This window comes from Cajanus cajan, chromosome 4 (assembly GCF_000230855.2).
Source record: "Cajanus cajan strain Asha chromosome 4, NIPB_CcT2T_4, whole genome shotgun sequence".
NCBI lineage: Eukaryota > Viridiplantae > Streptophyta > Magnoliopsida > Fabales > Fabaceae > Cajanus > Cajanus cajan.
The window spans coordinates 64,076,204-64,148,292 of record NC_138520.1 but is presented as its reverse complement, the minus strand read 5'-3'; the positions used below and the strand labels follow the sequence as shown (position 1 = coordinate 64,148,292).

At 31.6% G+C, this 72,089-nt stretch overlaps 2 protein-coding genes across 3 annotated transcripts; both read left to right on the top strand.

The window, feature by feature from the left end:
• Positions 1–29,004: 29,004 nt before the first annotated feature.
• LOC109788099 (uncharacterized) lies at positions 29,005–33,278 on the top strand. Of its 2 annotated transcripts, XM_020346750.3 has the most exons (3): positions 29,040–29,784; positions 30,196–32,514; positions 32,708–33,278. In XM_020346750.3, exons 1-3 carry the CDS (start codon positions 29,487–29,489, stop codon positions 33,013–33,015), a joined length of 2,925 nt encoding a protein of 974 aa, XP_020202339.1. In that variant the 5' UTR covers positions 29,040–29,486; the 3' UTR covers positions 33,016–33,278. The 2 variants fall into 2 exon arrangements, with proteins under 2 accessions (XP_020202338.1, XP_020202339.1); XM_020346749.3 differs by having other exon boundaries at positions 29,005–32,514.
• Positions 33,279–51,474: 18,196 nt separating this feature from the next.
• On the top strand, positions 51,475–56,915 carry LOC109788090 (uncharacterized). The gene is made up of 2 exons (XM_029269178.2): positions 51,475–55,260; positions 55,446–56,915. Exons 1-2 carry the CDS (start codon positions 52,293–52,295, stop codon positions 55,775–55,777), a joined length of 3,300 nt encoding a protein of 1,099 aa, XP_029125011.1. The 5' UTR covers positions 51,475–52,292; the 3' UTR covers positions 55,778–56,915.
• Positions 56,916–72,089: the final 15,174 nt, after the last annotated feature.

Sequence of the window (72,089 nt, the reverse complement as noted above, 5' to 3'; positions counted from 1 at the left end):
AATGGGTCAAGCCCTATCCCTAGGTACAATTCCCACTAGGTATATGTTCATAACTAGTTTCAAGGATATTTCCCAATACTCAATGAAACCTTAAATCATGCAAAGGGTGATCAAGCCAAAGCAAGCATTAAGCATAGAATCATACACAACAAGGAATGAAACAAAACATATATATATCATTAAACACAAAGGGATTACAATAGAGTTTGTTGGTTACATCAAAACCCCAATACAATGGATAGAACCTCTCAAAACAAAGAGGGGAAAACTAAAATAGAGATGGAAGAGGAAAGGAAGAACCGAAGGAATGATCCACCGTGGGAGGCTTCCGAAGCCTGAGAATCCCTCCTGCAGAGCTCCTGGAGGCGCCCCTGGGCGAATTCCGGAGAAAACCCTCGAAATTTTCCTTTTATGCAGCCCGAGGAGACAGATTAGGGTTATTGCGCCCGGCGCGTTACACTTCGCGCCCGGCGCGGGCTTCCCCTGATGCTCAATGTGCTCGCGGCCTTGAATTGCGCCCGGCGCAATTCTAAATTGCGCCCGGCGCGAGGTTTCCAAAGGCTGAGAGTACTCTATTTTATGCCCGCCCGGCGAGATTAATACGGCGCCTGGCGCGGTTGCCTGCTCTGCTCCTTAATTCTTTTGTTTTCCACTCCTTTAACCCTTTTTTTCCTCAATTCTCTACTTGAATACCTGCATATACAAAAGAAACCAAAATGAGAACAATTATATGCAATGATACAAAGAATGGAAGAATTTGATCATTAAATCTTGTATAAGTCTCATCCAAAAAGAGGTAAAATTGAGACTTAACAACTCCCCCAAACTTAGAACCTTGCTTGTCCTCAAGCAAAAGGTAATTAATCAAGCAGATAACAAGCAATGCATGTGTGTCAAATTCCTTATTCTTGGTTCACTTACAATTTCATTTCACAAGCATGAACCTTAAACGAATTTTCAGCCACAATTATTGCAATGGAACATGACAATGTGCAAACAAAAGTTTCAAAAGAGATCAAAGAACTGAGAAAAGCTAATGACTATCTATGAATGCATCCTCACTAGGAAAGTGTTTCTCTCATATGCACACTAGTGTATAGGGGTGAGTGTTTCTCTCATATCTACTACTCACGCCACAGGATTCAACTTTGCTCTTCGTTTCCAAATGAAACCAATGGTAATACACATGCAGGCACTTATCACAAGGGCTTTATTAGGGCAATTTAAGGTAATTAGGGTCAAGCATAGCGGTTTCATGGTTTTTCAAGGAATAAGGGTGCTATAGCTTAAGAGAATACTTGAAATTTCTTCAACAATTTCTTTCTCCATACCCCAATGTATCATTTTAGCACATGCCCTCAACCAATTCCAGCCATTAGCCTTTATATGATGCATCTGTACACTTTTGCATCTTATTTCAAATATTTTTTTTTTTTTTTTTTTTTTTTTTTTTTTTTTACTGACCACATACTTCTTCTTTCTCAAATTTCTTCATTCTTCAACTCCCCCAAACTTATTTGATGTCATCAATATACTCTCTTAACCAAAACAAGGATTTAAGGTTAATTTTTCAAAGTTGGGATAAGTGGAAGGTTGAGTGTTTAAGCTTAGGAAGATATGGGTCAAAAGAAAAATAAATATGGCTTTTTGGCTTAGATGGTTATCAAAATATAGAAATGCCTTGATCATGTAAATACACTACACTAGCAAACCACCCGGGAAACTCAAGCAAAGTCTATCATGCAACATAAGTGTAGTTTCTCTCATCAGTATTTAGGCTCAGACCTCACTCGGTTGGCATCCACAGATTATCACACTCAGCTCAGTCTATGATCAACATTGAAACCCGTATGCAACTAATCATGAACTAAAGCTCTAATATGACTTGAAAATGTCTAAAGTACACACACCATAAACATTAAGCAAACCTCAATCCAAAATTGATCACATACAAAACAAGTATTCAACAAGATTAAAAACCATGCTCTAGCAGGATATTCAAAAAGATGTACCAACCAGAGTAATCCAAAAACAATTAAAATACTGAAAATAACAACAGAAAAATAAATTGCAAACAGAGGTGAACTAAGGTGAGCTTCATCTATTTCCATCAAATTTGGTCATCTTCCTCAATAAGTGCTCAACCGCATCTGCTTCAGCAGCTCCACTCCCCCACATTTAGAAGCCTGGTCCCCAGGCCAACCAGTATATGCCTGCAAGTCCTAGTAACCAGAAGTTATGAACGAGTATAATCATGAAGAACATGGTGAGCATAGTATACAATGATGACCATACAATTATATCAAAAATGAAGAACAACCTTAGACCAAAATTAACCACAAAGAAACATGCTTGAAAACAGAGAAATATAGGTTTAGGAGAGTGCTCGCGCCGGGCGCAGCACAAACTCGCGCCGGGCGCCATATCAGTAAAAGGCCAACGAGGTTCAAATTCTGATACCGCGCCGGGCGCAACACTAACTCGCGCCGGGCGTGGTACTCTGAAATGGTTACATTTTGCCTAAATTTGCTTTGAAGGGAACCTTGTAACCAACCAGAACCAGAATTACCTCATATCTCACACTCCAAACAAAGTATAACCTATATTTACTCATTTCAAACATGATTCACACACTTAACAAATAACACAAACAATACATAACACAAACAACATATAACACAAAACATATTTACATATAAACAAACAAGTCACAAATAGCTATAAATACTCAATTTGCCATTCTAATCCCCGGCAACGGCGCCAAAAACTTGTTGAGATTTCCGTTGAAGTACTTTTATTTACAATTATAGATTAGGTTACTTCCTTCAACGGACTCAAACACGGCAAGTGTACCGGCCGTACAAGTAGTAAAAATATCGTATCCACAGGGATTAGAAGGTAAACTAAGCATTCATTGGCTACTTGTGACTTGAGAACAATCCCAATAAATATGAATATGAATTTAAGAACAAAACTACTGGAATTGTTAAAACACAAATAAATGAATTAGAAATGAAATGGGGTGAGAAATGGTAAAATGGACACTTGAAGTTGTGGGGGTTTGATTTCACCAAACAAACACTAGTGAATCCTATGTCTCTTGTTACATCCATTGTTCAGTCAACCATAAATTTACTCAGACCTAATTCCTTAGAGAAAGAGCCTAGGTGCAAAATATTGAATATCAATCCCTTGAGTACTCAATACCTCCACCCGCATTACCGGTTAGGATTTTAAGACTACTAATGGGTCAAGCCCTATCCCTAGGTACAATTCCCACTAGGTATATGTTCATAACTAGTTTCAAGGATATTTCCCAATACTCAATGAAACCTTAAATCATGCAAAGGGTGATCAAGCCAAAGCAAGCATTAAGCATAGAATCATACACAACAAGGAATGAAACAAAACATATATATATCATTAAACACAAAGGGATTACAATAGAGTTTGTTGGTTACATCAAAACCCCAATACAATGGATAGAACCTCTCAAAACAAAGAGGGGAAAACTAAAATAGAGATGGAAGAGGAAAGGAAGAACCGAAGGAATGATCCACCGTGGGAGGCTTCCGAAGCCTGAGAATCCCTCCTGCAGAGCTCCTGGAGGCGCCCCTGGGCGAATTCCGGAGAAAACCCTCGAAATTTTCCTTTTATGCAGCCCGAGGAGACAGATTAGGGTTATTGCGCCCGGCGCGTTACACTTCGCGCCCGGCGCGGGCTTCCCCTGATGCTCAATGTGCTCGCGGCCTTGAATTGCGCCCGGCGCAATTCTAAATTGCGCCCGGCGCGAGGTTTCCAAAGGCTGAGAGTACTCTATTTTATGCCCGCCCGGCGAGATTAATACGGCGCCTGGCGCGGTTGCCTGCTCTGCTCCTTAATTCTTTTGTTTTCCACTCCTTTAACCCTTTTTTTCCTCAATTCTCTACTTGAATACCTGCATATACAAAAGAAACCAAAATGAGAACAATTATATGCAATGATACAAAGAATGGAAGAATTTGATCATTAAATCTTGTATAAGTCTCATCCAAAAAGAGGTAAAATTGAGACTTAACAACATACTACATGTAACTCGTCAGTGGAGTTGTAGATGTCTTGCAAGCTCCGAGTTCTAAGCTTCTCAGGTTCATCATCTTCCTCGGAATGCTCATTGGTCCTATCCGAGCTTCTCCCTATTATCTCCGATCTCTCCCTCTCAAAGTTCGAGCTCCCCGAAGTCTCTTTAGAGTTACTCCAGCTCTACTCGCTTTCCTCATCTACCTGGACATCACGGCTTACCAGAATTTTTCCTGTAACAGGGTTGTACAATTTGTAGGCTTTTGCCTTTTCATCATACCCGATCAAGATATACTTCTTGCTCCTATCATCAAGCTTCGTTCTAAGCTGAGCTGGAACATGACCGTAAGCAAGGCTTCCGAAGATCTTGAAGTGATGTATACTCGGTTTTTGTCCACTCCATGCTTCTTGAGGTGTCACATCATCCAATTTTGAATGTGGGCACCTGTTCTGTATATATATAGCACACTGCATTGCCTTTTCCCAAAACTTCTCAGGCATATTCTTCCCTTTAAGCATAGCTCGGACCATATCAAGAATAGTCCGATTCTTTCTTTCAGCTATTCCATTTTGTTGTGGTGAATATGGAGTTGTGAGAAAATGTTTTATACCTTGGTCTTCACAATATTCCATAAACTCTGCCGATGTGAATTCTCCACCTCTGTCCGACCTCAAAGCTTTAATTTGCTTGTTAGTCTCTTTCTCCACCATGACTTTAAACTTTTTAAAAGCTTCAAATGCCTTTGATTTTTCTTGCAAGAAATATACACAGGTCTTTCGAGAGAAATCATCTATGAAAGAGATGAAATATTTCTTACCACTGAAGGATGCAGGAGAGATTGGTCCACACAAGTCAGTGTGTATCAGGCCAAGTTGCTCCTTTACTTTGTACTCGGACGAGGGAAAACTTGTTCTTGTATGCTTTCCGAGTACACATGCTTCACAAAACTTCTTGTCAAACTCAACACCACGTAGTCCGTGCACCAACTCCTTCCTTGATAGCTCGGCCAAACCTCCAAAGTTTAAATGCCCAAAACGAAAATGCCACATCATGGCTTCATCCTTCACGTCCAACTTCAAGCACTTATTTTGAAAGATGTTCAGCTCCAGTTTATACATCCGATTCTTTTTCATCTCCACTCGGGCTATTAAACGATCATGTTTTTCCTTCAAATAAAGCACTCGATCCTTCATCAGAACCGAGTTTCCTTTCTCCATCATCTGCCCCATGCTTAAGATGTTATTCTTAAGCTCGGGAACGTAATAGACATTCCTTATTTCTCCAACTCGTCCATCCTTCTGCATATGCCTGATGGTACCACGCCCTTTTACCACCACCTTGGAATCATCCCCAAATGACACGAATCCAACCTTCACCTTGATGAGTTCGTTGAAGAAACTTTCTTCTCCACACATATGATTGCTCGCTCCAGTGTCCAAATACCAGACCGAGTTGTTTAAGCAACTTGAATCAAGCTCGGATTCTGACTTCTCATATGAACTTGGAAGCTCAACTACTGATCTCTCCACGCAACTCAAGTTTTGCTGAACCTCGGAGGCACAACTCGGACGTAGCTTGGTCTCCGAGCTCTGCATCATCATCAAAATTCCTGCTTCCTCGTCCTCTTCTTCTGTGAGAAGATTCTTCTCTTTCTCTTCACTTCGGCTTTTAGCTCGGCAATACTTTGCTATGTGACCGTTTGCCACAGTTGTAGCAATTTGCTGATCTGCATTCCTTTGCGTAGTGGCCGAGTTTGCCACACTTATAACATTCCACCTCCGACCTTGGCTGACTTCCTTGGCTACGATCACCTCGTCCTTGTCCACCTCCATGATCACCTCGTCCTCTACCTCGTCCATGATCAAAAACTATCTTATCTAAACTTAAACAAATAAAACAGATAAACTAACTCGGATATCTCTAAAATTTAAGATTATCTAACAATCTGTAACGACAACAAAGCAAAAAGCAAGCAAACCAAGCCATAAAAGTGCAGAGTTTTTGAACTTTGGACTAATAAAGTAAAAAGATGCATACCTGATAACGTTCATAATTTCCAGCTTGGATAATATCTTTCAAACCCACATTACAATTCATGCATTTTGAGCAGCGGGCATCTGTCATCTATTTCAGGGCAAGCAAAGCTGAAGTCAGCATATATCTTCACGCAACATAACAGATACTGAGATAATAAAATTGAAGGGAGGGAAATTTACTTACAATTGCTGGGTCTCATCACGCTCCTTGGTTCTTTCCTTAACAACCAAACCCTCTTGAAGACCATAAGAAACTAGGCGTCAACAAGCAGTTTAATCTTTTAGCAAACCAGCTTATAGAAATTGATGACAAAAGTTACCAGTACTCTAAATCATAGTTGCTTTATGGTGTGTCGATGTATTTTATTGTTGTTTCAATAAAAGACAGTGCAAATTGCTTTTCTAAACATCAAACATTATTTTAGAGTACCCTTGAAAAGCATGTGCTACTTTTAGAAGAAAACTCACAAACTTTATAGGATACATTTACAAAACCTATGCCTTTAGTAAGTAGACTCAGTTCCTAAAAAGCAAATCCAAACAACACAAACACTAAAATGACAACTAAAGCTCTTATATGAGTGGTCACAAAGGCTGAATATTCATCTACAATAAATTATATAACATATTGGAAAGTTACTTTAATTGCAATCATCCGTAGCTCACCTTAGTTGTGGTCTATTAGAATTAGTAGTCAATATCTTGGAAAGGCTACCTACAAAGGGGTGACCAAAAATGTTAAGTGAAGTGTTGTAGTATGCAGCTGTCGGGACATCAGCTCTTACCGAATTGAGATTCTCACATCCACTAGAGATAAGACTTAAGTAGTGCTAATAAAATTTGGACAATCCTCACCATACAAGCCAATGTAAGATTAAGTTAGTTGGTTCGCTTACATTTGCACGCTCTAAGCCCATAGGCCAGTCTTAGGTGTGAGGGTGTTGAAAAGTTTCCTTAATTGCAATCACTTCTAGCCTACCTTAATTGTGGCTTACTATAGTTGGTTGCCAATGTCTCCGAGACCACCTATGTAGGAGCTGAGCAAAAAGGCTGAGTGAACCATCATAGTGTGCAGCCGCACAGACATTGACTCTTAGGGGGTTGAGATCATTTCATCACAAGCAGACAACTTAATAGTTCAATTAAACCTTTTGTAAAAGATTAAAGCTTGTAGATATCATACCTTTAACTCATTGGATGTCATATTTAATATTTTTGAAGGTTCCAACTCTCCATTTAATAGATGGCGTGCTAACACTGCATTTTTCTGCAAAGGACAAAAAAAAGAACAATATAGTCAATTCATTATCATTGCAAGAGAGAAACATATACATAGAAGTTGGAAAGCCACTTTAATTGTGGTCATCCCTAACCCACATAAATTGCATCCTTAGAAAGGGCTACCTACAAAACGGATAACCATAAAGGCTAAGCAAAGCGTTATATGAGGTGCGCAACTGCCATTGCAACAACTAGAGATAAGACCTAAGTAGTGTTTATAAAACTTGGACAATACATACTGATTTTGTGGGGTTAAATTAGGTTATAAACCCAAATTCTAATATGGTATCAACCATTGTTTGTCTACCTGCATTGCTAGGCTCCAAACCCATAGCCCTTGGAGTGAAAAGGTGCATTGGAAATTCAGCTTAATTGCAATCATTCTAGCCCGCCTTAATTGTAACCTATCAGAGTTGGTTGTAAATGTCTTGGAAAGGACTACCTATAAAGGGGTTGAACAAAATGGACTAGTGAAGCATAGTAGTGTGCAACCATTGAGACATTGACTTTTATGGAGTTGAGATCCCACATTGACCAGAAATAAGGCCTAAGTAATTCGTATAAGGTTTGGACAATCCTTATAATACAAGTCAATTTTTGTGAAGTTCAATTAGGCCACAAACTCAAATTTCAAAATAATATTAGAGTCTATCTTAAATTAGTTATCATGCTTATATCACTATTACATTGCCACACTTCAAGCCCTTAGCCCCAGGCATTAAAGTGTATGTTGGGAAGTTGCCTTAATTGTGGCAAACCATAACCTGCTTTAATTGCGACCTATTAGAGTTAATTGCTAATGTTTGGGAAATGGCAACCTATTACGAAGGGACTAACCAAGAAGGCTAAGTGAAGTGTTGTAATGTTTGGACAAGAAAATAGTGCTTATAAAGTTTGGACAATCATCACCATACAAATTACTTTAATGGGATTAAGTTATAATCTAAGTCCAAATTCTACAAATACATATTCACATGGATTTCTCAAGCCAAAAATATCTCAAGCATTGGTTGTGGTGATGATAAAAATACGGATAAGTATCGGAATATATAATTATTGTCGTATCTAATTGATTTTTCCTTCTTATTCCAATCATAAGAGGAGAATTGCACATAGATATACAATGTTATATACATATATAAATTACTTGGTGTGTAATAGCATGATCATCCAACCTTCTTTAATATGAATAAAAATATAATACACTTGTTTCAGACTTGTAACCTCTTAATTAGACAATAATTTTAATAGATAATAAGAACAAAGATCAATACAAGTTTAAATTAAGTCCCATCTCATAATTTAGCAACAATATATTGCTTGTTGTTTTCAGTTTTCCAATATTCTCAAAACAAATCGTGTTTGGTTAACATAGATTTAAAATAATTTTTGTCTCAATTTCAAAATATTTTTGCATTCATATCAAAACCAAGTAAAAAGAATTTGTGAATCTACTTCTTAATTTAAAAAAAAGAATACGCTCACTATATTTGATAATGGTCATTCCACCACCACAACTTCTTCAATATAAGTATTGTTGTTTTCACTACCACTACCACTCTAGTTACCAATACCTCCATCATCACCACCACTATAATACAAACACACTTATAAACTAAATTTAAAAAAACTTTTGGTTATATGTTTTCTTGAAACTAAAAATTATAAAAGAAAAAATAACACTAAAACTTGAAAACTAGTTGTAGTTGTTTAAATTTTTTAAGCTTGCAACTAAAAACCACCCATCAAATTGGCCCTCGGTCTTTTTTATGACTCAAATGCAATAGTTAAAAATATCTCAAGCATATTATATATGCAGAAGCCAGCTTCTGACCTGGAGATTAAAAGCTAGTTGCCGCAACTTATGGTTGTACTTCGTAGAATCTAATGAGAGAGCATCATATGAAGCTTTTTCAAGAGCAACTACGGCTGAAACAACATTTGGCCAGATAAAAGACTCGGAACTCTGTAGGGGGAGGGGGGATGAGAGAGACACCAAATTCATATACTCAACAAGGAAAAGGGAATTAGTGAGAACAAAAAGAGAAAATGATTAGTAGCTAATGGCCTAATAAAATAGATTAGCCATACCTTCTGACTCTTGTCTTGACAGTCATTTGTTGATTCTGAACTTCTACTCTTGCTTACACCGTTTTCATCAGAATTATTGACATTTCCTAATCCATTGAGCCTTTTCTTTTCTATCATTAGAATCACACGTGTACTGCATGAGTTGAAGCAATACCTCTCCAACCATTTGTCACGATGGCTATCTTCAGTTAGTGCATTGAATTCTACCAATATGCGACAATACTCTGAGGCATTAGGTACACAACTCACTAATGTTTCAGACTTATAGAATGCAGTCCACTTTCAAGAGTTTCCTCCTCCTCCCTTGAAACATCAAGAAATGAAACACTCTTTCTCCTTAAGCTCTTTCTAACTTTCACTTGGTCCTCATCATCAGTAGGGGCTTCCTCAAGCTCAATGTCAAGTAGTTCACCAACTTTTTTTCTCAGTTTCTTTGGGGCGATAAAACCACTTCCCCGTCACTATCACGTTGCCATTGTTACCCTGCGGAATGCCCTGACAGCAAAACAAAGTCAACAAATCAATTCCCTTTAAAAATGGGCAGAAAACACTTCATAAGATGAATGCAGCCACAAAAGAGTATTTATAGAGGAAAAACAATAATTATATATCATGCTTAGCGTGTCCTCCACAGGCTGAGGCTCTTCTTCCTCCAGAAGCCTCATCCTCTTCCGCGTGCGTTGTGGACGCGGTGCTACTGGTTCGTCTTCATCGTCGCTCGTCGCAACTCAATTGAAACGTGGATTCCCCATTATGATCACTGAAACTCCACAACAAGGAGGTCATATTCATTATTCATGCACACAACGTACTACAGTGGAATGAGTTTATTTAATAAAGTATTTAAAAATTATTAATATTTAGTAGACTAATTGATGGTGTATTTGATCATTAAATCTAAAGGTCTTGAATTTAAATCTTATTTTTGTAAAAATGAAAATTTTTTAATATTATTTTTTATACCTTAAAAATTTAAGGATAAAATTATCTAAAAAAATGTATATACTAAAATAACTCATGTCACTTCTTTTTCCCAACCCAAGGTTAAAATGAGATCATGATTAAGTTTGTATAATTTTAATGCGATTTTACTTTAATTCTTGAGTCGAGGTAAATCATAAAAAAATTTTAACAAATATTGTTTTCCTTTTTCTCATTAGTTAATAAATGTCGATTGATAATATGTTATGCACAGATAATATATGATCGTAAGTCAAAGTTTCAATGTGTTTTTATTTTAATTTTTAAATTGAGTTAAATTAACAAACAAAGTCCTCAAAGTATTATTGTCTTAGCATTACTTTCAAAATGAATGTTGGTTGATAATGTTATTAAATAATGATGTATATCTTAAATTCTAAATAATGTGATGTGTATAGAAATGATAAGTTGTGATTAATGTGTATTGAATTAATAGGTAGTATATGTAACATGTAGTGAAATGATAGGTAACATGTACTAAAACATAATTTCACTTTAGTTCTTGAATTGAGGTAAATTATACAAAAGTTCTAAAAAAATATTGTCATTTTTCTCATTAGTTAATAAGTATCGATTGATAAGGCATTATGCACTAACAAGGTGATCATAATTAGATTTGTCAAACTTTCAACATGTTTTCATTTTAGTCCTTAAATTGAGTTAAAATTATAAATAAAAAAGTCCTCACATATTACTATCTTCACATTAGTTTCAAAATCAATGTTGGTTGATAACGTCATTAAATATTGATGTGTATCTCAAATGCTAAATAATGTGATGTGTATAAAAATAATATGTAGTGGCTAGCATGTGCTAAAACGATAGTTAATATGTAATGTGTTGTGAAATGATAGGTATTATATACTAAAACATAAGTTAGTGTATGTGTTAAAAGTAGTATCTAACATGTAATAAAATGATAAGTATTGTCTAACGTGTGTCGAAAGAATAGATAGTATCTGAAATGTTCTGAAATTCTTGTCAATTAGACCAAGGTAAAAAAATTTATGGACCATAATAATAACAATTTTCATCTTCAAAATCATGTACAACTAACATCAATTTTTTTTTTTCATTCTCTCTCTCTCTTACACATGTACACACCTTATTTTACAATAAGAAAACATGCAAACCCTTCCTTTCCTTTTAGTTTATCAATGTCAATTGATCTCATGAATGTCATCTTCCAATCATGCCCCACCTAAGATTACATTTAGCGATAAGTAAAATATAAAATATTAAAATTTAAAAGAGAAGTGGGAAGCTCAGGACCCAATTGAACTAGCTTGGCATGAACCTATATTAGGGATGACAAATATACTCGTACTCACGGGTAATACCCGAACCCGTCCCGACTTTGACAGAAAATATCCGGTTTGACCGAGTATGGGTACAAGTACGAGTAAAATCCAATATATTAAATCGAGTACGGGTACGGGTATGGGTACGGGTATGTACTTACCCGCCCCGTACCCGTACCCGTACTCGTCCCCGTTCTTATTTTTAATTTAATTTTCACTTTCAATTTAATTGTATTAAAGAGTTTTAATATTTTTTATGTGTGATTAGTTATTATAATATGAGATAGAGAAATAACCTAATTATAATTATAATATAATAAAAAAATAATTTAAAAATATTATTTTTTTTATAAATAAAAAAATAAAAAATTTGACAGGTACGAGTATACCCGATACCCGACGGGGACGGGAGTAGGGATGAAAATCACATACCCGACAGGTACGGGTACAGGGACGAGAATGAGTTTAACTTGCAGGGACAAAAATGGATATCATGAAACCCGTACCCGACCTGCCAAGATGTGGGCTTTATCAAATTGGGATCAAAAGATCTGCATTTAATTTGGGTTTGAAATTTAGAACCGAAGCCTATAATTTATTTACATATTAGATGAGTTTGAGTTAGTTTGGTAAGCCCGACCCATTTAGTATTTATAACTAGTATTTTAATTTGTGTATTGTACAAGATAATTTTTTATTAGCTTGAATATGTTGTTAATCCTATAAAATAGATAAGTTTTAATTTTGGTCTTTGTAGTTTTTTATTTATTCTTTATCCTTCTAAAATTTAGAATTATTAATTCTTTTTAGTCTCTATTATTATGTAATTGTTTTTAACGAGATGTTTGTTTATTAAAAAATTAAGTGACTATCTCAAGTATTAAAAAAATAATTAATAATATTATATTAGTGTATAACATATTAATAAAAAAACATTAATGAATGACACTTCTAAACAAAATTTGTAAGCTCATATAATAAATATTATTTATATATCTTAAAATTATAGTTAAAGATAAAAATAGTTATTTTAAATTTTCCAATGATAAATATCAAAGAAAATACTCATTTTATAAAGAGATAAAAATATTATATTAATAGTACAAAAACAATGTGTTACACTTACACACCCCTATTACGCGTGATTGCCGAACAATTAAATTATGGGAGATCAATTAGGACCGTGTGCCTGACTTTACTCATGATATGAACTGGACAATCATGAAAAATTGGATTACATGCATATGGAGTGTCAATTAAACTATTGAAGATCAAAATCATATATCTTCCATGTGAGAAACGGTGGGAGGGTATATCAGTACATGGAAGAGATCAAAATCATATATCTTCAAACGTGAGAACGATGGCTAGGTGCAAATTGTGACGTGTCTAATGTATGTTGGGTACCAGAGGGAAAATAAAAACTGCAACAGCGGAAGCACACACAACAAGAGAAACAAATTAAAGAAACAAACTCAAAAATTAACGTGGTTCGGCACTTCTTGCCTACATCCACAAACAAATTTTTACTAGCAATTTTTACAAGGACAAAATTGCAAAACCTCTCACACAAGTTTTCTGGAAAAACTTGGAAACCTTACACTTGCACACAACTACCCAAGTTCCCAATACACTCAAAGGAACCTATGTTGTTGTGGTGAGTAAACACAAACCCTCACCCTTTATTTATAGTAGTACTCTACCACTACCCTTCTTCAAACTACCCAATGTGGGACTTTGGAAGGTACCCACACACTTTGGCACAACACAAACTACTCAATGTGGGACTTTGGAGGATACCCACACACTTTGGCACAACACAAACTACTCAATGTGGGACTTTGGAGGATACCCACACACTTTGGGCACAACATTCCTCCCTTCATCCAAAGTCTCACATTAATCCATCATCATAACAGGCCACACTTACAGAAGGAGTACTCTTCTTCTTCTCCTTCATACATTTCAAGTCCTCCTTGAATTCTGGACATTTGAATTGAATGTGACCAAACTCTCCACAGTAATGACACTGAATATTACTCATATCTTTCGGCTGGAATCTTCTACCATGTTGATCACCATACTTCTTTCCTCGCTCGCCTTTAGCTAGCAGTATCTGACTGTCTCCAGAGGATTTATCACCACCCATCATTTGTTGATTCTCCTTCAACGCCCTTATCACCTCATCTAGTAGCAATGTACTCTTCCCAGCTAGCAATGATTGCACTAGTGATTTATAAGATTTGGGTAGAGAAGCCAATATCAACAATGCTTGCTCTTCATCTTTGATAGTCTCCCCTGCATTCATCAGTCTAGATACCAGTTCATTAAACTTATTAATGTGATCAAACACATTACCTTCATCTTCCATCTTCAGCGAGTACAGATCCATTTTCATCATCAATCGATTGGTCAACGTCGTCGATGCAAACTTGCCTTCCAACAAATTCCACAACTTCCTTGGAGAGGTTTCTTTCAACACAGTCACTTTGATTTGTGGAGCTAGTGCCAATCGAATTGTGCTCACTGCCTTTTTCTGGATTGTACTCCATTCTGAATCTTTCATCTCACATGGCTTTTCTTCTTCTAAGGCACAATCAAGACCCTGCTGTACTAAATAGTCCTGGATTGTGCATTGCCATAAGGAGAAGTCTATCCTCCCATCAAACAAAGGAACATCTAACTTCATCGTAGTCATAGCACCGTTCTGCTCTGGCCCACGTACTGCTTCTTTTCCTCCCTGGTACTCTGCTTCTCTTCCTCCCTTGAGCAAAACCTCAATTCTTTTTTGATGTGGAAGATCAGACAATGCTGCAACCACAGAGCATACTAAGAATTAAGAATTCCCCAGAGACCTACCATCGAGCCGGTCTCCCAATCAGACCATCAGCTCTGATACCACTGTTGGGTACCAGAGGGAAAATAAAAACTGCAACAGCGGAAGCACACACAACAAGAGAAACAAATTAAAGAAACAAACTCAAAAATTAACGTGGTTCGGCACTTCTTGCCTACATCCACAAACAAATTTTTACTAGCAATTTTTACAAGGACAAAATTGCAAAACCTCTCACACAAGTTTTCTGGAAAAACTTGGAAACCTTACACTTGCACACAACTACCCAAGTTCCCAATACACTCAAAGGAACCTATGTTGTTGTGGTGAGTAAACACAAACCCTCACCCTTTATTTATAGTAGTACTCTACCACTACCCTTCTTCAAACTACCCAATGTGGGACTTTGGAAGGTACCCACACACTTTGGCACAACACAAACTACTCAATGTGGGACTTTGGAGGATACCCACACACTTTGGCACAACACAAACTACTCAATGTGGGACTTTGGAGGATACCCACACACTTTGGGCACAACAATGTACTCATAGAGCACAAGCAAATGACTAGACATTTTACAAAAGGCATCCATTTATGTGAAAAGTAACACATCTGATAGTAACTTTGCGAAAGAGAAGAAAGTTATCCCAAAACATACGATAACAAATTTGTGGACAACATACGTTAACCAGCTTTCAAGAAATTTAGTGATCAAGTGAAATAATTTTGTGCATACACATTAAATATAAGGTGATGACACTGAAAGATCACTCATGTGCGAGTCAACTCAGCCTGTCGTCAGAATATGCTTTAGCAAAATCAGAATAAGAAACTCTTCTGCCCATTTATATAATGCAATGAATATTTCTTAAGCTAGCTACTATAATATTAGTGAGGTTAACTTATACCTGTATAAATATCTAATAAATATATTTTATGAGGTATGCTGAACACTTCTGCAATATTTATGTAAGTTTACAGTATACAACAGGAACATTTTAGAATTAAACTGAAACTGCAGAATTGGCAAGAAAAAAATTTAGAATCCAGAATAGAAAGAGGGAGAAGAGGGACAAGAGAGAGCAAAGAGAGTTTTGATAGTCAGAAATTAAAAATCTAAAAAAAATATTTTGAGTAATCAATTTTAGAATATGCTAAAATCGTTACTCTTTTGAAGAGCTTTAATTTCAAAATTATTAAAAATAATATTAAAAAAGACATAAAAATTTGGAATTATGTGAGACTTCTTCCTTTTAATGCCTATTATTCAATAATCCCTCACATATTACAATAGGTAGGGAAAACATTTTGAAGAAGAGACATAGAAAATCTAGGTTCATTAATAGGATGTAATGCATCAAATTAATCTGATGTAACAAACTATTGAACCAAACCTTAGACTGATAAAACATAACACATAATGTATAGCAAGCAATTGAACCCTAAATATTTGACATGTGTTAGAGGTTAACCAATCACAATACACTCCCACAATTCTTGCTATTATCGCTATGTTACGCTTTTAGGCCATGCGTCCGCTTGATATTCATGAATGTTCTAGAGATTTCGCTAGAATCTCATACAAGCGATCATACTTGACATTCATATAGGTAATTTCTTCAAATGTATGTTGCAACTGCAATTCCCACACCATCTATAAGGGATATGAAATTCATTAAAAATTTTGTTTTTTTTAAGCTTTCTCATATTCATATAAAACTTAATTATAAAACTTATCCTCTCAAATAATGTAGTATCCAGCACCTTCACACGTCATTATAGAGGGATCAAAATTGATTTATGATCAATTTTAGTGCTAGTAGAACTAACAAATAACTTGTTTTTTTTTCCATTGAACCTTCTTCATGGGATTTCTAATCACAAAGGTTAATTGGGTTACCATCATTGTTTGTTTACAAGTGGCTTAAGTCCCATTCTTCCCGACGTTTCTAGGATCATTTTCCTTCCTAGGGGTTTAGTTAGGGGATCTGCCAAATTTCCTTTTGACTTCATATAATCGATGGAAATTGTTCCATCCTTTAGTAGCTATTTTACCATATTATATCTCAGTTGTATATGTCTATTTTTTCCATTATAAGATTTATTCTTAGCTATAACTATTGTTTATTGGTTGTCACAATGTATTGACATTGATAGAATTTATTTTATTCCTAAAGGAATGTTTGCTAAGATGTTTCTCAACCACTCAGCCTTAGTATCAGTTATCTCTAGAGCTATAAACTCTAACTCCATAATATATTTAACAATAATAGATTGCCTGATTGATCTCCATGCAATTGCACCACTACCAAGCATAAACACATAGCCATTAGTGGATTTTGTCTCATCTGAATCCGAGATCCAATTAGCATCACTTTACCCTTCTAGTAAACAAGAAATCCACTATACTGAATACCATAATTTATGGTACCTCTCAAGTATCTCATAAGTCTTGCAAGTGCTTCCCAATGATCCTGATTAGGACTATAGGTATATCTACTCAATTTACCTATTGCATAAGCAATATCAGGTCTAGAGAAATTCATAAAATGTAGTAGATTCCCAATTATTTAGGCATACTGAGATGGAGCAATAGGGCCTCCTCTATTTTTCTTTAATTGAGAGTTAGCATCATAAGGGGTACTCATTGACTTAGAGTCGTAATAATTAAACTTCTTGAACAGTTTCTCAACATAGTGTTCTTTGGATAGTAATATACTATGTCCCTTCCTTATGATTTTAACTCCTAGGATTACCCTTGCTGCTCCCATGTCTTTCATATGAAAATTAGATGCCAAAAATGATTTAGTTTTTAAAACTATATCAATGCATGTACCAAAAATTAACATGTCATCCACATATAAACATATTATGAAACAATCACCATTCATAGAATTTGTGTACACACATTTATCAGCATCACTATATTTAAAACCATCACTTAGCAAAACATCATTAAATTTTCATGCCATTGTTTCAATGCTTGTTTTAGACCATAAAGAGATTTGAGAAGTTTGCACACTTTGTTTTAATCACTAGGAACCACACAACCTTCGGGTTGGTACATATACATCTCTTTCTCTAGGTAACCATTAAAAATAACATTTTTCACATCCATTTGGTGAATTACTAACTTATAGATAGTCGCTAAGGCTATCAAAATATGGATAGATGAAATCCTAACAACTAGAGCAAAAGTGTCAAAGTAATCTATGTTCAATTTTTGATTAAACCCTTTAGCCACCAATCTAGCTTTATATTTTTCTATAGATCCATTAGGGTTATACTTTTTCTTAAAGATCCACATACACCCAATAGGTTTTGCTACTTTAGGTAAATCCACTAATGTCCAAGTATTTTTTATTTTTAATAGAGTCAATTTCAATCTTAATGGCATGTTCCCAAAGATCTACATATGAAGAACTAATAGCCTCAAGATAACTCAAAGGATCACCATTAACAAGGTAAGTATAAAAATCATCTCTAAAAGATTTTTCTTTCCTTTGTCTCTTACTCCTTCTAATACATTCACACATCTCTTCACTACATGTTTCACTAGGTTGTTCAGAACTATTATCAAGATCTTCTCTAGTATTAATACTGGTTCTATCTTTTAAAGAAAATATGCCCTCAAAGAATTCAACATTCTTAATTTCGAAGATAGTATTGCACTCGATAATACTACTTTTGAGGACAAAAAATCTATAGGCAACACTATGTTCTACATAACCAATAAACATGCAATCAAAAGTCTTAAGTCCTATTTTTCTTTTCTTAGAATCAGGTAACAACACTTTGGCTAAGTAGCCCCACACTCTCAAGTACTTCAAATTTGGAAGATATCCTTCCCACAACTCATAAGGTGCCTTACTAGTTTTCTTCTGTGGGATTCTAATATGTAAGAAACAAGCAGTTAATATAGTTTCTCCCCAAAGATTATTAGGTGCAGAAGAACTACTAAGTAAACCATTCATCTTTTCCTTAAAACTTCTATATTTTCTTTCAGTAATTCCATTAGACTCTAGTGAATAAGGTGGAGTTACTTCAATAATACCTTCTTTTCGCAAAAATCATTAAAAAAATTGTACTCACATCCCCTATTTGATTTTATCCTTTTAATTTTTCTATTAAGTTGATTTTCTACTTTGGCTTTATAAGATAAAAACATATTAAAAGCTTCATCTTTATGTTTAAGAAGAAAAATTTTAGTACATCTTGAATAATCATCTATAAAGGTTATAAAGTAATTTTTACCACCTCTAGACATAGTTTGTTTTAAGTCAACAAGATCAAAATGAATTAAACCAAACAATTCAAAATCACATTGAACAGGAGGACAAGGTGTCTTAGTTAACTTTGATTCAACACATTTATCACATTTTTAAATATTTTTATCATGAAAATTAATTAAGCCCAAACTTTGCAATTTAATAATATAAGAAGAATTTGTATGTCCTAATCTAGCATGCCACATGTCATACGAATCAATCATATACGTAGAAGAAGTAGATTCATTTATAGTTTCTGAAAGGTTCAATACAAATAGTCCCTGAACACAATATCCTTTTCCCACAAACACATTATTTTTAGTCAACAATTTTGTCAAACTCAAAGGAAACTTTAACCCCAACCTAACTTAATAAACAATGCTACATAAATTAGATTAACTCTAATAGTGGGCACATGCAACACATCACTTAAAGCCAATGTTTTCCCAGATATGAGTTTCAGAAGTACCTTTCCTTTCCCAAGTATTGGAATAGTACTAGAGTCACCAAGGTACACATGTTATTCTCTATTTTCCATAGAAGTGTAGGAGGTAAATGCATTTTTGTTAACACAAATATGTCTGGTGGCTCCATAATCAACTACTCACTTGCTCACATCAGTCACAACATTTACTTGAGAAATGACCGCAACAATAATATCATCTCCCTCAACTAGGTATTGGCCCTAGGCTTAGGAATATTGTCATTTCTCACTTTATATCTGCATTGGTGTGTATGATGTTCTGTCTTTCCACAAACATAACAATTTCCTTTTTTCTTAAAAGAGGGTGTAGATGCAACATTTCGTGGGACATTATTATAAAATTTCTTTTTTCTATTGTGATTAGATTTGTTGGCATACCTTTTCTAAGTTGAATTATCTTCTACCATCACTACTACAAAAAAGATCTCTAACAACATTTAAATAAGGTCTTTAACAACATTTTTATGAGTTGTCAATGTCCGTGCTATTAAAGGAGGTTTACCTTTAACACCACACTAAAAGTGCTATTATAGGACATAAATAGATAATATTTGTAATAAACAAGTGCTATCGTACAACCTTTTAGACAACACTTATTTTACAAAAGTGTTATCATAAGCCCTTTTTAAACAACACTTGTTTTAAATAAATGTTGTCGTAGGATCCATTTAGATAACACTTGTAATAAACAAATATTGTCATAAAATTCCTTGTTGGTCAGAACCCTCCATGATAGCCCTTTTTGAGATGTCAATCTGTTTTTAGGATCAACGACTGATCCCACAAATCAACACAAGACTTTTCAGCATACTTTGTCCTTACTCGCACACTTTTTGGGAAACTTCCCAAAAGGTCACCCATCCTTAAATTACTTCAAATCAAACATGCTTAACTGAAAAGTTATTATGAGAGAAGCTATCAAAAAATATATGCATCTTGTTGATATAGGTAGTGCAAATTATTTTTTTTAAGTCATCCCCAACTATACAAATCTCATACTTGTACAATCTCTAGATAAATATTTCCAATTAACTTTTTTCTAATATATTTATCTTATTAATTATATTTTTGTATTTTTAATAATATATTAATATATAACCAACTATATTTATGAAATATTTAATTTATCTATAAATATAAAATATTGATATTAATTTATGGATAACATATGCCTATAACAATAATAATATGTATAAATTTTATTTATTTAGTAATAAAAATTACATATCATTTTACATTAATGAAAATTATAATATATATAATATAAATATGTCAACAATTGAATAATTTCAAAACATTATATATATATATATAATTTTTAAATTATTAGAATTTTAATGGGAGCTAGAGACTTTAATCTTACAATTGCAATATTTGATGGATTAAAATTTTTTTATTAAAATTTAGGGAACCCAAATCATACAACTATAATACTTGAAGAACTAAAATTGCTCAATTAAAACTTTGGTCATTAAAATCGAATAATCACAATATTTAAGGTAACAAAAATATAATTAAAACATTTTAAAAATTGGATACTACTTAATTAGTATTAAAAATAATATAAAAGACTCATACTATATCACCACATTTTTATTATATCACCACTTTTTTATTGATGTTTATTATTATTTTTTAAAAGGTGGACAACTTGTTATTAAAAGTGTTATCAAATATCAGTTTTATAACACCACTTTTTATTGAAGGTGCTGCCTATTATTATTTAAAAAAATGGACATGACTTGTTTTTGAAAGTTCTATCAAAGACACATTCTATAACATCATTTTTCATTGAAGGTGCTGTTTATTATTATTTTAAAAAAGTGGACAATACTTATTTTAAAAAGTACTATCAAAGATTCATTCTATAACAACACTTTTTATTGAAAGTGTTGTCTATTATTATTTTAAAAAAGTGAATAACACTTACTTTTAAAAGTGCTATCAAAGACTCATTCTATAACACCACTTTTTATTGAAAGTATTGTCTATTATTATTTTAAAAAACTGGACAACACTTATTTTTAAAAGTGTTATCAAAGACTCATTCTATAACACCACTTTTTTTTTATTTTTTATTGAAGGTGTTGTGTGTTATTATTTTAAAAAAATCGGACAACACTTATTTTTAAAAGGGCTATCAAAGACTTATTCTATAACACCACTTCTTTAGTGAAATGTTGTTAAATATAACCCAAACCATAATAATAGCATTTATATCTTAATATAGTGCTATCTAATATATGTTGTTATATGTCTATTTTGTAGTAGTGCATATTTGCTTTTATAGTTAGTATCTTCAATCTGCAGCAACACATTCCTTCCTATTGGTATCTTCTATGATGACGTGACTGATTACATCCGATAGTGACATTTGCTTGTGTTTGTGATTTAGTTGTTTATAGTCCATCCAACATTCAAGCAACTTTTCAATTATTAGCTAGGATACAAATTCATTAGGCAATGTAATATTTTCAACCTTTAAATCCTCAAGCAGCTTATGGTACTCGTTGATTTGAATTTTGATGTCGTTGCCTTTAATCTGTCCAACGGTAGTAGTTGCCAATGATGAATCGTTACCTTACCACATCCTCAATAGTATATTTAAGAATGAGAGATTCCCAAATATCCTTGCTTTCCTTATAGGAACAATAAACATCGAACAAATCATTAGATAATGCACTCAGTAAAGCGTGATTGCATACCTTATTGGCTTGATTCTAATCTTCAATCTATTTGGTTGTTGGCTCAAAATCTGGTTTTGAAGCAGTAAAGGCAAGCACAACTCCATACATGATGAGCAATGTACGAACGTGTTATTGCTAACAGTGAAAGTTTTGACCAACAAAGACTTTGATTTTGGAGACATCACGCAAAGGCTTGGCATATGTCAGAGTAGCATGAATAGGAACAATGGGTGGGTCGAGGACCATATTGTTAGCTATTCTAAGTCCTTTAGATTGTAGTATAAATAGTTGACAAATATATTTTCTAAGGCGTGTTGAACACTGTCCCTTTAGATTGTAGTATAAATAGCTGACAAATATATTTCCTAAGGTATGTTGAGCACTATCTTAAAGGATTTATCCACAATATCTACAAAAGCTCCCAAGATACAACAAGAACGTCTCAAAATAGAATTGAGGCTACAGACTAGTTAGAAGAAAATTTAGAACTTAGACAAAAAAAAAGGAGAAAAGGAATGACAGAGAGGAGAGAGAGCTTTGCTCAATATATCTTTTCCCTTCAATAGAAATGCCTATTTATAGGGGACTGAGATATCAGAAGGAAATATAAAAGTCATTTAAAAAGAATAATGAGTAATAAAACTCCAATAATTATAAATTAAAATGCCATTAAAAAGAAATATTATGAGTAACCATTTTTAGAAAACCATTACTCTTTTAAAGCCTCTTAATTTTGAAATTATTTAAAATAATATTAAGAAAACATAAAAATTTAAGATTATATGAGATTTCTTCCATTTATAATATCGATCTATTATACAACAATAACTCAACCCAAAATAAAAACTCCTTTCTTCTAGCTCACATAATACTTTAACTCTATGGTCTTTATATATATATATATCTTAACCGTTGTATATTGTATTCAATTTCTATAAACCCTAAACCATGTTACAACCCATCACACTTAATTCATTGACCATCATCCCACATATACGTCCCTAATATCAATTTTATATTTATCAAATATTATATGTTCTTCTAATGTATATTGTGCACCCTGGCTGAAGTTCCGATATAAGGCAAATTAAAATTTCTCATATACTACAATTAATAATTAATTTATACATAAGTTAAAAATAAGATTTTAATGAAATTAATTAATAAGAAAGAATTTTTAAATATAAATAAATTAATTTTAACTTACAATAAATCTTTTTTTCCCCTATTTTTTCACTTAAAAATATTCTAATCAATTCACTAACTTTGATAACCGGTCTATTTTTCAAATATTGAATGAGACCTACCACTTTATTATTTTCACTCTCTCCATTTAGTTCTTACACCAAATAACCTACATTATTTCACCTGTACCCATGTCTATTTCTCTATTCCTCCCAACTATTTTAAACCTATTTCTAGTCTATCAAACAGAGTACAACAGACCACAAGCGTGGTATAGTACAGCAATTAGATTGCATCCAATGTACACTTTCTGAGAAGATGCGCATTTTCTCACTGTTAACATGCTGGCTGGCCATATTACAAAAGGCATTCATAAATCATAATATATACTGTGAACACACTGCATATGAGAAGTAGTGTCTTCACCAAAGAGAAGACCGTGATCCGCAAACATAAGTCGACAAATTTGTGGACCACGTTTAAGGTCATGTGTCATAATTTGACCCTATGTACACATGATACATAAAAGTATAAGGTGACATTGGTTTGAACACTCCCCATGATAAAGTTGATCATGCCTCACGGTGATAAAGGGCCAATTCAGTCTATCATGCAGTTTAACAATGTCGGTCGACTTCATACGGTTCATATCGTGAATCATTTCTTGAGCTACAGTATTATTTATTAGGAATTTTAATAATATAAAAATAATATTTATTATTGTTTCTGTAAAGAACTATTCAGAACATAAAACTGATTATTGATGAAAAATCCCTATCCTTCCTTAGTTTAGTCTTAATCTTTATGTAATAATCGGGTAATATCTTTTTGTCCTATTAAATCATATCTATTTTATCATCATCACTTATTTATTTTATTTATCTCCTATCTTTATGAAGTTCATTATTTCTTTATTTTGATTAAATTTTAATGATAAGTTTATCATTTTGTAATTTAGTGGCTAAGTCCATAAGCTTTTAGACAAAGATTAATTGAGTTAAATGGACATTTAGATGATCCTCTTAAAGTGGATCAATTAGTCATCTAGTCTTAAGCGTGAAACACGTAAAGGCCAATTGAAAAATTCTAGAAATGATCGTCCTTACATAGATTAACGTGAGCCTACGATGGTCCAATTATATTCAATGGGTTTGATAGAGTAACAAATTTTTTTTTTTTGATAGAATACTAGTTTTACATTAACAAGGACCCGGTGAAAATTTTTCCTTTGACGCATACATTGGATAAGCAATGTACTAATAAGGACTTACTTGGGTGGATATGAGGTGACATTAGATTATTACCCCTTATATCCAGAGAAAAAAGCATTTTTTTTTAGAAAAAATAAATGTTTAGATCAGTAAGATTATAAATAGTCTATCCTATCTTGACATAAATTCATATGAAAAGATATAAATCACGAGAAAAGTAATATTTAATTACAAGTTTTAAATAATAAAAATAAAAAGATTTAATTAATTATATTATTTTTGTGGACTAGAAAACAACATTTTTAACACCCAACAACTTATTAATACTTATAGAAAAATATAAATATTATATAGGTCGGTATGATTTAATAGAAAAAGAAAAAATAGAATCGATATTGTTGATATATTGTCCCTACTAGGTGGACCTGCACGAAATATAATTTGTATGGACAATTTTCATGCATCTATTATATAAATTAATCCACAAAACGTCCAAAAAGCCCCCACCTATATATGAATCTTGCGTCGCAACAAAGTAAATAATAATAATAATAATAATAATAACAATGTTCCCTTTCCCACAAACATATTATTTTTAGTCATAAAAATTTTGTTAGATTCAAAGGAAACTTTAACCCAAACCAATGGCGAAACTTAGATTAAAATTTTGGAGGTGCCAAATTAAATTTTTTATATATAAATTAAAATTTTTATTAATTAAAAAAATATTCCTCTTTTTTTTTTTACTCAAATTGAATATACATAATAATAAAATCTCAAAAATTTATTATCATTCACTAATTATTTTATAAAATAATTATATAAATATAATATTAAATATATATAATTTTTTTTTTAGAAAATTTTGCGGGAGCCGTGGCTCCCCCCAGTCCCCAAGAAGATCCGCCACTGACCCAAACCTAACTTAACAGTGCTATAGAAATTAGATTAACTCCAATAGTGGGTAAATACAACACATCACTTAATAAAGCAATGTTTTCCTAGATATGAGTTTCAGAAGTACCTTTCCTTGCATTGGAATAGTACTAGAGTCACCAAGGTACACATGTTCTTTTCCATTTTCCATAGAAGTGTAGGGGGTAAACGCATTTCTATTAGCATAAATATGTCTGGTGGCTTTAGAACCAACTACCCATTTGCTCACATTGGTCACAACATTTACTTGAGAAACAATCGCAACAATAATATCATACCCCTCAACTAGGTTGGCCCTAGGCTTAGGAAGATTGTCATTTCTTGCTGTATATTTGCATTGGGATGCATGACGTCTTAGCTTTCCACAAATATAACAATTTCCTTTTTTCTTAAAGGAAGGGTTAGATGCAACACTTTGTGGGAAATTATGAAATTTCTTTTTTCCTATTGTGATTAGATTTGTTATCGTACGTTTTCTAAGTTGGTTTATCTTCTACCATATTTTCTTTTGCAGTTAGTGCTTTCAGTCTTGTAGCAACACATTCTTTCTTGTGAGTGATTAGGTTTGATAGTGACATTTGTTTGTATTTGTGCTTCAATTGTTGTTTATAGTCCATCCAAGATTCAAGTAGCTTTTCAATTAGTAGCTCAGATACAATTTTATTGGGCAATGTAATCTTTTTGAACCTTTAAATCCTCAAGTACGTAGCTTATGGTACTCTTTGATTTGAACTTTGATGTCTTTGTCTTTGATCATTGTCCAATGGTAGTAATTACCAATGATGAATTGTTGCCTTACCAAGTCCTTAATAGTATATTTAAGGATGAGAGATTCCCAAATATCCTTACTTTCCTTATAGGAACAATACACATCAAACAAATCATTAGATAACACACTTAGTAAAATGTGACCGCATACCTTATTGGCTTGATTCTAATCTTCATTCTGTTTGGTTGTTGCCTCAAAATCTGGTTTTGAAGCAGCAAATGTGAACACAAATCCATACACGTCGAGCAATGTATGAACGCGTTCTTTCCAGCATCAAAATTTATGACCAACAAAGACTTTGATTTTAGAGACATCGGGCAAAGGCTTGGCATATGTCAAAGTAGCATGAATAGAAGCAACAAGTGGGTTGAGGACCATATTGTCAACCACTATAAGTCCTTTAGATTGTAGTATAAATAGCTAACAAATATATTTGAGCACTGTCCCTTTAGATTGTAGTATAAATAGCTGACAAATATATTTCTTAAGGCGTGCTGAGCACTGTTCTAAAGGACTTATTCGTAGTATTTATGCAAGCCCCTATGATACAACAATAACGTCTCAAAATAGAATTAAGGTCACAGAACTAGCCAGAAAAAAAAATTTAGAACCTAAAGTATAAAAAGGAAGAAGAAGAATGAGAGAGAGTAGAGATGCCTATTTATAGGAGACTAAGATATTAGAAGAAAATAAAAGTCATTTACAGAGAATAATGAGTAATAGAACTCCAATGGTTAGAAATTAAAAAGCCATTAATTAAAAAAATATTATGAGTAACTATTTTCAAAATATGCTAAAATCATTACTCTTCTGAAGCCCCTTAATTTGAAATTATTTAAAATAACATTAAAAAAGACATTAAAATTTAAAATTATGTGAAATTTCTTCCTTTTGTAATACCTATTATACAACAATAACTCTACCCAAAATAAAAACTCCTTTTTTCTACCTAACATAATGCTTTAACATTAATGGTCTTTATATACCTCACATAATGCTTTTAACTTTAATGGTCTTTATATATGTATGTATATTATGTTAATTATTAGCCCTTGTATATTGTATTCAATTTCTATAAACCCTAAACCATGTTACAACCCATCAAACTTAATTCATTGACCATGATCCCACAAACATCCCTAATATTAATTTTATATTTATCAAAATATTTATGTTCTTCTAATGTTTATTGTGCTCTTAGGCTGAAGTTTTGATCACTACTAAAATTTCTATTATTACATGCGACTTTTACATAAAAATTCGTAGAAAACGTGATTTTTACGAATTTTTTCACGAAATTTTATCTCTAAGTAATATCTTCATGGATAATATATTTTTGTAAATTTTTAAATTTGTAAGAAAGTTTCTTACGAATTTTTTCACAAGAAATTTTGTAGAAATTTTTTTTATGAAAAAAATTAAAGAAATTGCTAAATATTTCTGTGTAATATTTTTGCTAAATTTCTTACAACTTTTAAATTTACAATAAGTTTTGTGATAATTGTGTGTATCAAATTACCATTAATTCTTCGATTATTATTGTTCAATGACTCACAATGAATTCAAAATATGTTTTTCACCTTTTGAAATTTTAGAATGTTGGTTATAGGTCTTACTCAACCTACAAGATTAACTTGCAAGGTGAGTGTTGTCTCTTGTTATATACTCTTTAATTGCCTTATTTCTAATCAATGTGAGACTTAAGATATTCTTTAAAAATTAATTAGATCATGTCTTTAGAAATAAAATTAATTCAATCATATTGAACTACAAAATTATATTATTATAAATTATATTAACTCTTAAAAATATTAATATTCTAAAAAATAGATTTTTTGTTAAATAATTTTATTTAAAAACTATCATTAAATTAAAACTCATTATCATTAATTTATAAGTTTAATTAAAATAAATATTTAATTAATTAATACTTTAAATTAAAACTAACTTTTATGAAATATTTATAAATAATTTAGTAAAATAATATTTTGTTAAGTAAATACTTTTAATTTTAAAATTTTATGAATTATCATTCAATTAAAACTCATTATCATTAATTTATCATATTTACAAAATTTTATATATTTAATTTAAATTTAAAATTAATTATAAAGATATGTTTATAAAAAAAATTTACTAAAATAATATTTTTAATTAAAAATTTTAATAATTAAAATTATAGATTTAGATATTTTTTAAAATTTTTCTTGTGGATTAAAATTAGCAGGAAACTTCACAAGAAAAATTATCTGCGAAATTTTTCTACCATTTATTATAATACTCATAAATATTACTTGCAAATATATTTTCGCAAGAAAATCGACAAGAAGCAAAATAAAATTCTTAGGACATTTTCTACAAATTTTTACATGAAAAAAAATTCTATGATCATCAAAATTGTAGCAAAATTTGCAAATTTTTTCATAAAAAAAACTGTAAAAAATTTCTGCAAATTATTTTTTACAAATAAATTTTGGAAAATGTTTCTATAGATTTATTATTGAAAACAATTTGTAAAAAATTTCTGCGAATATTTTTTTATGAGAAAATTCGTAGAAAAACAATATTTTTCTAATAGTGAATATATGACAAATTGAAATTTCTTATATACCAAAATTAATAATTAATTTATATATAAGTTAAAAATAAGATTTTAATGAAATTAATTAATAGGAGAGAATTTTTAAATATACATAAACTAATTTTAACTCCTAATAAATATTATTTTATTCTTTTTTCCTATTTTTTCACTTAAAAATATTTTGAAAAATGTTTAGTTGTAAAATAAATATTTTACACTAATGAGATGTTGACAAAATATAATGAATGAATAAATAAATAAAATTGCCATTTAGCTTTCACTTTCTTCTTGACTTGTACGAATATATACATGAAAAGGGTCATTGGTATGCCAGGGATAGACTCGGGGAATGCAGCAACTGTTATTGGTAGTGCTGGTGCACAGTAGCTGCTGTCGGTGATGCAGCTGATCCGTCTCTCAAAGACATGCCATCCTTGAGGACCTGTCCAATCAATACCTCTAAGCCTTCTCACAATACTCCTAGCCGCATGCATCGTTAGATACCATCCGCCTATAGGTTTAGGTGAATTTTGGATTGCTCTTCCACTTTATACTTTTACTTTTCTCTATGACCCCTTTTGCATAGTAATACTATAGTATATCTACTTTTTTCAAAAAAAATATACATGAAAAGGGACATTGGTTTTCTTGACTTCCTTACTCGTCTCGGTTTTTTTCTTTTTTAATATAAATATCTGTTGCATCCCATGGACATCTTCAAGAGTCTCGGATTGTATTAGGCATTCAGTGATTGAAGAATTCACCAAATACCAGCCATGTTCTTCATATTTATTCCAATTCTTCAGTCCATGAAGTTTCTAACTGTGATGTGGTTTTGTGCATTTATAATGGCCACTTCATATTCTCTCCATGCTACTACTGCATCCTCTGCTTCTCTCACACTTCAACGCAATGAAGCAAATTCTTTGCTAAAGTGGAAAGCAAGCCTTGACAACCAAAGTCAAATTTTGCTATCTTCATGGGGTGGCAATAGTCCTTGCAATTGGCTTGGAGTTGCTTGTGACCACTTTGGATCGATCTGCAACATAAATCTTACAGATATTGGATTAAGTGGTACGCTTCAAACTCTCAACTTTTCATCACTTCCAAACATCCTCACTCTAGATATGAGTAATAACTCCTTGCACGGAAGTATCCCTTCCCAAATTGAGGTGTTGTCCAAACTCACTCATCTAGATTTAAGTGACAATAATTTCTCCGGACCAATTCCATATCAAATAACTCAATTGGCCAGTCTTCAAAAATTATATTTGTCACATAATGTTTTCAATGGTTCTATTCCTCGAGAAATAGATGAATTAAGGAATTTGAGAGAGCTTCAAATTGAATTTACCAATCTCACAGGGACTATCCCAAATTCTATTGGAAATTTATCCTTTTTGTCGTATCTTTCTTTTTGGAATTGCAATCTCACAGGGTCTATCCCAATTTCAATAGGAAAGTTGATCAATTTGTATTATCTAGATTTTACAGGTAACAAACTTTGTGGACATATTCCTAATGAAATTGGGAATTTGTCAAACTTAAAGTATTTGTGGCTCGGAAGTAATAACTTCTATGGTCCTATTCCTCAAGAAATAGGGAAGTTGCAGAGCCTAGAGATTCTACATGCTCAACACAACAATATCTATGGCCACGTTCCTGTGGAAATTGGGATGTTACTCAACTTAACAGATTTATGGCTTGCAAACAATAATCTTTCGGGTTCTATTCCTCGAGAAATTGGAAAGCTGACAAATCTGTATATTCTTGATTTGACGAATAACAGTTTCTCAGGTACAATCCCTCCTACAATTGGAAATTTGAGCAGTTTATCACTCTTTTACCTTTATGGAAACCATCTATCTGGTTCCATTCCTAATGAAGTGGGAAATCTCCATTCTCTTGTCACAATCCAATTGTTAGACAATAATCTATCTGGGCCAATCCCATCTTCCATAGGCAGATTGATCAATTTGGAGTCTATTCGCCTTAATGGAAACAAACTCTCAGGATCAATTCCTTTTGCTATTGGAAACTTGACAAAGCTCACCAACCTTCTTTTATTCTCAAATAATCTCGGTGGAAAAATTCCAGTAGAAATGAACATGCTAAGCAACTTGGAAAATTTGCAATTGTATGAAAATAATTTCATAGGTCATTTGCCTCACAACATTTGCATTAGTGGGAAGTTGATGAAGTTTACTGCTAACAGTAACTACTTCACTGGACCGATACCAAAGAGTTTTAAGAATTGCACCAGCCTTAGAAGAGTTTGGCTTCAACAAAACCAGTTGACTGGAAATATAACAGATGATTTTGGTGTCTATCCAAATTTGGATTACATAGATTTGAGTGAAAATAACTTTTATGGCCATCTTTCTCCAAAATGGGGACAGTGCCTTAATCTCTCAAGCTTCAAAATCTCCAACAATAATTTATCAGGCAGTATTCCACTGGAATTGAGTCAGGCAACCAATTTACATGTACTTCACCTATCTTCGAACCATCTTATAGGAGGCATACCAAAAGATTTAGGTAAGTTGACATACTTGTTTGATCTCTCTCTTGATCACAATAATCTTTCAGGAATGGTCCCTGTACAAATAGCATCTTTGCAAGATCTTGAAACATTGAAGCTTGGTGCGAATAATTTTACAGGCTCAATTCCAAGCCAACTTGGCAATTTGGTCAAGTTGTTACATTTGAATTTGAGCCAAAATAAATTTGGGGAAAGTATTCCATCTGAGCTTGGTAAACTAACCTATCTTCAAAGTCTTGATCTTAGCATGAACTTTTTGAGTGGAAAAATACCACCAATGCTAGAGGGGTTGAAAAGCTTAGAAACACTGAATCTCTCGCACAATAATCTTTCGGGCGATCTCTCCAGCCTCAATGAGATGGTAAGCTTGATATCAGTTGATATATCATACAACCAATTGCAGGGTTCACTCCCTAACATTCGAGCCTTCAAAATTGCTACAATTGAAACATTAAGAAATAATAAACACTTGTGTGGCAATATCTCTGGCTTGGAACCATGCCTAACATCAAGTGTCAAATCTCATAATCATAAGACTAGTAAAGTCATATTGATACTTTTACCCATTGGTTTAGGCACTTTTATACTAGCATTATTTGCCTATGGAGTCTCATATCATCTTTGTCAAACTTCAAAGACCAAAGAAAACAAGGATGCACAACCACCTGTCGATAATCTTTTTGCAATATGGAGTTATGATGGGAAAATGTTGTATGAGAACATAGTTGAAGCCACAGAAGAGTTTGACAATAAACATCTCATTGGAGTTGGAGGACAAGGTAGTGTTTTCAAAGCAAAATTGCACACAGGTCAAATTGTTGCTGTGAAGAAACTCCATGCAGTCCAAAATGAAGAAATCTCCAATGTTAAAGTTTTAACAAGTGAAATTCAAGCTTTGACAGAAATTCGGCATCGTAACATTGTGAAGTTATATGGGTTTTGTTCTCATTCACAATTCTCATTTTTAGTATTCGAGTTCTTGGAAAATGGGAGTGTGGATAAGATTTTAAAAGATGATGAACAAGCAATTGCATTTGATTGGAACAAGAGGACTAATGCCATTAAAGGTGTAGCAAGTGCTTTAAGCTATATGCATCATGATTGTTCACCTCCAATTGTTCATCGAGATATATCAAGCAAAAATGTTCTTTTAGATTTGGAGTATGTGGCTCATGTCTCAGATTTTGGAACAGCTAAGCTTCTTAATCCTGATTCAACCAATTGGACCTCATTCGTTGGCACATTTGGATATGCAGCTCCAGGTCAATTCCTTTTTTATTTTTATTTTCCTGTTGAGGATATAATGATATTGTAGGTTTTTTTTTTTTTTTTTTTCCTTTCTTTTTTATATAGTTTTCTACTGATAAATTACAATGCATAGTTACAAACTCTTCAAGTTTATCTCAAGAATGTTATTTAATACATGATAGCCCTTTAAATTTTTTCTACATGCAGAACTTGCATTCACAATGGAAGTAAATGAAAAATGCGATGTGTATAGCTTTGGGATTTTAGCATTGGAAATACTTTTTGGAGAGCACCCTGGAGATTTTATAACTTCATTGTTAACATCTTCATCAAATGCCATAAGCTCAAAACTTGATATTCCTTTATTAATGGGTAAGTTAGATCAACGTCTTCCTTATCCTATAAATCCTATTGCAGAGGAGATAGTTTTGACTTTGGGGATAACAAATGCTTGCTTGATTGAAAACCCCCATTCTCGCCCTACCATGGAACAAGTGGCCAAGGTGCTTGCGTAGAAGTCATATTCAATACATTAATTCCACATTGTCGAGTATATGTAGTTGAAAGAATAAATCTACTGGATATGTATGAGATTATGAGTTCCATCCCTATACTTGCTTTGTAATTATGATATTAGTCTTCTTTTTTATTTATTATTGTACTTGAAGGTTAATGTAATTGAGGAACAAATGTATACTATAGTTCCTAATTACTCTTTAATGTTTGATGATTATTCCTTAGTCCGGTATATAATAGGTAGATTTCTAAGTTTAGTTAATTGGATATTATGTTTCTGGTTTGATAGCATTGACAAACTTATATTCTATAACTTTTTTTAGGATAATAGGATTTACATTGTCTTAATTTATGCTTTTTAAGATTTATATATTATTTTCTTTTTGTGATTCAATTTTGAAATAAAAATTATATTTGAATTTATATTCTAAACTGCCTGGATTAGGTTTTATATTCTGGACTGTGTGCAGGATTTTAGTATATCAAAAAATAATACAAATCTTTAAAAAAAGAGCATACATTTACGTCGGACTATACCTTGTCTGACGTAAATTTATGTCGATCATGGTATAGTCTGACGTAAATATTTTAGTATTTTTTTTTACAACCTTTTTTTTATGCCGGAGCTTCAGAATGTCCGACGTAAATTTACGTCGGTTATCACAACTGAGGTAAATTTACGTCTCCTGTATTAACGTTGAACCGTTTTCTGATGTAAAAAAATTTAAAATAATCAATGTAAATTATTCTTTTTGTACTAGTGATTACTGATGAAAGGTCCCTATCGTTCCTTAGTTTAGTCTTAATCTTTATATAATAATACGGTCATATCTTTTTGTCATATTAAATCATATCTATTTTACCATCATCACTTATTTATTTTATTTATCTCCTATCTTTATGAAGTTCATTATTTTTTTAATTTGATTAAATTTTAATGATAAGTTTATCATTTTGTAATTTAGTGGCTAAGTTCATAAGCTATTAGAAAAAGATTAATTGAGTTAAATGGACATTTAGATGATCCTCTTAAAGTGGATAAATTGGTCATCTAGTCTTAAGCGTGTAACACTTAAAGGCCAATTGAAAAGTTCTAGAAATGGTCGTCCTTGCATAGATTGTCGTGTATAATATGGGAGCTAGAGACTTTAATCTTACAATTGCAATATTTATGGATTAAAATTTTTGAAGAACTACAATTGCTCAATTAAAACTTTGGTCATTAAAATTGAATAATCACAATATTTAAGGTAACAAAAATATAATTAAACCATTTTAAAAATTGGATACTACTTAATTAGTATTAAAAATAATATAAAAGACTCATACTATATTACCATTTTTTTATTATATCACCACATTTTTTTATTGATGTTTATTATTATTTTTAAAAAGGTGGACAACTTGTTATTAAATGTGTTATCAAATATCAGTTTTATAACACCACTTTTTTATTGAAGGTGTTGCCTATTATTATTTAAAAAAATGGACATGACTTGTTTTTGAAAGTGCTATGAAAGACACATTCTATAACATCATTTTTCATTGAAGGTGTTGTTTATTATTATCTGAAAAAAGTGGACAATACTTATTTTAAAAAGTGCTATCAAAGATTCATTCTATAACAACACTTTTTATTGAAGGTGTTGTCTACTATTATTTTAAAAAAGTGAATAACACTTACTTTTAAAAGTACTATCAAAGACTCATTCTATAACACTACTTTTTATTGAAAGTACTGTCTATTATTATTTTAAAAAACTGGACAACACTTATTTTTAAAAGTGTTATCAAAGACTCATTCTATAACACCATTTTTTATTATTGAAGGTGTTGTCTATTATTATTTTAAAAAAAGCAAACAACACTTATTTTTAAAAGGGCTATAACACCACTTCTTTAGTGAAATGTTGTTACATATAACCTAAACCATAATAATAGCATTTATATCTTAATATAGTGCTATCTAATATATGTTGTTATATGTCTATTTTGTAGTAGTGCATATTTGCTTTTGTAGTTAGTGTCTTCAATCTTGCAGCAACACATTCCTTCCTATTGGTATCTTTTATGATGATGTGAGTGACATTTGCTTGTGTTTGTGATTTAGTTGTTTATAGTCCATCCAACATTCAAGCAACTTTTCAATTAATAGCTAGGATACAAACTCATTAGGCAATGTAATATTTTCAACCTTTAAATTCTCAAGTAGCTTATGGTACTCGTTGATTTGAATTTTGATGTTGTTACTGTAATATCCCAATATTTTTAGATAACAATATTCTCAACATTATTATTAAGTGTATTGAAATTTTTAGTTATGATAATATATATATATATATATATATATATATATATATATATAAGAGAATAAGTATAATATTTTTACTATATATATATACAAATTTTATTATAACATTTTTAGTGAAACAAAATTTTAAAATATTTATTCCTAATTATATAATTATTATGATTTAATCAATAAAGTAGAATCACTTAATATTTATAATTTTATTATTATTTTAAATCAAATTCTTAAATTTTAGTATAATTAAAATATTAGTATTTTTAAAATTTTATGTGCAGTAAATATATACAAAATTTATATGCAAATGTGTGTTACCTAATTATATTATAAATATTATCTACGAAAAATAATTTATTATAAATTTGCATGATGTTATAGACATATAAAATAAAATGGTTCAGTGGTTTAACTAGTTGAACTTAAGTACTACAAGTACTGGGTCCTGGATAAGAATATTCAAGTACATACAATTTATTAAGGGATAAGAAAGTTACCTGATATATTATCTGGAGATAAGAATATTCAAGTACATACAATTTATTAAGGGATAAGAAAGTTACCTGAAGTTCGTGGACAGTGAGCCTTATTTGCCTATAAATAGGCTCCACTCTCACTTAAGTAAGAAGCACGAGGTAAAGAAAAACAAAAGAGAGAACGAGAGAAACCGCAACGTAAGAATAGAATCCTAATAAGTGTACATTTCAAGGTAAGGGGGAGGAGAACTTTATCTCTTAATTTTATTTACTTCTATGTTTAATTATTTATGTTATTTTTGTCTAGTGAGGTGCTCCTAACCTCATTCATTTACTTATTCTATGATTATTTTTATCCATAATAATTATTAACATGTTCATATTTTATATTGTTTAATTATTTTATAATAATTATCGTTGTCATTTAATTAATTGGTACTTTTAATATATTTTATTTACGTATATGTTATTTAATTAAAATAAATTCTCAAATTTAGTTAGCGTGATTATTTTTATGATTGATTATAATATAATTTTGTTAAAATGTCTTTGACTCGTTTTAAAGATAAATATTATCCTATGGCCATAGAAGATAAAATTTGAATTATTTGTAGCTGGAGGTTTGACCTTGGGGATTCAAATGAGTAAGAAATTATGATTAAAAAATTCTTGCACTAGTTGATATTATAATGCTCATTTATCCTGACTAGTCACTACAAGTGTAATTCAAATTTTATATATATTGTTTAATATTAACTATTGTTACGCATGCTTTATGATTATAAATATTTCTTTGAAAAATGTTCTTACTCCTTATGTTTCTTGTTTTGAAAAATTTAATATATCATAAAATAGATGGATCTACCGGCTATCCCAGGTCCTTTCACCGTAGTGATCACTGCCGTCTTCCCCGGAGGTAATTGGGGGATAGATGCTATTTCCAACTCTGTCACGTTTCAAGGCATCGGACTGTCTTCGTTCTTTTTCTTCCCCGATCAAGAAAATCCTATCACCATAGATGGACCTATTTTAGTGACCTTCTTTTTACCACCGGCAAATCATATAAATCCTATTATAAACTTATTTCCACCACCAATGTAAATACTATCGTAGTAGTAGTGTAAAATGACAATATATATATATATATATATATATATATATATATATATATATATATATATATATATATATATATATATATATATATATGTAGAATAAGGTAATGTGTGAACTCTCTCTCAATAGAATAATAATGTAAGATATATGAGTAGTTTAAAATCATGTACATATTTTGGTAAATATTTTAAGATCCTGTAAATTATTTATGTGTATTTGCTCTTATTACTCATTAGTGTTCTCAATCTAAAATTATATATATATATATATATATACATATATATATATGTATATATAACTATCTATAAATGTATACAATTAGGATTAATACGTATATTTTAGACGTTACATTTTAGTGGTATCAGAGCAACGTTCCATGTGTAACTTGGGGAAATGTGCTAACCATGTTTCTAATATAATAACTAATCTATAAATTTCAGATGGAAGGAAGGAGAAATATAGAACTGTCTCAGGCTGTGCAGGCTATTAGAGACATGGCTGCCGCCTTGTTAAGAAATCAGCAACCGGAAAGAGTGGGGGAGTCACAGGGACTAATAGAATTTAGAAGCAATAAACCTTCCCAATTCAATGGAGGATATAATCTTGAAAAGGCTGAATTATGGATTAAAGAAATAGAAAAAATATTTCGAGCTATGAACTGTCCCGATATCCAAAAAGTAAACTATGCAGTATTTATGTTAGTAGGAGAAGCAGAATATTGGTGGGATAGTACCAGGAGATTATTGGAAGAAGGGGGAATAATCATTACATGGGAAGTATTTAGAGCCAAATTTTTTGAAAAATACTTTCCTAATGATGTTAGGAGGGCTAAAGAAATAGAATATATGCAGTTAAAACAAGGAAACATGACAGTGGGAGAATATGCTTCTAAGTTTGAGGAATTGGGAAAATACTCTACTTTCTTTTATCACCCTGATGAGAGAATGAAGTGTATTAAATTTGAAGATGGACTTAGACCAGAACTAAGAAAGGCAGTAGGAATATTAGAAATCTCTTATTTTCCCACATTAATACACAAGTGTCGATTTTTGGAAGGTTTTGATCATAATAAGGATAATAGACCAAAATCCTTTGGCCCTCAGTTTAATAAGAAAAAGAATAATGAAGGAAAACCTTATGATCGACCACAATGGAAACCCCAATCTTCTCAATTTGCAGGAAATTCCAGTGGACCCATGAATAATCAAGCTAAGTGTCTTAAGTGTGGACAGAGTCATTACACTAAGGACTGTCATCTCAAAGGACCTGTTTGTTTCAAGTGTAGAAAGCCTGGTCATGTGTTTTCTGAGTGTGGACAACCAAAGGTACACGCAAATACCTCTGGACCCAAGCCGAGACCCCTACAACTGGAAGAGTTTATACCATGACCGGAATGGAAGCTGCTCAAAACAACGATCTAATACAAGGTAAATGTTTCATTAAAGGCAAAACTTTAAATGTACTGTATGATTCAGGCACAACTCATTCTTTTATCTCCAATGATTGTGTTCAACACCTCCAATTACCAATTTCTTCTTTAGAGAATAATCTAATTGTTTCAACCCCTACAAGAAAATCTGTAATTGCCAACAAAGTTTGTTCAGACTGTCCTATTTTTATTAATGACACAAAATTTCTTGTAAATTTGATCTGCTTACCTTTATCACAATTAGATGTGATTTTAGGTATGGACTGGTTATCTTCCAACCATGTTCTTCTCAATTATGCAGAAAAGTCTATCTTATTTTCTGATTCTAAGGACCTATCGATTTCATTATCCAAACCCATAAACAGGTTTTCTTGGGGTAAAGTTCAAGGATATTTAATCTTATCTTCTATGGAAGCTAAAAAGGAAGTCAACTTGAAAAACATAGCTGTTGTTCAAAATTTTCTTGAAGTTTTTCCTAATGATATCCCTGGTTTACCACCTGACAAAGAGATTGAATTTTCGATTGATTTAATACCTGGAACTGGACCAATTTCAATGGCACCGTATAGGATGTCACCTTCTGAATTAGCAGAGTTGAAGAAACAATTAGAAGAGTTGCTTGAAAAACAATTTATACGCCCTAGTGTATCACCTTGGGGGGCTCCTGTGTTGTTAGTTAAAAAGAAAGATGGAAGTTTTAGGCTGTGTGTGGACTATCGGCAATTAAATAAGTTTACCATAAAGAATAAATACCCTCTTCCTAGGATAGATGATTTGATGGATCAATTGAGAGGAGCCATTGTGTTTTCTAAGATAGATTTAAGATCAGGATACCATCAAATCAAAGTAAAAGCAGAAGACATACAGAAAACTGCATTTAGAACAAGATATGGTCATTATGAATATCAAGTGATGCCTTTTGGAGTAACCAATGCACCTGCAGTGTTCATGGATTATATGAATAGGATTTTTCATCTATATTTACACCATTTTGTGGTGGTCTTTATAGATGATATCCTCATATATTCTCGAACTCTGAAAGAACATGAAGAACACCTTCAAACTGTTCTCCAAATCCTAAAAGATAAACAATTGTATGCCAAACTTTCTAAATGTGAATTTTGGTTAGAGGAGGTTAAGTTTTTAGGACATGTGATCTCCAAAGACGGAGTATCTGTGGATCCGTCTAAAGTTGAAGCAGTTCTGCTATGGGAATCTCCAAAGACAGTAACAAAAATCCGTAGTTTTTTGGGTTTGGCAGGATATTATAGGAGGTTCATTGAGGGATTTTCTAAAATAGCTATGCCTTTAACTCAACTCACCAAGAAAGGGCAACCCTTTGAGTGGACAGAGAAATGTGAGAATAGTTTTCAAGAACTTAAGAAAAGATTAACCACTGCACCAGTTTTAGCCTTACCCAATCCTAATGGACAATTTGTCATATTTTGTGATGCCTCAAAAATGGGATTAGGGTGTGTTCTTATGCAAGATAGAAGGGTAGTAGCATATGCTTCTAGACAATTGAGAGCTCATGAAAAGAATTATCCAACTCATGATCTAGAACTAGCTGCGATTGTTTTTGCACTCAAGATATGGAGACATTATGTGTATGGTGGTAAGTTTGATGTTTTTAGTGATCATAAGAGTTTAAAATATTTGTTTGATCAAAAGGAACTGAATATGAGACAAAGAAGGTGGATGAAATTTTTGAAAGATTATGATTTTGAATTACATTACCACCCAGGGAAAGCCAATGTTGTGGCTGATGCACTGAGTAGAAAATCTTTACATATCTCTTCATTAATGATTCATGAGATGAATTTGATAGAAAAATTTAGAGATATGAATTTATCAACTACAGTAAGTCAGGATAGAATACAATTGCATGCGGTTCAAATTACTAGTGACTTACATGGACAAATTGGTGAGGCTCAGGTAGTTGATAAATTCATTCAAAAGAAAAAGAGATTGTTGGGTAAAAAGGATGGTGGAAAGTTTAATATAGATCAAAGAGGAGTTTTGAGATTTAATGATAGGGTATGTGTGCCTAATGATTCTGAAATTAAGAAAATAATTTTAGGTGAGGCACATAAAAGCAAGTTGAGTATACACCCTGGGGCAACAAAAATGTATCAGGATCTCAAGAGAATATTTTGGTGGTCTAAAATGAAAAAGGAAATAGCACAATATGTGGCTACATGTTTGATTTGTCAGAAAGCCAAAATAGAACACCAAAAGCCAGCAGGGATGTTGCAACCCTTAGATATACCTGAATGGAAATGGAATAGTATAGCAATGGATTTTGTAGTTGGTTTACCACGAACAATTCATAAGTTTGATTCCATATGGGTTATCGTGGATAGGCTGACAAAATCTGCTCATTTCTTACCCATTAACATTATGTATTCACTAGAGAAATTGACTGAACTGTACATAAGGGAAATTGTACGATTGCATGGTGTACCATCTAGTATTATATCTGACAGAGATCCTAGGTTCACTTATAAATTTTGGGGAAGTCTACATCAAGCATTGTGAACTAAGCTTCGCCTTAGCTCTGCATATCATCCTCAAACAGATGGACAATCAGAAAGAACCATACAATCCTTAGAAGATTTATTGAGAGCTTGTGTGCTGGAAAACTCTGGTAGTTGGGATCAATATCTGCCTCTGATTGAATTCACATATAACAACAGTTTTCACTCTAGCATAGGCATGGCACCCTATGAAGCTTTATATGGAAGAAGGTGTAGAACTCCTTTGTGTTGGTTTGAGACAGGAGAAAATTTAATCTTGGGCCCTGAATTGGTGCAACAAACCACGGAAAAGATCAAAATGATTCGAGAAAAATTGAGAACAACTCAAAGCAGACAAAAAAGTTATGCTGATAAAAGAAGACGACCTCTTGAATTTCAGGAAGGTGATCATGTATTTTTGAAAGTTACACCAATGACTGGAATTGGTAGGGTAATGAAATCAAAGAAACTCACACCTCGATTTATTGGTCCTTATCAAATCCTCAGAAAAATAGGTCCTGTTGCTTACCAAATTTCTCTACCTCCTTTTCTTTCTAATCTTCACAATGTTTTTCATGTGTCTCAATTAAGAAAATATATTTCTGATCCATCTCATGTAATAATGCCTGATACAGTACAATTAAAGGATAACCTTACATTTGATACAGTTGAGAGACAAACAGATTTCACTAGTAAAGGTCATCTGGAATGAAGTTACTGGAGATACTACGTGGGAATTGGAAGAAAAAATCAAGGAAAACTATCCTTATTTATTTTTAAGCAATAAAAATTTCGAGGACAAAATTTCTATAAGTAGGGGAGAATTGTAATATCCCAATATTTTTAGATAACAATATTCTCAACATTATTATTAAGTGTATTGAAATTTTTAGTTATGATAATATATATATATATATAAAAGAGAATAAGTATAATATTTTCACTATATATATATATATATATACAAATTTTATTATAACATTTTTAGTGAAACAAAATTTTAAAATATTTATTCCTAATTATATAATTATTATGATTTAATCAATAAAGTAGAATCACTTAATATTTATAATTTTATTATTATTTTAAATCAAATTCTTAAATTTTAGTATAATTAAAATATTAGTATTTTTAAAATTTTATGTGCAGTAAATATATACAAAATTTATATGTAAATGTGTGTTACCTAATTATATTATAAATATTATCTACGAAAAATAATTTATTATAAATTTGCATGATATTATAGACATATAAAATAAAATGGTTCAGTGGTTTAACTAGTTGAACTTAAGTACTATAAGTACTGGCTGAGTTCAAATCTTATCATGGTCTAATATGTTTTTTTTTTTATAAAAAAAATGTGTACTGGATGTCTACATATATATGTATTCGTGGCAATATATATATATATACGCAGAAGGCTGGGTTGGCAACAGCGAAAAAAAATAATAATAATATATATATATATATATATATATATATATATATATGAATACGTGGCAGAAGACTGGGTAATGAACGTATGTTTTGCAAAAGGTAAAGTAATCAAGAAGTTACTGAACAGATAAGAATTTACGTGCACAACCCAAATACCAGATAAGAATATTCAAGTACATACAATTTATTAAGGGACAAGAAAGTTACCTGAAGTTTGTGGACAGTGAGCCTTATTTGCCTATAAATAGGCTCCACTCTCACTTAAGTAAGAAGCACGAGGTAAAGAAAAACAAAAGAGAGAACAAGAGAAACCGCAAAACAAAAGAAAGAACGAGAGAAACCGCAACGTAAGAATAGAATCCTAATAAGTGTACATTTCAAGGTAAGGGAGATGAGAACTTTATCTCTTAATTTTATTTACTTCTATGTTTAATTATTTATGTTATTTTTGTCTAGTGAGGTGCCCCTAACCTCATTCATTTACTTATTCTATGATTATTTTTATCCATAATAATTATTAACATGTTCATATTTTATATTGTTTAATTATTTTATAATAATTATCGTTGTCATTTAATTAATTGGTACTTTTAATATATTTTATTTACGTATATGTTATTTAATTAAAATAAATTCTCAAATTTAGTTAGCGTGATTGTTTTTATGATTGATTATAATATAATTTTGTTAAAATGTCTTTGACTCGTTTTAAAGATAAATATTATCCTATGGCCATAGAAGATAAAATTTGAATTATTTGTAGCTGGAGGTTTGACCTTGGGGATTCAAATGAGTAAGAAATTATGATTAAAAAATTCTTGCACTAGTTGATATTATAATGCTCATTTATCCTGACTAGTCGCTACAAGTGTAATTCAAATTTTATATATATTGTTTAATATTAACTATTGTTACGCATGCTTTATGATTATAAATATTTCTTTGAAAAATGTTCTTACTCCTTATGTTTCTTGTTTTGAAAAATTTAATATATCATAAAATAGATGGATCTACCGGCTATCCCAGGTCCTTTCACCGTAGTGATCATTGCCGTCTTCCCCGGAGGTAATTGGGGGATAGATGCTATTTCCAACTCTGTCACGTTTCAAGGCATCAGACTGTCTTCGTTCTTTTTCTTCCCCGATCAAGAAAATCATATCACCATAGATGGACCTATTTTAGTGACCTTCTTTTTACCACCGGCAAATCATATAAATCTTATTATAAACTTATTTCCACCACCAATGTAAATACTATCGTAGTAGTAGTGTAAAATGACAATATATATATGTAGAATAAGGTAATGCGTGAACTCTCTCTCAATAGAATAATAATGTAAGATATATGAGTAGTTTAAAATCATGTACATATTTTGGTAAATATTTTAAGATCCTGTAAATTATTTATGTGTATTTGCTCTTATTACTCATTAGTGTTCTCAATCTAAAATTATATATATATATATATATATATATATATATATATATATATATATGTATATATAACTATCTATAAATGTATACAATTAGGATTAATACGTATATTTTAGACGTTACAGTTGCGTTTAATCTTTCTAACGGTAGTAGTTGCCAATGATGAATCGTTACCTTACCACATCCTCGATAGTATATTTAAGAATGAGAGATTCCCAAATATCCTTGCTTTCCTTATAGGAACAATAAACATCGAATAAATCATTAGATAATGCACTCAGTAAAGTGTGATTGCATACCTTATGGGCTTGATTCTAATCTTCAATCTATTTGGTTGTTGGCTCAAAATCTAGTTTTGAAGCGGTAAAGGCAAACACAACTCCATACATGACGAGCAATGTACGAACGTGTTATTGCCAATAGTGAAAGTTTTGACCAACAAAGACTTTTAATTTTGGAGACATCACGCAAAGGCTTGGCATATGTCAGAGTAGCATGAATAAGAGCGACGGGTGGGTTGAGGACCATATTGTTAGCAATTGTAAGTCCTTTAGATTGTAGTATAAATAGCTGACAAATATATTTTCTAAGGTGTGTTGAACATTGTCCCTTTAGATTGTAGTATAAATAGCTGACAAATATATTTCTTAAGGTATGCTAAGAACTATCTTAATTAAAGGATTTATCCACAATATCTACAAAAGCTCCCAAGATACAACAAGAACGTCTCAAAATAGAATTGAGGCTACAGGACTAGTAAGAAGAAAATTTAGAACTTAGAGCAAAAAAAAGGGAAAAAAGGAATGAGAGAGAGGAGAGAGAGCTTTGCTCAATATATCTTTTCCCTTCAATAGAGATGCCTATTTATAGGGGACCGAGATATCAGAAAGAAATAAAAGTCATTTAAAGAGAATAATGAGTAATAAAACTTCAATAATTAAAAATTAAAACGCTATTAAAAAAGAAATATTATGAATAATCATTTTTAGAAAATGTTAAAACCATTACTCTTTTGAAGCCCCTTAATTATATGAGATTTCTTCCTTTTATAATATCAATCTATTATACAACAATAACTCAACCCAAAATAAAAACTCCTTTCTTCTAACTCACATAATACTTTAACTCTAAGGTCTTTATATATATATATATATATATATATATTAGCCCTTGTATATTGTATTCAATTTCTATAAACCCTAAACCATGTTACAACCCATCAAACTTAATTCATTGACCATCATGCCACCTACGTCCCTAATATCAATTTTATATTTATCAAATATTATATTTTCTTCTAATGTATATTGTTCACCCTGGCTGAAGTTCCGATATAAGGAAAATTAAAATTTCTCATATACTACAATTAATAATTAATTTATACATAAGTTAAAAATAAGATTTTAATGAAATTAATTAATAAGAAAGAATTTTTAAATATAAATAAATTAATTTTAACTTACAATAAATATTTGTTCCCCTATTTTTTCACTTAAAAATATTTTTAAAAAAGTTTACTTAAAAATATTCTAGTCAATTCACTAACTTTGATAACCGGTCTATTTTTCAAATATTGAATGAGACCTACCACTTTATTATTTTCACTCTCTCCATTTAGTTCTTACACCAAATAACCTACATTATTTCACCTGTACCCATGTCTATTTCTCTATTCCTCCCAACTATTTTAAACCTATTTCTAGTCTATCAAACAGAGTACAACAGACCACAAGCGTGGTATAGTACAGCAATTAGATTGCATCCAATGTACACTTTCTGAGAAGATGCGCATTTTCTCACTGTTAACATGCTGGCTGGCCATATTACAAAAGGCATTCATAAATCATAATATATACTGTGAACACACTGCATATGAGAAGTAGTGTCTTCACCAAAGAGAAGACCGTGATCCGCAAACATAAGTTGACAAATTTGTGGACCACGTTTAAGGTCATGTGTCATAATTTGACCCTATATACACATGATACATAAAAGTATAAGGTGACATTGGTTTGAACACTCCCCATGATAAAGTTGATCATGCCTCACGATGATAAAGGGCCAATTCAGTCTATCACGCAGTTTAACAATGTCGGTCGACTTCATACGGTTCATATCGTGAATCATTTCTTGAGCTACAGTATTATTTATTAGGAATTTTAATAATATAAAAATAATATTTATTATTGTTTCTGTAAAGAACTATTCAGAACATAAAACTGATTATTGATGAAAAATTCCTATCCTTCCTTAGTTTAGTCTTAATCTTTATGTAATAATCGGGTAATATCTTTTTGTCCTATTAAATCATATCTATTTTATCATCATCACTTATTTATTTTATTTATCTCCTATCTTTATGAAGTTCATTATTTCTTTAATTTGATTAAATTTTAATGATAAGTTTATCATTTTGTAATTTAGTGGCTAAGTCCATAAGGTTTTAGACAAAGATTAATCGAGTTAAATGGACATTTTGATGATCCTCTTAAAGTGGATCAATTGGTCATCTAGTCTTAAGCGTGTAACACGTAAAGGCCAATTGAAAAGTTCTAGAAATGATCGTCCTTACATAGATTAACGTGAGCCTACGACGGTCCAATTATATTCAATGGGTTTGATAGAATAACAAAATAAAAAAAAAATAAAAAATTGATAGAATACTTGTTTTACATTAACAAGGACCCGGTGAAAATTTTTCCTTTGACGCGTACATTGGATAAGCAATGTACTAATAAGGACTTACTTGGGTGGATGAGGTCACATTAGATTATTACCCCTTATATCCAGAGAAAAAAGCATTTTTAAAAAAGAAAAAATTGTTTATGTAAATCCCAAATTTTATATTTTATATTTATGAAAATTATTTTTCTATAGTTATTAATTAATAAAAAGGGTTTTTTTAGAATATTTTAGAGATTTTAATAAATGATTATTATGTATTTTAAATATTTATGAGATTATAAAAGGAAATTTATAATTAAAATAATAAAATAATATTCTGGACTCAGAATGGGCCGTTCCCAAAAGTGGAACGGGTCGTTCCAAATTTCTGAAAAGGCTTGTGTTTGTTGGCCCGGAACGGGCCATTCCAAAAGTGGAACGGGCCATTCCAAATTTGTAAAAAGGCCTATTTGGGTTTTACCAGAACGAGCCTTCCCAATGTGAAACGGGTCGTTTCAAGATTTTAAAAAAAATGCCTAAAAAGGTTTTTTTGGAAACGGGTTGTTCCAATGATGTTCAATGTGAGTAAAAATGGATCCCAGAACGGGCCGTTCTAATTTTGCTTTTTGGAAACGGGCCGTTCTGATTTTAGAACGGGCCGTTCCAGTTGAAAATTTTGCATATATTTGAAGGATCCAAAATGGGCCGTTCCGGATTCACTACGGGCCGTTCTGGGAACCCCTGGATGCCTATAAATAGGAGGCAGGGGGTGAGAAAAAAATTATAACTGAGTGAGAAGTGAAATCTTAGAGAGAGAGAGAGAGAAAAGAGAGAGAGAGAGAGAGAGAGAGAGAGAGAGAGAGAGAGAGAGAGAGAAAGAGAGGGGAAGAAAGAGGGAGAGATTCTGCTCAAGTTTTAGTTCCTACTTATCCAGGGTAAGGGGGAGGAGAACTCTATCTCTTTAAAATTTTATATACTACTATATATGTTTATTTATTTATGTTATTTTTATGTATATTTATTTAGTGGGGTGTCCCTAACCTCATTTATTTATTTATCCTATGATTATTTTTATCCATAATAATTATTAAGGTGTTCATATTTTATATTGTTTAATTATTTTATAATGATTGTCATATTTATCTATATCATTGGTACTCTTAATATATTCTTTTTACGTAAATATATTTATTGTAAATATATTTATAATCAACTATGATATAGTTGTGATATTTTGGACTCGTTTTGTTATTATTTCTTCACGTATTTATGAAGATAAATATTGTTCTATGGTCAGAGAAGATAAAATTTGAATTATTTGTAGCTGGAGGTTTGACCTTGGGGATTTAAATGAGTAAGGAATGAAGGTGAAATATCCTATTGTTAGTTAAGGTGAAATATCCTTTTGTTGGTTGGTGTTATGATGATACTCATTTATCCTGACTAGTCACTACAAGTATAATTCAAATTTTATTGTACCATGAAAATATAATATATAATCTGTATATATATATATATATATATATATATATATATGTTTAATATTGATTATAAATAATTCTGTGTATTCTTTTGAATTATTGTATTTATTGGATATTGTTCTCACTCCTCTCTTTTCTTTATTTTTAAATTTTAATATATTGTAACATAGATGGATCTACCGGCCATACCAGGTCTTTTTACAGTTTTTATTACTGTTGTCCTACTTGGGAGAAATTGGAATATGGAGGCTATTTGATGTATCTGTTACAATTTTATTTGCCAATTATTATTTCAATTGTAATTTTTTTCACTATGAATGTAATTATTGTAATAGAAGTGGAGGAAATAAATAATGTGTAAAATAGTAAATTATTTTAACTATTTTAGAACGATATGTCATGTAATAATTTTACAAAACATTCTTTATCTTTATCTTTATTTAAAAAATAATAATAATAATGTTAATGATATAATTGCAAAATTATTATATAAAAACATATCATTATTATTATATAAATCGGGCGTTACAGTTTAGATCAATAAGATTATAAATAGTCTATCCTATCTTGATATAAATTTATATGAAAAGATATAAATTACGAGATTTAATCACAAGTCTTAAATAATAAAAATAAAAAGATTTAATTAATTATATCATTTTTGTGGATTTATTAGTGGAAAAAATAATTTTAAAATTGGTCATTTTTTACTTTTAAAATCGATTCTTTGATCGATTTTAAAAGAGATGATTTTAAAAAGTTAGACTTTAAACATCGCCCATGCAATAATCGATGTTAAAAGTCTAACTTTTAAGATTGGTTATAGCATGACCGATGTTAAAAGTTCTTAATTTTTTAAAATAATTAAATTGTTTAGGAGGATCTCTGACAAAACTTGCAAATTAATAAAATATCAGACAATTCACATGTTTTCAATGGACCAAATTATATACAAATGACAGAGTTGGTAAATGTCAACCATATATGTAATCAAAATGTTTTTAAAATACATGTAATGCATAAATGTGTACATAATAAGTTAAGTAACTTACAAATTATTATGCATCCTAAACTACAAAATGAAAAATGTAGTTCATTGCTCCCTAATGGTGTTTATAAAATACAATTGTGCCTACCAATCAATAAAAAGCCAATCCTCCTTGACATACTGTTGACTCAAATCAGTGAAAAGCCAATTCTCCCTGGCACCCCACTGCCACTTTTCTTGCCAGAAGTAGTTGTGGGTTAGCCTAATGCTCCACACCCAAGTCAGCAATATCACCACTATAGACCTCAACCAGTTATACTCACCCAAATGGTGACTTGCATAGAAATGAACAAGCATCACAGGTATCACTATCCAACACGGGTCAATCATCTGCACTAACACCAAAAGCTACATGTCAATATATATATGAGTGAAGGGAAAGGAAGAGGAAAGTAGTGTACCAAGTGACTGGATTGGATTAGGTCGATGAGGCAGAAGAGGAAATTCACATTGAAGAAGAAAAGGATGTTGGCTAATAGCAAAGGGTGGTAATAGCACCATGTCCACAGAGTTGACCAAGAAGATGGGGCTGATTTGAATAAGAGGAAGAATAGGATGGAGGGTAGAGGGATCTGTAGCCTCACATCTGCAAGCAGAACAGACCATACAGCAAGTAAAACGGCCCGTACTACAAGCAGAACGTCCCATTCTAGTTAATTATGTGGGTAATTATCTAATTTAACTTTTATTTATCATAATTACTTATAAATTAATTTTATTATTTTTAACATAAATTATAAATAAAAAAATAATTACCCACGAATTTATCTGTGGGTAAACCCACAAATTTGTCTGTCGGTAATTACCACGGATTTATCCGTCGGTAAATACCCACAGATACATCTGTGGGTAAATCCTTAGGTAATTATCTAATTTAATTTTTATTTATCATAATTACTTATGAATTAATTTTATTATTTTTAAAATAAATTATTAATAAAAAATAATTATCCACGGATACGTTCGTTAGTAATTTCGTGGGTATTGTTGACAATATTTATAAAAGATCATTTTAAAATTGTATTAAATAATAATCTTATTTTATTAAAATTAATATAGTTCAAAATTGGTAAAATTATTATAAATGTTAAGAAATTATCTTTTAATTTTAGACTATCATGCATCAATATCATTTCACTAATTATATATTTCTCAATTTAAATAAAATTAACTATATAATATTAAAATATATTGATAGTAAATTATTATTTTATACTATCATTTAATTATAAATTTTTTATATATAATAGTTGATGTGGTAAATTAATTAGCATGAGAAAATTAGTTAAATATTTAAGAATTTAATTTATCAATCTTTTATCATTAAATTTTTTAAAGTTACAAACATTTTTTTTTTTCATTTTCTACGAACAATGTTTTAGAAAAATAATCTGTGAGAAATATTTATCTAAAATATCATAATTTTCCTACGAAAAAAATTCGTAAGTAACTCCATCTGAAATTTCATACAAAAAAAATTTGTAAGTAATATTCATCGGAATCATTTATATTTCAGATGAACACATATATATATATATATAAAAAATTCATTAATAATATCATTTTTCAGACAAATATTTATCTGTAAAGAAAAATCTATCAATAAAAGTGTCTTCACCAAAGAGAAGACCGTGATCCGCAAACATAAGTCGACAAATTTGTGGACCACGTTTAAGGTCATGTGTCATAATTTGACCCTATGTACACATGATACATAAAAGTATAAGGTGACATTGGTTTGAACACTCCCCATGATAAAGTTGATCATGCCTCACGATGATAAAGGGCCAATTCAGTCTATCATGCAGTTTAACAATGTCGGTCGACTTCATACGGTTCATATCGTGAATCATTTCTTGAGCTACAGTATTATTTATTAGGAATTTTAATAATGATTATTGATGAAAAATTCCTATCCTTCCTTAGTTTAGTCTTAATCTTTATGTAATAATCGGGTAATATCTTTTTGTCCTATTAAATCATATCTATTTTATCATCATCACTTATTTATTTTATTTATCTCCTATCTTTATGAAGTTCATTATTTCTTTAATTTGATTAAATTTTAATGATAAGTTTATCATTTTGTAATTTATAGTGGCTAAGTCCATAAGCTTTTAGACAAAGATTAATTGAGTTAAATGGACATTTAGATGATCCTCTTAAAGTGGATCAATTGGTCATCTAGTCTTAAGCGTGTAATACGTAAAGGCCAATTGAAAAGTTCTAGAAATAGTCGTTCTTACATAGGTTAACGTGAGCCTACGACGGTCCAATTATATTCAATGGGTTTGATAGAAAAACAAAAAAATAAAAACTGATAGAATACTAGTTTTACATTAACAAGGACCCGGTGAAAATTTTTCCTAGACGCGTACATTGAATAAGGACTTACTTGGGTGGATGAGGTGACATTAGATTATTACCCCTTATATCCAGAGAAAAAAACATTTTTTTTAAATAAATGTTTATATCAGTATAAATAGTCTATCCAATCTATAAATTTATATGAAAAAGATATAAATCACGAAAAAACTAAGATTTAATCACAAGTCTTAAATAATAAAAATAAAAAGATTTAATTAATTATATTATTTTTGTGGACTAGAAAACAACATTTTTAACACCCAACTTATTCAATACTTATAGAAAAATATAAATATTATATAGGTCGGTATGATTTAATAGAAAAAGAAAAAATAGAATCGATATTGTTGATATATTGTCTCTACTAGGTGGACCTGCACGAAATATAATTTTTATGGACAATTTTCATGCATCTATTATATAAATTAATATACAAAACGTCCAAAAAGCCCCCACCTATATATGAATCTTGCGTCGCAACAAAGTAAATAATAATAATAATAATAATAATATATTAGGGCAGCAGTTTATTATTAACAAATATAATTTTGAAGGGCTCTTGCTTTATGTATCCTTCAATATATGATAATAAACAAAAAAATTTAGGGAATGTTATTATATTATGAATACTTCCAAATATAAATAAAAATTATACAGAAGATAATTTTTAATGGACAGATATATAAATGGTTTTATAGTAATTATAATATATATCACAGTGACACTCATAAATTTTATTTTATTTTTTGAAAGAAAGTTACCCTTAAATGTAAACATATTTTTAATAAGATGGTTGTTGAACATTCGTATATGGGCATTCCTTTTCTTGACTTTCGTACTCGTGTCCATGACCTATTTGCATATAAATACGTATCTGCAACATTTCATTTCCATGAACTGCATCCAAATCTCTGAAAATTGAAGCATCTTCACTTATTTATAGTCTTTGGTTGTATTAGACAATCATTGATTCTTGTGAAACAATTCACCCTATACCAGAAATGGTGTTCGTATTACCGAAGCTTCAGTCCATGAAGCTCAAACCAATATGGCTGCTTCTAATTGAAATGTGGTTTTGTGCATTCACAATGACCACTTCTCTCCATGCTACTACTACATCCAGTGCCTCTCTCACACTTCAACGCAGTGAAACAAAGTCTCTGTTGAAGTGGAAAGCAAGCCTTGACAACCAAAGTCAAATTTTGCTATCTTCATGGGGTGGCAATAGTGCTTCTTGCAATTGGCTTGGAGTTTCTTGTGACCATTCTGGATCGGTCTCCGACATAAATCTCACAGATATTGGACTAAGTGGTACGCTTCAAACTCTCAACTTTTCATCACTTCCAAACATCCTCACTCTAGATATGAGTCATAACTCCTTGCATGGAAGTATCCCTCCCCAAATTGGGGTCTTGTCCAAACTCACTCATCTAGATTTAAGGGACAATGATCTCTCTGGAACCATTCCATTCGAAATAATTCAGTTGGCCAGTCTTCGTATTTTAGACTTGGCACAAAATGTTTTCAATGGTTCTATTCCTCGAGAAATTGGAATGATGACAAATATGTTTCACGTTGATTTGTCCAGTAACTCTTTCTCAGGTTCTATTCCTCGTGAAATTGGGAATTTGTCAAACTTAAAGTTTTTTTCGCTTGCACATAATAACTTTCATGGTTCTATTCCTCAAGAAATAGGGAATTTGCGGAATCTTGAGATTCTATATGCTCAATTCAACAATATCTTTGGCAACATTCCTAAGGAAATTGGAAAGTTAGTCAACTTGCAAGAATTATGGCTTTCAAACAATGATCTTTCGGGTTCTATTCCTCGAGAAATTGGAAAGCTGACAAAGGTGTATATTCTTGATATGACCAATAACTATTTCTCAGGTACACTCACCCCTACAATTGGAAACTTGAGCAGTTTATTATATTTTTACCTTTATGGCAACTATATATCTGGTTCCATTCCTAATGAAGTGACAAAACTTCATTCTCTTCGCACTATCCAATTGTTAGGCAATAATTTCTCTGGTCCAATCTCATCTACGATAGGTAACTTGGTCAATTTGGAGTCTATTTTCTTTAATAGTAACAAATTCTCCGGAAAAATTCCTTCCACTATTGGAAACTTGACGAAGCTCACCATCCTTTTTTTGCACTACAATAAGTTCACCGGATCAATTCCTTTCACTATTGGAAACTTGACAAAGCTCACCTCACTTTCTTTGGGTCACAATAAGTTCAATGGAAACATTCCAATAGAAATGAACAAACTTAACAACTTGGAAAATGTGCAATTATCTGGCAATAATTTTATTGGTCATTTGCCTCACAACATTTGTATTAGTGGAAAGTTGATGAATTTTTCCGCAGCTAATAACTTTTTCACAGGCCCAATACCAAAGAGTTTGAAGAATTGTTCCAGCCTTAGAAGACTTAGGCTTGAACAAAACCAAATGACTGGGAATATAACAAATTATTTTGGTGTGTATCCAAATTTGGATTACATTGAGCTAAGTGAAAATAACTTTTATGGCCATCTTTCTTCAAAATGGGGCAAGTGCCATAATCTTACAAGCCTCAAAATCTCCAACAATAATTTATCAGGCAGTATTCCAACAGAACTAAGTCAAGCAACTAATTTACGTGTACTTCAACTATCTTCAAACCATCTTACTGGAGGCATTCCAAAAGAATTAGGTGATTTGATCAACTTGTTTCATCTCTCTCTCAACAACAATAATCTTTCCGGAATGGTCCCTGTACAAATAGCATTATTGCAAGATCTTGAAACTTTGGAGCTAGGAGCCAATAATTTTATTGGCTTAGTTCCAAGTCAGCTTGGAAATTTGGTCAAGTTATTAAACTTGAATTTGAGCCAAAATAAATTCAAGGAAAGAATTCCATCTGAGCTTGGTAAATTAACTTATCTTCAAACTCTTGATCTTAGCATGAACTTTCTAAGTGGCACAATACCACCAATGCTGGGAGGGTTGAAAAGCTTAGAAAATTTGAATCTTTCACACAATAATCTTTCAGGTGATCTCTCCAGCCTTGACACGATGATAAGCTTGATATCAATTGATATATCATACAACCAATTGAAAGGTTCACTTCCAAACATTCAAGCCTTCAATATTGTGACAATTGAAGCATTGAGAAATAATAGAGGCTTGTGTGGTAGTGTCTCTGGTTTGAAGCCATGCGCAATATCAGATGAAAAATCTCATAATCATGAGACTAAAAAAGTCATATTGATATTTTTACCCATTGGTTTGGGCATTTTAATACTAGCATTATTTGCTTTTGTAGTCTCTTATCATCTTTGTCGAACTTTAAAGCCAAAAGAAAACATGGATGAAGAATCACCAGTCCAAAATCTATTTGCAATATGGAGCTTTGATGGAAAAATGGTGTATGAGAACATAGTTAAAGCCACAGAAGAGTTTGACAATAAACATATCATTGGGGTTGGAGGACAAGGAAGTGTATATAAAGCAGAATTGCACACTGGTCAAATTGTTGCTGTGAAGAAACTCCATTCAGTCCAAAATGAAGAAATGTCCAATGTTAAAGCTTTCACAAGGGAAATTCAAACTTTGACAAATATTCGGCATCGTAACATTGTGAAGTTATATGGGTTTTGTTCTCATTCAACATTCTCATTTTTAGTATATCAATTCATAGAAAAGGGAAGTGTGGATATGATTTTAAAAGATGATGAACAAGCAATTGGATTTGATTGGAGCAAGAGGCTTAATGTCATTAAAGGTGTAGCAAATGCTTTATGCTATATGCATCATGATTGTTCACCTCCAATTATCCATCGAGATATATCAAGCAAAAATATTCTTCTAGATTTGGAGTACGTGGCTCATGTCTCGGATTTTGGAACAGCTAAGCTTTTTAATCCTGATTCAACCAATTGGACCTCATTTGTTGGAACATTTGGATATGCAGCTCCAGGTTAATTCTTTTTTTTTTCTTTTTTTTTTTCTCTTTTATATGTGGATATGTGATGATTTGTATAACTTCTTTGACAGCCTTCTACTAAAAAAATTTGCATAAAATAGTTATCAACATTTCAAGTTTATTTCAGGAATGTTATTTAATACATGATAGCCCTTTTGATTTTTTTTTCCTATATGCAGAACTTGCAAATACAATGGAAGTAAATGAAAAATGTGATGTGTTCAGCTTTGGGGTGTTAGCATTGGAAATACTTTTTGGAGAACACCCTCGCGATTTTATAACTTCATTGTTAACATCTTCATCACATGTCATGAATTCGACCCTTGATATTTCTTCATTGATGGTTAAGTTAGACCAACGTCTCCCTTATCCTATTAATCCTATTACAAAGGAGATAGTTTTGATTATGAGGATAGCAAACGCTTGCTTGACTAAAAGCCCTCGTTCACGTCCTACCATGGAGCAAGTTGCCAAGGAGCTTGTAATGTTGACATCATCTTCTACTCATTAATTCCACATTCTATCCATATTACACCTTTGCATCATAATTTTAATTTACTATTTTTTATTATTGTACTTGGAGGTTAATGTAATTGAAGAACAAATGTAATCATTTGATGTTCTGTGATTATTCCTTAGCTTCAAATTTAAGTTTGGTTTTGTCTTTAATTTTTGTTGTTTAATTATTGTATTGGATTCACCATTGCTTTTACTTTTCTTGTTATTTCAACCACTTTACAATTTAATCTTGAAGTTGAAATGTTTGGTTGGTGTCTGTGATAAATTTAGAAAGTTTTTTTTTTTAGATACAAACAAAATCTTACATTATTAGAACAAGAGGAAAAATAAAAGTTTATAAAAGCACATAATAACTCATTGTTCTTTTGATTAATGACCATAATCAAACTCATAAGGGTTTAGGTCCTAAATAAACAATTAATATTATACCAATGCAGAATTGTGTATAAATATCTAGTATATAAAACAACATATTATATATACTACTATGAAAAAATATGCCCATCAAACAACTTACATAACAAACTCATCAAAGCTTATTAGTGGCATCAGATTTTGCTAAATGGAAGATTATGTGTAAAATAACTAATGGACAAGATATAAAGTTCCTCTCATAAAAAAAAATCTCAACAAACAAATTCCCAATAACTATTATTATGCACCCTTTTGTTGTTAGTTGTATTGTTTGGAGCATTGACAACTTGATTGCTTGATATTGGCCTAAATCTTCCTATTATGATCATTTAAACTTGTTAGAACATGCAATAGAAAATAGAATTATAAAACAAAGAGGAAATGTGAGGGAATAAAGATAATTTCGTATTTGTTGGATAACCATACTATTATGCATGTTTTTCATTCATATATAAGATAAATACATGAAAAATGACAGTCATACATTATGCCCACAGATGTTGTCAACAAAACATATTTACCCATCATCATTAGGTGTGTAGATTTTCCCAAATTAGATACTTAACGAGACATTACCCATTGAAGTAAGCAAACAAGATTACACCAAAACTTTATCCACTAATACAAGCAACCATAATTAATTACAACAGTAAAAAACTAAGGAAAAGTTTTACTAGTTTAACACTCCTTAAAACTTTTCTTAAGGACTCCTAGCTTTCTTAGTGAGTATGTCTACCAATTACTCCTAAGACCTGCAATACATCAACTAAACATCTTCATTCTTCTCAACTTCCCTTATAGCATGAAATTTGACATTTATATGCTTGGTTCTTCCATGTTGAATTGGATTTTTAGCAATTGAAATGGTTAATGTTATTACACCATAACACAATAGGTTCCATTTGCATATGATTTAAATCTCCCGAGACTTTCTTGTCCATATAACTTTGTTGTTTTAGCTACATATTCAGCCTCAATAGAGGATTAAGTAATCATATCTTGCTTCTTACAGTTCCATGAAATACTCCACTACCAAGTGAAAAACATACCTAATTGTGCTCTTAGAGTCATTAATAGATCTAGCCCAATCACTATCACTACAAGAAAAATGTAAATTTTCGACGGATTTCGTCGAAAATTTCCGACGGAAATATAAATCCGTCGAAAATTTCCGACGGAATTTTCTGTCAGAAATTTCTTATTTTTAATTATTATTTTTAAATATTATTTTTAATTTTTTTTTATTTTAATTTATTATTTTTAACTTATTATTTTTAATTTTATATATATATTTGTAGTATTAAAAATTTTATATATCTTTTAAAGGTATAAATATATATTATAATTATTTATTACAAGTTTTTTATATCTACGATTAGTATTAAAGATGAAAATAAATTAGGTCAAACTATATTTTATTATAATTTAGTTGGTTTGAACATAACTTTTTTTAAAAATATATATTTTAAGTATGACTTATTTATCTATCATAGACATTTTTTAAATATTTGGGTAGAACTACAATCATAAAGACTTATTTTATAATAATTTAACAATATTAAAAATATAAAAATAAATATGTTAAATTTTATAAAAAAAAAGATTAATTTATTTATGATATAAATATATTTTTAATATCTAATATATATTTTTAAATGATAATTTATTTTAAAATATATCTTATAATAACAATTCTAAATGGAACATAAATCTTCTGATTTTTCTTATTTTGATTTTTTTAATCAATGTATACAATTTTACTATTTTGATTTTTATCAATCAACGTATACAATAAATAAAAACCACAAAAGATAAACATGCATACTACAAATTTTATTTTATCAAAAAATTATTTATTTTAATATATTACATTATATATGTGAATATTAAGACATATATATATATATATATATATATACATATATATTATAGTTAAACTTTTTTAAAAAATTAATTCATTATTAAGAAATTTTTTTTATCACATGAGAATTAATTTCCTTCAAAAATTTGACAAATTAAATATCAAATAAATAAACATTTTTTCTGAATCTATATATTTATTTTATTAGAATATAATTTTTATTTTTTAAAATATATTATTTTTTTAGATAAAAAATCGTGTATATGTCAAATAATAATGGGGGCAAGTGCCCCACTATTCCAAACGTGCATCTGTCCTTGTATATATATGTATATATATATATATATATATATATATATATAATATAGAGGGTTATAATTATACCGGTATAACTTTTACTAAGTATTATGTCGCTCAATAACTTTATATTAAATGTGAATTTTGTAAATCCAACCGTTAAATTGAAAGTTCATATCACTTTATTCGTGTATATCAAATTTTGTTAAAATTGAACAACAACTGGAAGGTAATCAAAGTGTTCATATTTTAGTTTATTTTGAAATGAATATATTACATCAATTTTGTTTTATAAAAATGAAGTATCAAATCATCTTGTATTAATATAAATTTTTTTTTTAAAATTTTATATGTTTGATTTAAGATAACTTACAAAATAACTCTTGGTAAAGTTATTCCGCTCAATAACTCATGGTGTGTGTTGAATTTCATCGATCCAATTAATTGTTAAATTAAAAGTTATTAAATTTTATTAATAATTAATATAAAAAAACTAATTAGTTTTGGAATAAATTATTTACTAATTAACAATATATTTGAAACATTAATTATTTTAAATTACTTAACTAAAATCTTATTGACAATTTACTATATGATCTTAATATTTTTGTATAACTAATATCTGGTTTTAAATTTGATATGAGAATATTATATATAATTAAATAACATTTTAAGTTAGTATTTTATTAATAGTTGATAATTAGAAAAAGAAAAAAAAGGATAAATACATTTTTTGAATTTTATATGTTTGATTTAAGGTAAATAAATATATTAAATTAATTAATAATTTATTTAAAATAGTAAAATTTAATTTATAAGTATGTAATAAATAAATATTTATAATTTTATAAATTATATTATCATTATAAATTATAAAATTAAATAATTGAAATTATAATTTTAAATAGAAATAAGTAGATGTTAATTATAAAAGTAAATACATATAAATAAAGAATAATTAAATATATTATTATTACTATTATTATTATTATTATTTATAATATAAAATTATTATATATTATTATTATAGTACAAATATGAAATTGTATATTTGAGGATGACTTAAATGAATTAATTTGTACAAGTTATACTGACAACACACATATACATTTCGGTAGCTTACTCATCAGAACTTCAAAGTTAAGCGTGCTTGACCTGGAGTAGTACTGGGATGGGTGACCTCCTGGGAAGTTTCCCAGAAATTGCACAAGTAAGGATAAAACATGCTAAACAGTGAAATATTGTGAAATAGAACCCTGAGAGACTAAATATTAGGGTTGTTACATTAATAAATTTATTAAAATTAAAAAAAATTATAATTTTTTGCCGGAATTTTCTGTCGGAAAAATTATTTTCGACGGATTTTTTTTCCGGCGCCACTTTTTCCGACGGATTTCAATCCGTCGGAAAAAGAAAAATCCGTCGGAAATTTAGCTATTTCCGTCGGAAATTTCTGTCGAAAATCATCATTTTTCTTGTAGTGTATCAATAAGACCTTCAATCTTTCCATCACTTTTATTGTACCAAATGTTAAAATCAACAATACCTTTCATGTATCTTAACACTTTTTTTGCCTACATCAAAGTGTGTCAAACTTGTTGAATGCATGAATCTTGAAAGTAACCTATTATAGAACATCAAATCTAGTTATGTTGTAGTTGAATAAAGAAGACTACCAACCAAACTTTTATATTGAGTCATGTTTGCCTTTGCATTGCCATTAACTTTGGACACCACAAGAAATTTTGAAATTACAAACGACCAAAATCCGTGGGTAATCCAAAAAATCAATGGGTAACACTTCATTTACGACGGATTACAGACGGACAATAATCCATCGGTAACTTTCCGACGGAATTACGAATTTTATCCATGGGTAATTACTCACAGATTTTACCCATGGAATTACCCACGAAAAAAATCTATAGGTATTAATAATATTTTTAAAAAATCATTTCAAAATTATATTAAATAACATCCTTATTTAGTGCAACATCCCTCATATCTGACCTTCTAGCAACTCTACTCCAAGACACTTCACGCAACTCCTTGTTAGTTAGAACCCTTCACCAACTAGAACCTTCCATGGGTAATTGTTTTTAAGATATTCGTCCGCTTTTAGGATCAAACCCCACGAATTAACACAAGACTTTTCAAAGTGCCTTGTCGTCACTTGCACATTTTTCTGAAAAACTTCCTAAAAGGTCACCCATCCTTAAATTATTTCATGTCAGACACGCTTAATTGTGAAGTTCTTAAGGAATAAGCTACCAAAGAATAGATGCATCTCATTGATATAAATAGTACAAATTAATTCTTTTAAGTCATACTTAACTATACAATCTCATACTTGTACAATCTTTAGATCCCTCTCATTCCAGTATATTTCACAAATTACAATATAATATAATACTATAATTTGTATCTAAATTAAAAAATATTAATATTTTAGTCTGTGTATTTCACAAGTTATATTTTTATTATATATAATTAAAATTTATAATAAATTATATATAAAAATAAATATTATAGTTAAATCAATAAATCATATTTAAAATTTGTATAAATATATATTAAATGAAAATTAGTAACTAATTAAAGAATAATTAATTTCTATATATAAAACACAAATGTCTTTCTTGTGCCATAGTGATTTTAGAGACTTTTCTTTAACTAGAAGAATTTTATATATTTTTAAAATTTTTTTTATCTAATTTAGTTTTTATTTATCGTTATTACTAATAAATTAATTTTATTATTTTTAACATAAATTATTAATAAAAAATAATTACTCACAGATTTATCCGTCGATAATTACCCACGGATACATTCGTAGGTAATTCTGTGGGTAATTATCTACTTTAAATTTTATTTATCATAATTACTTATAAATTTATTTTATTATTTTTAACATAAATTATTAATAAAAAAATAATTACCCACGGATTTATCTGTGGGTAATTACCCACAAATTTATTCATCGGTAATTACCCATGGATTTATCTGTCGGTAAATACACACAGATACATCCGTGGGTAAATTCGTCGATAATTATCTAATTTAATTTTTATTTATCATAATTACTTATGAATTAATTTTATTATTATTAAAATAAATTATTAATAAAAAAGTTACTCACGGATACATTCGTCGGTAATAATGTCGGTAATTTCGTGGGTATTATTGATAATATTTTTTAAAAATCATTTTAAAATTATATTAAATAATAATCTTATTTTATTAAAAATAATGTAGTTCAAAATTGGTAAAATTATTATAAATGTTAAGAAATTATCTTTTCATTTTAGACTATCATGCATCAATATCATTTCACTAATTATATATTTCTCAATTTAAATAAAATTTTGTAGTGGAGAGCTTTTCATTAACAATAAGTGAAGCTAAATAGGATTACAATTCTCCAATTTGAATTTTTAGTAAGTCATTCGTATACTTTCTCTATAAAAGGAAAATTCCACCATCAACCTCCAACATGCTCTTTTTGAAATCTTCAATTTCATCAACATCCTACAACCAAAAAATCATCAACATAAAAGTGAAACCACAATTTTATATGCATTTCCACAATCTTTCACATAAAGAGTTGGCTCACTTTAGCTCCTCTTGAAATCATTCGCAAAAAATAAGAATCAATTCCCTGGTACCAACTCTTGAAGCCTGTTTCAACCCATACAAGATTTTATGAAGAGTATAAACTTTTTCTTCATGACCTGCAACAATAAAATTAGTAGGATGTTAATTAAGCATAAATTTCTTCTTGTAATACTTCATTTAAAAATGCATATTTAACATCCAAGTGAAAGACTTTCCATCCATAATCAGCTCCAGCCATTTGAGAATATCCCTTTACAACAAGCTTTAATTTGTGCTTGTGGATGGAACCATCAAGATTTAATTTTGTTTTATAAATCTATTTGACACCAATAACATGTTTGTCCTTGGGCCTTGAAATAAGCTTCCAAGTATTATTTTTTCTAATCATGGTCAATTATTCCTTCATTGCATCATTCCATTCCTTTTACATGAAAGCCTCTTAGAAAAAAGGCTCAGTCATAACAAACTTGCATTTTTCATAAATTTTAGCCTAAGATTTGAATTTTAGAACCAAAGAAACAAATTTAACAATCTGATTTTCATTTTCATTTACATCTTGTTCCCAATCATTTGATGTATTGGAAATGGTATTTTTTATTCAGCCACTTCTGGCTCTCAGTGAGTATTCTTTGACAAGCCCCTCCGGGCTTTAGAAGTATTCTTTTCCTAGCCTCTTTAGGCTTTACAAATAATAGATGTACAGTCAGGTTTGAGTGTTTAGGTTACTCTCACAGAGAGGATACATATATGATCTACACTCACTAAGGTTTGTTCCTAAGATGTACATGTTTGGAACTCCTTAGTTTACAGAGAGAATTACACTAAGGTACATCCGACTCTACTTACTCTGTCTCTGATTTTTTTTATGGGCTAGATATCATTCCTTTTCTAGCTTGAACAATTTCGGGCCAAACAGTCAACCTCTTAAGGTTTGATGTTGAGACCTATATATAGTCTTGTGAAATTTGTCCATTGCAAGTGTCCGTTGAAGCAAACATAGTCGTTCATGACCCTTTCGATCTTGTCATTTAATGCTCAGATTCTTGCATTAAATGTTGCTTCTTGTAATAGACCTTGCGTGAAGTGTTCTTTGTCTTGGTAGCAGCAGTGTCTAAGTTTAGCAAAGACCTAGGAATCTTTTTGTCCTTTTCTGGTCTCATAGCTGTGTAGTTTTGTCCTTGTTTGAAAAAATAATGTACTTTTTCTGACACATGCATGCTTCTAGTTTTGCGCTTGATTTTCTCTTTTCCTATTTTCTTCTTACAATTCAGATGACTTCGTGCGTTTTCCTGTGAGTGTGGACGATGTTCAAATTGTCTTTTTGAGGCTTGATTCCTCAGGTGATTGCGTGACAATTTTCGTCTGCGTCTGGTAGTCTATATGTAGTTCAAACTTCGACCTTTTTCTAAACATTTTTCATTAACATATTGACTTTTCTTTTCGTCTAGTCATCCTTGTATATTGTCAGACTTTCTATTTCTTCTGGAGTTTCTTTTTGGTCGTTGACCATCTTGCGTCTGAGTCTTTATGTTTTGCCTTAGATTGTGCTTGATGCGCTATCTTCTTGTTCTTGTTGGATGTGCTTATGTTGGCCTTTCATCTTGTAACGTCTGATGCTTATGCCTCTTCGCCATTTTACCTGTTCTTATATTTTTCTGAAATACTAACACACTTGTTAGAGATAACAATATATATTATATTTGTCTCACTCAAAACCTTTTTGGGAATTTCTTCGTATGACTTAACAAATAATACCCATAACAAACATGTCCCTCACCATACCATGAGTTTGCAAAAATTTCAATGCACTCATATTAAACAAAATTATCATGTTTGGAAATGAAAGTTGATTCATTCGCTTGATTCAAATTGATTGGAAGGTTATTATCACACGTTTCAACCTTAATAACTTCAAAATCATTTGGATCCAATATGATATAAGCATTGTTTTTAAATGAAAGAGAATATTCTCACTTCATTAATTAAGAAACACTTAGCAAATTCTGATCCAAATTAGGAATAAATAAAACATCATGAATAAATTTAGGACCTTTGCTAGTATGAACAATAATTGCAGCTCTCCCTTCAGCTTGTACAATATCTCCATTTTTAAGCTTAACTTTGGTTTGGACAACCTTATCCAAAGAAGTAAAGATACTTGAATCCCTAATCATATGATTGGTGCACCTACTATCAACATACCATACATCCTCTGAACCTAAACTACTGGTTTGAGTAGCCATAAATGTAGCACTATGGAAATACCGAGCTATTTGATAGATATATTCTATATATATATATGTGTGTGTGTGTATGTATGCATGTATGTATATGTTATTTATATGGATTTGGATTGGATTATGGAGATGTGGATTTGAAATGTATTTACCTTTGTGCATGTTGTATGTTGATGTGGTTTTGATTAGTTGTTTAAGCATGGTAGTGATTTTATAGTATGAGATGAGAGGTTGATCTTTTGAGAGGTTATATAGGCATGTGTGTGCATGAAATTAGTGAATGATGCATTGTACACCATTATACTGAACTGGTACTAAGAGGGAAGAAGACTGATCACCTTCCTTCTCATCTTGGTTAAGTGAAGTATTATGGCATGCAACTCATTATTCCAAGCATATTTGAAAGTGATGTTTGTTTGTGTGTTAATACATGTCGCATTTCATATGGTGGTGAGTTGTGCGTATTGCATGGAAAAGAATAAGATGGGTAGGAGATTGAAGGATAGGAAAATAAGATAAATCTAATCTTTCTAAGTGAATTTGAGGTTGTTTTAGAGCTTAGGGAGTTAAAATACTTCAAGAAATAGGATATTTGAGGTGAATAGGTGCTAAGGGTGAAATTTGGAAATTTTGGAAAATGGCTATATATAGGGACTTAGGACCGGAGGGTCTCATTTGTCAGACAGGGACAATTCTAGAGAGAGAAAGTAGAGAGAGGGGCTCTGGTCCGGAGGGAAGCTGAGGTCACATTTGGGAAGCTTATCAAGCCAGGATCAATCTTCACAACTGGAGTTTTAGGAGATTTGGCCTCTAAAGCCTTGAAAAGTGAGATTGAAGCTTGAGTTGAGATTTGAGGGTTTGGTCTAGATCTTGCATTTCTGAAGTTTCTGAGGTAAGGGTAGTACTTATAAGACTTAATCTGGTATGTATGGGTTTGAAATATCACATTGATTTCATGTTTTACGCATGATTGAGGTTGAATTGAGGGGAAAGGGTTTTGGTTAGGGTCTTCATGATTTCCATGGTATAATGGTTAATACTTGATTTTATTGCTTAAAATGTTGTTTTTGGATGTTGTTTATGCTTTATAATGGTTCAAAATCATGTAATTTGGATTGGATTCATGATTGGAAGGAATTTTTTAGGTTTTCGAGGGTTTCTGGTAGCGATTGCGCCGGGCGCAGTTCTTCGTGCCGGGCTTGAATTCATCAGAGACCATCATTGCCAAATCACGCCGGGCTCGAGTCTAGTAGCGCCGGGCGCAATTTAAAAACCGAGGTCTCTGTTTGAGTTTTGCGCTGGGCGGAATATTAGTGCGCCGGGCGTGAGTATGTTTGTAGACCCCTAAAATTGTCCGGGTCGGAAATAAGACTCAAAGACTCCCGAAGACCGAAGGAAAGTCAGCCGAAAGGACTCCTAGAAGACCCTAGGATGATTCTTTGTAGGTCTAGAAGTCTTAGAGTAGCTTAGAATAAGGGTGTGCGAGGATTGGAGCTCAATACGCCCTCCCAGAGGTTCAGTACGGCCGTACTGAGCCATTTGAACTGCAATACGGCCGTAGTGAACTCAATACGGCCGTACTGAAGTTTTTGAACTTCAGTACGACCGTACCAAATTCAATACGGCCGTACTGTAGTTCAAAAACTCAGTACGGGCCGTATTGACCTCCCAGGCCGTATTGCGCCTCAATCCTATAAATAGGACGTCATTGGCACGTCCTTCCACACTTTTTACACATTCCTCAACCCTCCTGCTGAGTATTCTTGGGTTTTTGAGCTATTCTCTGCCCTAGATATCTCTCCGGGAGCCGATCCGACGAAGTTCTTGAGTCATGAGCCATTAGCTTGAGATTCGAACAAGTCGAAGGGAAATCTCTTTGATTTCCATAGTAAAAATTATCTTTAGGGGAAAGGAGCGAGCGGACGTGTAGTGGGAAGGAGCGCCAAAAAGCCTCCTAAACTTCGTTTTGAATATATAAAAGCCCGCTTCGAAGGTTTCTTTCTAAATCCTTTCTTTTACTGCTCTTATTTATTGCTTTTTGATTGTTGCATTACACGTTTAAAGCTTTCATCATGTAAATATTATACTTATAATCGTTTCTAATAAATAGGGATAATTTAGTAACTTTACACTATTATTTATGAAATAATCCGTCATAGGGAACTCGAAAGGGGCGTTGTGGGGTGCTAACACCTTCCTCACACGTAACCGACTCCCTTACCCAACTCTGGTTGTAATGGCCAAAGTTGATTTGCGAAAATCAATTGCCTTATATCTTTTTCCAATGTTTTGAGTAAAACATTGGTGGCGACTCCAAGAACCCCTTCTTTTTACGAAAACCGCTAATCTATGGAGGGTCCCGTTTGGGATTAACATAGGTTGGTGAGAATCATTTAATAAATATTGTTAGTTCGATGAGGTCTCAGTTTGAGAATAAGTCGCTCTAACAATCCATCATTTTTCAAAACTCAAAAAGAGTCCAACCATCGTCGCGAATGCCAAGGTCCGTTTTGGCGGGTGGCGACAATGTTGATTTTGAAGTCTTCATGAAAGTTGTAGCCTTGGATGTTAGCTTTCCAATGGCATTGGAATCACCCAAAAAGGAGGTCTAGAACTCCAGATATGATTGTTTTAGTGAACAGGGGTCAAGCTGCCAGCATTGGTTATAGCTGTTACGGTTTTTAGCATTTTCAACAAAGTAAATGATGGAATTAGGACTTGATGTCTTCATATGAGTTGTAGGAAATCTTCTTATCTTTCATATGAGATAAGTATGAGCATGATAGGAGTAGTATAACTCTTAATATGCTATTTTATGTGAAGATTGTCATTTCATAAAAGGGTAATTTGGATTAAGTTGATAGTTGTTTTGGGTGTTTAATTAATTATGTTGTTATATTGAGTAATTTGGCATGGTTATGGAAACGTTGTATGTAATTATGGAATATGCTATATGTGTTTGGTTTGGAAAGCTAATAGGACTTAGAGGAGTAAGGGTATGGTATGGATTGGGAGATCTCTTGGTGAGATCAGGATATAATCTTTGGGAAAATATGGAATTTGGGAGTCCCATTGTGAGGATTCCAATATGGAACTTTTCCAAAGATTATATAATAAACCACTTCTGTAATACCCATTTTATTATTATGGCATTTTCGTAAATTTTCAAAGGTATAGGGGTATTTTTGTAATCTTATTATTGGATGGCATTTTAGTAATTATCGGTGGCATTTTCGTAATTTTATTAAAATTTTTGGGGTATTTTCGGATTTTGGAACGGGCTGTTCCAAAAGCGGAACGGGCCGTTCCAAAAGAGAAAAATATGTGTTCTGGGTTTGTGCAGAACAGGACCGGAACGGGCCGTTCTCCAAAGGAGAACGGGCCGTTCTGCTTGGAGAACGGGGCGTTTCCCTTGCAGAACGGGCCGTTCTGATTGGAGAACGGGGCGTTCTCCTTGCAGAACGGGCCGTTCCAAAAGGAGAACGGGCCGTTCTGCTGGGTTTCGAAACGGGCCGTTCCGGGGCCGTTCCAGTCGAAAATTTTACGTTGTTCTGAAGGATTCAGAACGGCCGTTCCGTTTTCGGAACGGGCCGTTCTGGGTTAGGTGGCGAAAATTTCTATAAATAGGGGCTAGGGGTTGAAGGAAATTCATAACTTGAAGAGTGAAGTTTTAGAGAGAAAGAAGAGAGAGAAAGGGAGAAAGAGAGAGGAAAGAGGAGAGAGAGAAAGAAGAATCCAGTAGAGGGGGTTCTGCCAAGGGAGAGAAAAGAGGAGGGAGAAGAGGAGATTCTGCCCGAGTTTCGGTTCTTGTTTAAGGAGAGAGGTGGAGGTTCTGCCCGAGTTTCAGTTCAGGTTTATACAAGTAAGGGTGGCATTTATAAAATTAATCTAGTATGCTAAGTAAGGGTAGTGCTTATAAAATTAATCTAGTATATATGAGCATGATAGGAATAGTATAATTTTAATATGCTATTTTATGTGGAGATTTTCATTTCATATAGTATAATTTGGATCAATTGATGGTTGTTTTGGATATTTATATTATTATTATATTGACAAATTGGCATGGTTATGGTTATGTTTAATTATGGAATATGCTGTGTATGTGGTTTGGAAAAGTAAATAGGACTTAAAGGAGTAAGGTTATGGTATGGATTAGATCTCTTGGTGAGATCAGGATATAATCTTTGGAAAAATATGAAATTGGGAATCCCATGGTGAGGATTCCAATGTGGAACTTTTCCAAAGGTTATATGATAAACCACTTCAGATGTTAGGTGGATTCTGAAGTACTCCTTTAAGTATTCTATTTGCTACCGGTATGGGGGCCAGGCCGAGTCATACCGATGGATGAAGTGGCCATGATCACCAGGGTTACGTGACGACGTAATTCCAGCTGTATATTTCCATGAGAGGTCAGGTGTGATTCCTGGGTTGCTGATATGTTTCAGCGTGCGTGTCAACACTTGGTGGATGGTGTTGAGGCCAACATTGTGAGGATATGTTGGTGTGAGATCATGGAATAATTATACAGTGGTGTGACTTTGTTTCTGGATGTGGAATATGTATACAAATGGTGTGGATTGTATGCATTGGATTTTAGATTTGATTTATATTTGGCATGGAAATAACTATTTATAAGGTTTATTTCCTTGGTGCGGATATATATATATTATGGATAAATATCTGTTTAATGATATTTCATTTTATCGTACTATGGTTGGTTTATATGTGCTAACCCTTGCATTTTTCCATGTGGTTTGGACTGTGATGATCTCACTATGTGGGGGAGCAGATCAGGTATGAGGCTTTGGGTTAGCAATGAGTCTTTTGGATAGCTACTTTGAGAAGTGGCTAGGTTTAGAGCTTGACCAGCACCTAGGGTGTCTTATTTTAATGTTTTCATGACATTGTAATTATATTATCTTTTGGATTACTGTATAACTTTACTAAGGATGATGACTCTGCTATAGCAGATTATATTATATATTTTGGAAACAATTTATATGTTATTGTATAATTACACTCTAGCGTAGCTGGCTTTTGCTCTATTTTCTTTATTTTATATATTTTATTTTGGTTGGTTATTGATGTAACGGCCTAGGGTGGGTCGTTACAACTTCAGATGCTAGGTGGATTCTGAAGTACTCCTCTAAGTATTCTATTTGCTACTGGTATGGGTCTAGGCCGAGTCATACCGATGGATGAGGTGGCCCCACCAGGGTTACGTGACGACGTAATCCAACTGTATATTTTCCATGAGAGGTTAGGCGTGGGACATGGGTTGCTGACATGTTTCACCGTATCAGCACTTGGTTTGGATGGTGTTGAGGCCAACATTTGGTTTGGATGTGTCGGTTACATCATGGATTATACAGTGGTATGACTTTGTTTTGGATGTGGAATATGTATACATATGGTATGGATTGTATACATTGGTTATGGATTCTTTATTATCATAAAATATGTATGCATTGGCATGGATGTGTATACATTAGATTCTGGATTGGTTTATATTTGGCATGGAAATAACTGTTTATAATGTTGTCATTTCTTTGGTATGGATACATACTGTTTATGGATATCTAATTTAATGATATTTCATTTTATTATACTATGGTTGGTTTTATACGTGCTAACCCTTATATTTCCATGATGTGGACTGTGATGATCTCACTATGTGGGGGAGTAGATCAGGTGTGATGTTTCGGGATAGCAAGGAGTCTTTTTGGGTAGCTGCTTTGAGAAGTGGCTAGGCTTAGAGCTTGACCAGCACCTAGGGTGTCTTATTTTGATGTCTTCATGAAATTGTAATTATATTATCTTTTTGGATTACTGTATAATCTTACTGAGAATATTGACTCTGCTATAAAATATGTTATTATATATTATTTTATTTTGGTTGGTTTTGCATGTGACGGCCTAGGGTGGGTCGTTACAATAAACAAGTGATTTTCACCTTGAACTTGCTTATCAGTGAAGTTAAGTTGAAGTGCATGTTGTGGTTGAGATTGGTTCTGCTTGAATCTACAGTATCTTTCTTTGTGTCCTCAATTCTTGCAATTGTTACATTGGTTTTAAGGTTTTCCTTTATACCAATAATCTTTTGATAAGTGATTTATTCTTTTGCATGAAAAACAAGGAGGAAAATGGTTGTTTACTACAAATTCACTACTCCCATCCACCTTGCTTTTCCCCTTTTGGTCACCACCTACTTTATAATTATGTTTCTTTTGATTTTTCTAACCAAGTTGCTTCCCTTTATGTCTTGCCTGAAATACATCTTTAGTTACATCATCCATTCTCATGAAAAATCTTTGCTCATGAGCTTGCAATAATTTATTAACCATTTTGAAAATGGTTAGTTTCTTAAGATCACATGATTCTTCAATGGCAACAACTTTGGATTCAAATTTTACGGGATTGATTAGCATTTTTTTTACTACCCTGTGGTCATGGACAACCTCACCATACAACCTCATTTAGTTCACCAAGTGAGACAACTTGTACTCCTTGACCAATTCATTTTCCTTCATTTCCAACATGTCAAACTCCTTTTTAAGAGTCAATAGATTGATAGACCTTACCCTTTCATCCACATATCTTTCATTCAGCTCATCTCATATTTGTTTTGTTGTTTCAAGATGTATAATGCTTGTAAGAACATCATCTGTCAAAGCTAAATGTAGACATGAAACAATATTCTCCTTCTTCAAAGTCTCTTCCTTATGTTGCTTCATTTGAACTGTGGTAGGATTACCCCTTAATGGTGGAACTTGCTTACCTTGATCCACATACTGTCATAAGTCAAAAGACTTATGATCTCATTTTGAAAATTCATAGATGATAGTTTTCCCTAAAAAAAATTGAGGAACAACAAGCACATCATTGTTGCTAGAAGCCATTTTGTTGCTCATAAGTGTTTAATCTTTCCTCTCAATTTTTTTTCAGACCCATAGCCTATAATAAGAACAATACTTTAGATACCACTGGTAGGACATGCACTGGACAGTGAAACCATAAAACATAAAATTTATAAAATAGAGAAAAGGAAGGTGATGGGACATGGTGATTTCATATTTGCTGAATAATCATACTATTTTGCATGTTTGTCATTTGTATATAAGGAAAATACATAAAAAAAAAGGATAACTATACATCATACTCATATATGTTGTCAGCAAAACATATGTCCTCACAATTATTAAGTATGTAAATTTGCCCAAGCAAAAGCCAAGTAAAAGTTTTATGAGTTTAACAAAATTGAGCACTTAACATCAAATTAGAATTTTGTGCCATGTACTTGAAAACTCTACTTTGAAATGATTTGTAGTCTTTAAATTCTGTTTTGGCACAAGTTACTATCATACGTTTTGTGTTCTACTTAAATTTTAGTTTGACAAGCCTTGACTAATATTTCATGTAGTTTAAAGGTACCAGTTTTTATCAAGTCTCAGAACATAAACCATGTTCTTGTCTTCATTTTCTTATTAAAATTGTATGACAATTCTTTTTCTCATATTCCACTTTGATTTTTCTCATTTATCTCATTTGCTAGTTATAGATGCATGGCCGTTTTCCACTTATCCTTTTATAGTTCAGTGTTGTGGGTTTGTTTGAACACATTGCTCCCATTTTAAAGCCTTAATTGGTTGCGGCATGAGTTTGATATATTGTAACACCCAACTTTTATTTTATTATTATTATTATATTATTAAAGGTATTTTTCGTAAATTTATTAAAGTTATAAGGGTATTTCTGGGTGTCGGAACGGGCCATTCCAAATGCGGAACGGGCCGTTCCAAAAGAGGGGATATGTTGTTTTTCAAAGACCCAGAACGGGCCTGGAACGGGCCGTTCTGGAAGCAGAACGGGTCGTT

Coding starts and splice junctions, on each gene's coding strand:
- LOC109788099 (XM_020346749.3), top strand. CDS start 29,487: ATGTTCTTCATATTTATTCCAATTCTTCAGTCCATGAAGTTTCTAACT. Junction 32,515..32,707: donor ATTTGGATATGCAGCTCCAG/GTCAATTCCTTT, acceptor TTCTACATGCAG/AACTTGCATTCACAATGGAA.
- LOC109788090 (XM_029269178.2), top strand. CDS start 52,293: ATGGTGTTCGTATTACCGAAGCTTCAGTCCATGAAGCTCAAACCAATA. Junction 55,261..55,445: donor ATTTGGATATGCAGCTCCAG/GTTAATTCTTTT, acceptor TCCTATATGCAG/AACTTGCAAATACAATGGAA.